Source organism: Coffea arabica, chromosome 3c (genome assembly GCF_036785885.1).
Source record: "Coffea arabica cultivar ET-39 chromosome 3c, Coffea Arabica ET-39 HiFi, whole genome shotgun sequence".
NCBI classification, from domain to species: Eukaryota; Viridiplantae; Streptophyta; class Magnoliopsida; order Gentianales; family Rubiaceae; genus Coffea; species Coffea arabica.
The window spans coordinates 37877070-37949158 of record NC_092314.1 but is presented as its reverse complement, the minus strand read 5'-3'; the positions used below and the strand labels follow the sequence as shown (position 1 = coordinate 37949158).

Sequence of the window (72089 nt, the reverse complement as noted above, 5' to 3'; positions counted from 1 at the left end):
ATTTATGTATGTTGGTGTTCAAGGGTTAACGCAACAAGATATTCATGGGCATAATATATAGTCAACTAAGTCTACAAATACAATTTACTATAAAATTATTACCCACTTTAATACATCAAATACCATAAATAGTGTGGCTAATTAAATCCTGCTTTACTATCATGCAGTGATAATGGAAAATCAATAAATGCTGAGTTGCACGGACAAATCGAGGAAAATATTCAAATAGAAGAAAAACAAAACAAGTTTCTGAAGAGTAGAATATTATTTAATACTATTTACTGCACTTTTATTTATTTTCAAGTTTTTGAATGTTATGGTATTGTTGAATTTTATTTTTTTCATTTTTGAATTATTATTCACTGAATTTGATGTTCAAATTTATATTATAAGAATACTTTATATTACAATACGCACATAGTAATACACTTAAGGCAAGTTATTATAGATTATATATTAAATTTGTATTTTATATCGACATTTTTATAAAATTGACTAAATAGTTTATTTTTTTTCGACGATTCCCGTTCAACGAACGGGTACAAAACTAGTTAGCAACTGAATTCGAATACATAGTATTTCATAAAGAAGTGATCAGTCCTAACTGACTAAATTAACTTGTATCGGGACAAACATTGGTTATGATTCTCGTAAAGCATAATTGAAGTTCTGTATGATCAAGCACATGGCCTCATGACACTAAGGTTTGCAATACAAAAGAGCAAATACACCCCTAAATTTGGGATAGGTGTCACTATAACAAGGGACAATCAAAGCATGATACGAGGGTGGACGTTGCAAGAACGAAGTTCTGGACACCAGGTCCTGGATGAGCTCATAGCTATCAAACTATTGATGAGTAAAGCTGCTGTCCAGAAGTTGGAGAAGATTGAAGTGCAAATCCAGAACAAGGTAACGTTCACTCTCCTCAAGCAAAGGAAATCTCAGGAAATGCGAATGCTCACCTTGATGGAGGATATCTATAGTCTTAAGTCCTTGTTTCGTATGTGCTCCTTTTGTTTAATTAATAGGAATCTTAACCATATAACTCATAGGATAAGCGTGCAAGCGCTAGACTTTGTTGTAGATCAGGAATTTTGGATTCCTCAGTGTTAGTATGCACTGGTTGTAAAGTTCGATCAAGTCTTTACTTGAAACTGTAAAGGTTCTTTTCATCTATAAAATCACATATCGTTTCGACAAAAAAAAAGCACATGGGTGATGTTCTCAGCATTTACAAATAAAAAAGAATCAATAATAAAGAAGCTTGTAAAAGCATTTCTGTTTACTTTCCTAGAAAATCCTCAACGGCCTGAGCAAGAACTCATCATATTTCCTCTTTCAAACCTTGAAAGAATCTGTCTACGGTCTATTTCTTTTACTTCACGGCCTCCATGACATTGCTTTAAATAATTCATTTTTAAAATCTCCGATGACTTTAATACAACAAAGCAAGATATCGGATTCAAAAATTAGAAAAACCCACACAAGAGACTGCACTCAAAGCATTAACCATTTAGCAACTGAAAATTAGTCTCTAACATGACATTGAAATTTTTAGCCAATGTTCAGAGTTCCCCCGTACAGTCTATCTTTTCTTCCTATCCATTCGTTCAATGCGCATTAAACAGAAACAAAAAGCCCAAAATGAATATCCATATCTCCTCAAGTGTACGTAGCTCTCTTGCGCTTGTTAACCTTCCAGAGTTTTAATATGTGCTCCACTCCCTCTCTTAAAGATGCTTTTCTTCCTGCTTTTAGATTCCATAGTTCAGGCAGAGGATATCTTCCACTAGGATTGTACTCATTCATTTCATCTAGAGCTTTAACAACAGCCTGGTACACTTCGTCTCCATATTCATCCTTTAGACTTTTCAACTTTTCGTCATTCTCATCAATTATTTCCTGCATGTTCAGACTCAATGAAATCAACCAAGTTAGGAAAACCGAAAGGCAAAGAGGATTGCCTCAGCGGACTTAGGTTGTTCTTCCCATAGCAAGAAAATTCAAGTGCAAAATAAATGTATATGAAATTTATGACGTCATTTAAAACAATAATATACACATCATCAGGAAAATTATTATTCGAAAAACAATGTTAATTCCCTGATACTAACAAGGGGAGAATTAAAGCCAACAGTCTCTTTTCTCCTTCCCCTCCCCTCCACAAAATTAAATCCATTCCTCAATCTACTATTCCTGTATACATTACTTGGTCAGAGGGGATTGTGTTACATCATGCTGGAATCTGTTACAAATCCTTCTGGAGGGTTCTTCAGTGAACCAGGAAAACATTTAATTTATCTATTCGAACGCCAAACATATGCGTAACCTATGGTCAATTCATGAATCTGTTTGCTGCAACTAACACATCATATTTTGTTCACTATTAAGAGCTTATGAAGATGTTGATTTAAATAAAAGGAACAACGTTTCATGAAAATGTTCAGCAATCAGCCTATGTACCTTGATCAGTTAAATGATTCACTGTAACAAGCTGAGAAACTTAGTTCAGTGGGTTCATGTGTACAAACACATCAATAGATGCATTTTATTTTTCTAAGCAAACCACCCCCCCTGGGCCGCGGGGGCTTGTGTTTTCCCCCCCTGGTGTGAAGCACATGGAAAGACAAATAAGATGATTCAACAACTAAACTAGGCAAAGGTCTGGAGCAAATTCGGAGTTCACTGCAATGTGAAACAGTCAATAACAGAGGTTTTCGCCACCCTTCGTTCCTAAAAATTAAATGGGGGCATGACTACCATCACATTAACCAAAACTAAGGATGTCCTTAACACTTGTATTTCTTTTGAAATATTTAAAGCAACACATCGTGGATGCTGTTAAGTTACTCCCAAAAGATATAAGGAGCAACTTGAAGAGATTATTTTCATTAAATAATTATTGCTTTTTCCAGAAAATACAGGTTTAAGATGGGGTAGATAGATGAGGCATATGATGTTTATTCATGAGGAGTGAAAGAAAGCAATAGTTTAATTCAAACACAATAATGTTTGATGTGATGTACAGGTAGGTTTACATACATTCTTATATTCTAAAGGTAAATCGGCAACTAAAATTTTCCTAAACCCTGTATATTCTCAACAATAAATTCTAAAGGTGAAAATTCATAAAATTACAGTAAAGGACAGATCAAATTAAAAACAAAAGAATTGTAATTTAAATGCATCCATGAGTAAGTAATCATAAATATGTCCACAAAATGGAAGCGAAGGGAGCCAAATGTTCTCTCTTCTATAGGCAATGGAAATGGTGATTAAATATGAGTGAATCATAGATTCAATTGCAACAGCCAATATGAAAGGTAAGGAAATAAACCATAACCAACTCAAAGCCAATCTGTAAACCAACATTCCAGCAGGTAAGCAGCACGTCAAGTCGCCTTTAAGAGGTGCTGTGCAGGAATAACAGAGATTAGATACATCTCGACTTGGCTATTAAACCACACATACCTTGGCATTTTCTCCATCAATGATGACCCTGTATGGATGCCAGCTTGGATCCCTAAGGTTATCTTCCCACAAGGAACACAATTCAATTGCTTTCTCAGCTGCTTCAGTGTGAGAAAATTTTCTCTCAGCAGCACTGTGAAATGGCTTCTCATCCAGCTCTCCCATTCTCTTGACATGTATAAATGCACGGCTATCTTTCAACCCCTGCACAATATATGTGGTTCACAACCAATTAGCTCTTGCAAATATTTGAGCATCACACTGCTTCACACGTCTCGTTTACTTTTTTTTTCATAGCCCATTTCAAACCAAACAAAGTAGTCTAATGCCAAATATTTGTCTAACAGAAGAGACAACATCCATCCATGCACACACACTGCAACTATCAGCTAATCTTAACAAAAAGTAAGGCATAAGCATTAATCTTAGTTTAGGATCATGGTTTGTAAGTGTTTTACAAGTTTTCACATTAAAGGGATGTTGGTATTCCGCAGCTCCTGTTGGAAAATTTAGCTGATTCTTGATGAATAACACTAGGATTTTAATATCCTCTTAGAATCAGAGTCTAACTATTAGCTTAGATACACCTGAACATTGAAGTCAAGAATTATTTTTATGTAGTCTCCTCTAACAACCACAGATTCAATTTGAGAATGTTTTTCTTATGAATTGTTCTTGAGGATGCAAGGATTTGATGTTGCAGTCTGCATTTAGGCAAACATCACTTAAGTACAGATTCACCCACTAGCCATCAAATAGAGACCACCATCATACTAGCCCTACATCAAGAGTTGAGTTTCTAAAGGGGACCCACAACGCACCAGTCCACACCACCTTCTTATTCAATTGTTTTCTGATCTAAAATAACTGCAGAAATAACACTTATGTGATACAAGGGACAAGAAAAGGAAACAGCCAAAAGAAAAAAGAAAAAAATGGAAACTGCCAGTGTACACTAACATGTTTACCTCTTGTAGTCCCCCATTTCTTTTAGCTTGATTAAAAGGATGCCATAGAAAGGCATTTCATGTAATTATTGCATGAATAATGGAAAGGCATTTCAACGTCTGCAATTAGATTAGCACTCATTGGACTGGAATAAAGTAGAAGCGTAATCTTACCAATAACATTTTTTTTAGAACCGTAGAGCCTGATCATTTAACTAATCCCAAGCACAACACAAAGAAGACAAAGGAAAAGAAACTCAGAAATCTCTTCCTGTGGTGTTTAGTTATTATATCTAGCAGAGTGGCCAAACATAATTGTATACTCCTTGGATTTGCAGCAAATTCTTCTGTTTTTATTCACTTAAACCCTTCAATTCAATAATTATCTCATCTAGGCAAACTTATCTATAAAGAAAAGGATAGAAAATACTGAAGCATATGAATTGAAATGGGCATATATTCTTATCTCTAAATACTTCTTCCATAAGGAGAATTCTATTCTGAAAACACAGATTGCCTCAAGGAGAAAATTTCCCGTAATACTAAAGGGTACAGAAATTGACATATTTATAGGCACGTAGCTATATACAATTCTGGTCTTCTTAATCCATATTATCCCTCATGTAATTACAGGAAGATAAATACATTCTTAAAGTAAAATATCAGGTATGGTTGGATAAAGAAAACCATTTATAGACATATAACTGAGCAACAGAGGGTAGGATTTAAAGAAGAATAGTAAAGAAGTCATACATTTATTAGCTCCTTGCGTGCTTCCTGCACTTCGTCATTGGTCTTCCTCTCCTTGACAATGAGAGCTTGATTTATTGCCTCCAAAGCATCAAGTTCCTCTTCCTTCTCTTTGAGCTCTAATTCAATTGAATTCATATTGTTCTCAGCTTCCTTGTCACCTTCTTCATCCATGTGCTTCATTACTTCTGCAGTGCCCTTCAGGCGCTCTATTTCCAACTCAAGCTTTTGCTTTTGATCAAGTTTAGCCTCCAAATCAATTATCAGTTTATGAAGCTCTTCCTTCTCTCTCTGCACAGCAAAACAAATTAATTAAATAAAGCACCAATCTTGTTGAAATCCTACTGAATTTTTTCTTTATTTCTTTCGTCTCTTTGTAAGGCATCCTACTGCAGCAAAAGCATAAAGCACCTTTTGGTCTTCAGCCAACTTCCACATTTTCATAAAATATTCAGCCAAAACAGAAGTTTTACTCTGTTATACAGAAATTCAACACATCTCGATCGCCCAAACAGAGCCCATGTGCACCAAAAAGAAATGCGCAACAAACCCCATCAGCAGCATTCGATCATTACATAAACAAATGAAAAATGCTAAAAACAAAAAAACGTTTCACAACCCCAGAAGAAAAAGAGCATCAATTTACGAATCGAAAGCAAGTACTTCATTCAAAAAATCAAGGTACCTCAAAAATGAGAGATTTCCCTCAAGCAAATCCTAAATCACTAAACCCTACTCAAATTTTTCAGGGTTTTGAAGATTCCACCAAAAATCCAAATTTTCCTGTTGAAAAAGATCAAATTTCACTCCCAAAAAAGAAAAAATAGGCCAATTTCTCCGCCCACCCTTCACATTTTTTGGCAGCCGTAGATGCTATATTTTTTCCACCTCTAGGGTTTTTGATAGAGAGATAAAGTGAAAATTCACAAATTCGGGATTTTGATGAAAATTTTGAAAAGTTTTAAAGCAGTAAAAAGCTTTAGTTGGCTGTAATAATATGGCTATAGGACGAGCGTGAGAAGTGAGAAGTGTGAACTGTGGAGCGAAACCCGCCAAAAACTAACCCAAAACGGAGACCGTTATAAAACTAATAAAATGAAATACTATAATCGGAATTGAAATATGAGGGAAATGAGTAGAGGAATGGAGAGTGATATTCTTGTATTCCAACAAGATCCAAAAATTCTTACAAAGGGTGTCAATGTACCTCTATAAATAGGTACTACAAGATTAAAGAAACATTAATCCTATTAAACACCCACTATTACAAGAATATGAAGAAACCTATGAAACGGTTCTTCCACTACATGAATAGATTTATGGATTGTAACTCCTATACATAATGGAATCATAAATCATGAATTAATCTCTTGGGAATACAAAGGGACATCCATACTTTTAATTGTTTCATAACACTCCCCCTTGGATGTCCATTACACAAAGAATATGTCTCGTTAAAACCTTACTAGAGAAAAATCCAGTGGGACCAAAAATCCTAGTGAAGGAAAAAGAGTACATTATTCTTGTGTATTAATTTCACCCCCTGATGCAAACATCATTTGAGATCTTTTAATCGTCGCATTCCAATATTCTTTGCCAATTGCACTGAGATATGGTACTTCAGGACCAAGTATCTCTTTCATGTTCCTCTCGCGGTCTAAAAGGATCCTTATTAGGATTTAATGATCTGACAACCATTGAAATATTTAATATATGTGCCTTATTCATATAAAATCGCTTTAATACCTTCCGGGTATAAGCAGTTTAGTGGACAAAAATTCCACCTTTCAAATGCTCAATTTGTAAACCAAGGTAGAATTTTGTTTTTTCAAAATTCTTGATCTCAAAATCCTTTTTCAAATATTCAATAATATTTTGAATCTCTTCAGGAGTTCCAATTAAATTTAGATCATCAACATATACCACAATTATCACAAAATTTGATCCATTTTTCTTGATAAAAAACACGTGGACATATTGGATCATTGGTATAACCTTCTTTAGTTAGACATTCATTGAGGCGGTTATACCACATACGTCTAGATTGTTTGAATCCATACAAAGACCTTTGTAATTTAATAGAATAAATATCTTTAGAATTTGATTTGCATGCTTCAGGCATGTTGAATCCTTCGGGGATTCTCATATAAATATCATTTTCAAGATTTTCATATAAATATGCAGTAACGACGTCCATTAGACGCATATCTAATTTTTCATGTACTGCAAAACTCATAAGATATTTAAATGTAATAGCATCCACTACAGGTGAATACGTTTCATCAAAATCAAATCCAGACCTTTGTAAAAATTCTTGGGCTACAAGTCTTGCTTTATACCTCATAATTTCTTTTTTCTCACAAATACCCATTTATATTCTACTGGCTTTACACCTTCAGGTGTTTGGACTACAGGTCCAAAAACTTTTCTTGTAGCCAGTGAGTCCAATTCAAATTGAATCGCATCTTTCCATTTTTCCAATCATTTCTATACCGACATTCATCAACCGATCTAGATTCATGATCCTCATCAACTTCTATAATATCAAGTGCTACATTTTATTAGGCTCCAATTAATTTTTTTTTATGATTTTATTCTCTTCATAAGTTGGCTCTTCAGGAGCAACCTCTTCAAGAGGTTGAATTTTGTCATGACATTTAATTTCCGGAGATATTTGAAATCAATTTATACCTTATTTAGGTAGGCCGGCCTTAAATTTATTTGTAGCACTTGTGCATGTCCTTCAGGGACATCAATTTTAAGAAGGTATTTCCTGCAGGAACAGTTGATTTAATAACTCTTCTGGAGTCGATAATATATCTGACAACTGGTTTGCAATTTTCTGCAAATGAATAATTTCTTGAACTTCCAGTTCACGTTATTTTGTATGAGGATCGAGGAAATCCAATTTTTCAGGTGATTTCCTTTCGGTTGATTTCTTCCTTCCTCTAATATCGGGAATCGTAACTCATCAGAATAAATAAATCATTTAATAGATCACTCATCAAATATTTTACGATATTTAATCGTAAAAAGTGATTCATACCCGACATAAATTCTAAATTTCTTTTGGAGCCATATATAATATAAAGGGGGTATGTATAAATACTTGTCGGCTCTCAAATATTCTCACCCTTGTCAAATCATATATCCATTGGGATCAGTAAACTTCTGGTTTACTGCAGGTGATAATTATAAATCAAATGAGAATGAAGACAACTATATCGATAATCATTTCTCTCTCGAATGATTATTATGATATAATTAACCTTTATCTCATTTGATTTCTAAACATGATCTTTGTCATTGTCTCATTTAGTGTCTCAATTTGGATATTCAAATTCAATAAATTTTTCGAGACATGGTAAAAAGTAGTGCTTTATTTATGATAAATTTTTCTCCTACAAGGAGAAATATAGTAGTGACTCTTCTGGAGTTTTCAATCACTTGAGCACAACTATTGATTGTGTTTGTCTCTCTTACTGGAATATAGTATATGTAGTAGCACTTATTAATGAGACACATATTATTGTCACCATAATTCTTATGGGACAAATATCATCACCATAATCCTTTGATCCCAAATATTTAACATCCATTTCTTCTTCAGGAAGAAAAGTTAATTAAATCAATCATCATACACCTTCAGGGTGTTTAAAGAAATTGGCCATGTGAAGATGATATTATAATTTTGATTCGTCAAATGTACTTCGGGACATTTATCTTCAGAATTCTTATTTTCTTGTCCTCATCAATATTATCCCACTTCAAGTGGTAATTTTTTCTTTTGTTATGGTAAAATATATATTTACCAAAATCATAGTCATGGCATCAACCATAACTAATAAATTGAAATTTAGTCACATTCACTTCTAGGAATGGACTAGAATTAGCATGCAATAAGTCTAAAATACTTCTCAAAATTTCTCTTAATATTGCTACTACAGGAGCATATTAGAGAAATCAATTGTGGAGAATATCATTTTCAATATATCTTATGAGTAAAATTTTTTCGACACAATTTCAACTGAGAAGTAATTCTGAAAATTGCACAATTATGTTCTTGTAGCCATAGGTAAATTTATCATACCAGGCTTTTGAAATAATGACCATCTTCTAGTGGCCAAATATTTTCGTTAAAGAACGACCATCTTCAGGTGGTCGAATCTTTTTCTTTAAATATTTCAAAGGACAAGTAGATCATCAAGTATAATTGATTTTCTATAATAGCATCTCCAAAACTCAACGCATCAGAATATAAGTATGTAAATAAGTAGAATTAAAAGAAGAAATATTACCTCAAAGGTGTCAAACAGTATATGTTTGTGTTTAGTGATTGTTCAGCAATAGGCACTTGTATTTTTTGCGATAATTCAAATATTAGCCATAAGAAATTGAAATAAGCTTGTGAGTTAGAAATTTACCTTAGAATTTACTTGAAGAAATGTGTGCGGAATTTCGACAAAATCTTGTGTTTCACTTTTGTTCAAGATAGAGCCTTCGTTTTCATCTTTTGCTCAAAAGTAGAAACTCGTGCTGATAACATGTTATAAAACTAATAAAATGAAATACTATAATCGGAATTGAAATATGAGGGAAATGAGTAGAGGAATGGAGAGTGATATTCTTGTATTCCAACAAGATCCAAAAGTCCTTACAAAGGGTGTCAATGTACCTCTATATATAGGTACTACAAGATTAAAGGAACATTAATCCTATTAAACACCCACTATTACAAGAATATGAAGAAACCTATGAAACGGTTCTTCCACTACATGAATAGATTCATGGATTGTAACTTCTATACATAATGGAATCATAAATCATGAATTAATCTCTTGGGAATACAAAGGGACATCCATACTTTTAATTATTTCATAACAGAGACATGATTTTTTTGTCATTTTCCTTGCGTTTGTAATTTTAAGGTATTCTTTTCTATTTTTGTAAACTGGCGTGGACGATGGTGGTTCTGGGGGTTCAAACTTCAAGTGGAGTGTGTGAGATGCACTCGTGGAAATTTGTCATGTGAAGGGTTAAGATGGGCGCGTAAATCAGACGTAGATTGAGAGGAGGTTGGTGATGATGCTTGGACATTATTAGAGAATAAATTGGCCTTTTTGGTTAAAATACAATAGTTTACTATAAGTAAAAAATTGGCTCACACTCATTTTTTTTCTGTCATCCTTTTGCTTTATGGGATAAAAGTTCACAATAACTATAACAGTATTAGCATAACTCCATAGGTACGTTCTTTGCAATATCATTTTATTTGCCACTATGACCAATCATTTACTAGTGCACGTACCAATGTACGAAGGAATGCAATTAAAAGTAAGATCCTTTTAACCGGAGCTTAATGTGAATTGGTATAATGGAGATAAATCTCATATGATTATACGTATTTACATGTATTGTCCTTTTACACTTAAATACTTTTTTGATATAAGTTTAATCTTTAAAAATACTATCATTTTGGGTCCTGTTAACGTGCACGACTTAAAAAAGCATTAGTCTCTTAATCCTAAAACTGCAAACGAATCGAATCGAGTTAAATTTTGACCTAATCGAGCTAATTCTCAACTTAATTTTACCAAACTCAAACTTGAACTTGACAATCTCTCAATGTAAAGGTTAAATTTGAGATCGGCCTCGAACTTGAACTCGACGATCTCTCAATGTAAAGGTTGAATTTGAGATCGGCCTCAAATTCAGGCGGAATCGAACTCTAACTCGAGCTTAAAAAAATAAAAAATATAATTATTTTCTTTTTAAAAAATAAATAAAATAGTAAATTTTCTTAACAAATAATAAAATATTAGGAATATATATGTAATTTCACTATTAAAATAAAAAATAACTAGCTCACGAACTAACAAGTTATGTATCTTTGACTCAAGTTTGACTTAGTCAACTCGAACTCGACTCAAGTTCGGTGTTGATCAAGTTGGAGTCGAGTTTTGATTCGAACTGCTCACAATCGATTCACGAGCAACTCGATTTGTATGCAACCCTATCCGATCGCAAGCAATTCAATACGTATGCAGCCCTACTTAGGCCTTCATCTAATTAACAATGAAAAGGATAGATGTCTATTGCATTACTAGAATATTTCTAGCTTGTTCTAGGTCATTTTAAACTTGTATGTAGATAGTACAAGTTTCAACTTGATTTAGGTTAATTTTAGGGTATATAGGTGTTTGATTCGTTTGATATCCAGTTGTTCTCCCTTAAAGCAGGAGTTGATGGTAGTAAGAAAAATTATATGGTATTTGAACTTTTAACCAAGAAATCCTCCACAAAGAATGATGGTATTATAATGTTGTCTATCTTCGAATGATGAGAAGACTATCACAAATATTAGGCGACTTTTGTTTTTTCTTTTTTTTGTTTTTTGTTTTTTGTTTTTCAGGTGATGTAGATTCAACCATTTCAGTACGTCTACATCACTTCTAGTCACGAGAAGATTCAAAAATGTAATCAAGCATGTAGAGTCCAAAAGATAACCATTAAGCTAGTGCCTAGCAAAAAGGGACTAAATTTCTCTTGAGACTGTGAGTCGGGGGTTTGAATATCATTTACAGTGAAAAAAATACAAAGGATGTACCAGAACATCCCTTCAATCTAATTAGGTCCGTATATCTACTAATCTTTTATATAATCTCTTTAGAATCTCCCTTCCTTTTCTCCCCCGCATGTAGAATAGAATAAATTATGTTATAGAAACATTATTGTTACTGGAAAACAAATTGTAGAGTCCAAAAGATACTTACACTGGCCTTGTAAAAAATCAAAATTGACTCAAAAGAATGAGTTCAATTTTCTACGACCTAATTTTTTTATTAATTGGCAAAGTGTACTCTTGACTGACTAGCCACTAAGGAAAATATTACTCTTGATGAATGTGGTTGGGTGTCAAACTTTATCCAAACATTATTCACCCCTCCTGTCTATCTTTTTAACTCGCATATATCACATAAAAAATGTACTATTCTAATTATTTTAAATAATCTCATTTTTTTTTATCAAATATCATGATTTCATTAAAATCCGTACTAATGGCAAACGTTCTTAGGGCTACAATGATTTTATCTTAATTTTCTTTATTATTCATATTTGTATCTCTTCAAATCTGTTTTTTGATATCGGGGTATAGTTGATGAAATAATCTTCTATTTAAGCACACTCAATTGTTGTTCCTTACTAGCCAAATCATGGGACTTGAGCAATTGTACCAGTGACAAGTATATATTTTGCCTAGTATTTTGTATATATTTTGAATGGATTGTGGTGGGATTGGGTTTAAAATGATGATAAGAATGGCTATTTTGATGATTAGGTGATAACTAGTTGATATAATAAGTAAAGTCTGAAAAATTGCGCGAAAGTGGGCACATTTATATGATTAAATTTGCTTTAACAAGAAGGCAAATATATGGCACCAGATAAAAGGAATCAAGCCGGAGATCGCTCTAGATACTAATCAGAGAGTTTTCGGAAGAAAGGATGTTCAGTATTATACAGCGCCAAATAGTGAAATTTGTTTCCGATACCGTATTGGATACTTGAGCAGAAAAAATTTCCAAGTTGCGTAACTTACACAACGTGCAGTCAACTTTTCAACCTTTTTCTCTATGACAGTTGGGTACTTTTTAACAGTTACTTTTTAGGTCTAAAACATCAACTGTTGTTACCTTTTTGCAACTTTATATCATCTCAATATCAAATTGTGTCAAGAAAATGTGGATGAAGACTTTTTGGAGGAAACTTCTTGAAGAAGAGAAAAGCGCTTTTGTTGGGTCATCAAGAAAAATAGAATAGAAGATAGAAAGCAGTTTCTTAGACTAGAACTCTCTCTCTCTAGAATAGAATAGAATAGGACTTTTAACAAAACTCCTGATGAACTCTTGATGTAATCTTGGCATTTGGAAGACAAAGGAAAAATTAGAGCTTGGAGATCCTTATTCCTTCAATCGAATAAGCATTTTCTTCTCCTTTTCTCTTTATTTCGTTGGATATATGTTGGGATTCATCAAAAATCTAAGCTTTATGTGTTTATTCTTCATGTCTAGCTAAGATATTTGTTCTTGAGGTGGATGATGCCTTTGTGTTTCTTGATCTTGGTTTGAATGAGTAGATGAATGTTACTCTTTGTACTTGACAGGTCATCTAAACTTGCTTGATTATTTGCAAATGTTTGATCACCATTTACAAATTATTTTTTGTTGTTTATCAATGAAAGCTAGTAGATAATGATGGAACCGGCTTAGATGGAACTTAAGGTTTTAGCACACAAAAGTAGTGTTGAAACTAAGTGGATTTTAGTACATTCTTGAATTTAATAACACCATACTTGTTGTTTCACCATGAAAGTTGGGAAATGCATGTATAGGAGACACTCGATTAGTCGTGAAAGCAAGTTTCTGATATCATTTGTGAATGATCCCTTAGCAAGACAAGTAATATTGTGACAACCCCACTCCCCCTAGCGTGTACCCTAGAGTTTAGCGAGTCGCCTGCCCAACTCTCGTCAGAACTCACTCACGTAAAGCTTGAGAAAATAACTTACAAATGTAGAAAAATAAAGAACAAAATCCCTTCAGCTTAATATATACAACAGTACTCAGATCCAACTACAAGGTTCATACATGCCCAAATACATTAACGGGTTTACAATTCAAATACACACAACTCTAGTCAGGTGCTAGCGTGAGTACAATTTCAAATTTCAAAATAACTAGACTACGCTAGTCTGTACACGTCTCACGCCTCGCTCGTACCCCTGTACGGAAAACAAAACTAATGGAGTGAGCTAAAGCTCAGTGATGTTCCAAATAGCAAATTGACCATCGAATAAAGTAAAAGTAGCATAATAGTAAAATAGCAAGCAAAACAAGTCAAGAAATGAGTACTAACACTTCATATAGCCAAACAATAAATCTTCCGCATTTCACATATAAGGATACAGTTGCTCATATATCGGATCCACCATAGCTTGATCGATTGGTAGTTGACATTCCGTCAACTTTCAAGTAAGAAATTAGTCCAGTAGAACACCACTTAACTCCAATCTCCGTCCACCGACCAAACCTTACCGGGCCCGAACTCCACAATAAACACTGATGGTAATACTCGAGTATACCGATTAGTCGAGTAGATAACACTCCACTCGACATCACTAATTACCCAGGGTTCGTTATCTAATCGACCAGACCCTTACCGGTTCGACTCGACTAACTAGCCACAGGGTTTCTGGAATTCCAGGTAGGATACAATTCATATGCATATATATCAAGTCAATTAAAATCGATGAACAAGAATAAATCACATTAGGGCAAGTGCGATAAAGTACACTCTTGCCTTATCAATTCACTTATGTATCATGTAACCACATTGGTCAAGTATTAAACATAAATGTTAAGTTCAATCAGATGTTTGGAAGCACTCACCAAAATGTAGTGCCTCTATTGATCACATCTGGGTTATACTCTTGGTTTGGAGTCCAAATCTGCGATAACACTTTGTTTAAGAACTTTGAAAAGCGACTAAGGTTCGAAACTTAAACGTTTCGTTCAATAAGAATCAAGTAATTGAAATTCGTTTGGAGAATATTCGTGAAACACTTGTTCGCTTTTCAAACCGTGAAATTTGTAGCAATTATACTTGGAAATACCATTTGAGTAGAAAGAACGAGGAAAACGTATTTCTAGTAGTTGTTATTTCATTTTCCAAGGGTACAAGTTCGGCTAAGTTCTAACTTATATACCTCGATAAAAGAAGACGCAATAGCCTAGATGGTTCAAGTGGTATTCGTTCTCAAATCCTTACGCAAATTGCGAGTATATCTATCTAGTTCTCGAGCGCAAATTTGGGCCGCATGCCCTTTGTATTTAACTATTTTCAGTCATTTATGGCTTCATTCTTTTCCTCAATCAGTCCCAAAATTACACACAAAATAATCTCATTACAATAGCCATTCAATAGGCTCAATATTATACAAGTACACAATCAAGCTAGAAAAAAAATGTCCGGAAATGAGATGTAAGTCATAAAACAAAAGACAGATTCGACATCTCCTAGCGTATCGGTCACAACCGAAACTACACTTATCAGATTGGGGTATAATTTATACCGTTTTGAAGCTAAGATAGGGGGCTACAACTTTGATGAATACCACTTAATCCAGTTCATAGTGTATCCGGGTCAAATTTTCAAATTATAGAACCAGAATGTCACCAATAGGCTAGTTAACTGCACTATGTTCAAATGACAATAACATGGGCTACTGAAGTCCGATTGAGTCGTTTTCAGAGGCGTTGGAAAGCGTAAACATAGCACTACAACTTCCGTGTTTTGGTCAAATGCTAATTCAGTACGGATCAGGGTGAAAAAATGCAGTCAGATTAGTGAAATATCAAAACTGTCCACAGAGCTCTACCTATGGCAGTCAGGGGTATTTTTATCTTTTCACATGATACAGTACTCTTATTGAGGTGAAATTTTACAGACAGCTATAAAACATCATTTCCTACAACTTTTATGTTTTGTACTAAGCCTAATTCAGCCCCCATCATGGTCAAACAGAAACCGGTCAGAACAGGGTCACATGAATACTCCAATCTGGAATTTGGTGAATTCAAAGGGTAAACTTCACATTTCTAGCTTAAACTACTATCACAACCTCCTATACAAGATTATATACACCAAATACCATCCAAACAACAAGAATTATAAGTGATCCATTCAAAACTCTAACTCAAAATTCACCACTACAATCATCAAAATCACTTAGATTAGGCATCACGAAGCAAGAATACAAGTTACTACATAACTCAAACAAGACTACGGAAAAGGGAGAGGATGGTCAGCCATAATACCTCAATAAAAGGGCTTGCAAGAGATATCCTTCACCTCTCCTTGTGAAATTTAGCTCCCCAAGTTTCCTAAGCTCTCAATTTATGAGTTAATCGGTTTAGTTTTCTTATTTTCTCATTCAATCAGGCTCAACCCAAGATGGAATTGAAGTTCTTTTCTCCCTTTTTCTTCTCTCAATTTTTGGCCACCATAGCTGCAAAATGAAGAGAAAATGAAGTCCAAGAAAGATAAGAAGCTTGGACTTGAATTTGGTCAAAGATGGTTAGATGTTCTCCAAGTGTCACTCCAAGATCTTCCTCAAATTTTTTTTTCTTTTCCTTGGCTTTCTTAGTCAAGAATTTCGGCCATCACATGCTGATTATGGGCTGATATTTTGGCTCTAATAACAATGAGATTAAGTTAATGAAGTGGTGGTCAAGTGGTGTATTCAATCGGTAGTGAACGATACCCGTCGGTTCGAGCCGATTTTTCTTAAATCGCGTATACTAGGGTTTTAACTTATAATTCACTAATTTATTATTATCACTTCTAATCATACACTTAATATCATCTAAAACTCACTCTTAATCACCAAATTTGATCCTCACTCCGTACTGGATAGTCACACCACGGATAGGCGTAAAACCTTAATTCGTGCTAACTTGAAAATGGAAAAAGAAACCCTAGATTCTATGTTCATTTGCACTTATTGTGGGGTGATTGAGTAGTAAGGCTAGTCTAAAGTAATAAAGTTCAAATAAAAGGGGATTTTAAGAAAAATATAGGGGATTTTACAAGTCCTCACAAATATAGCATTTATCACTCATTTGAACTACAGATAAAAACATTTGGTTGATTTCATACCCTAGAGCTTGTGTGTTAGTTGAGTTCATCCCTTAAACTTATAGCTGTTACACAGTAGTATCTAAAGTAGCTTTCAATTCTTATTATTATTGCTTGTCTAGATAATAAAGTAGGATAAAGTTCTAGTACTTGTGAGTACTCCTCAAGAGATTGACCTTAACTTCCTTGTATTATAAAACGACTTGTATACTTACAACTAACGAGGAAGTTATTAAATAAAACTAGAGTTCTGGGTGAAGCTCATCAACCAATCATAGATTATAATTTTCTCAAAGTAGAAAATAATTTGAAATATGACAAAGTGAACCCGAAATTAAGAAACCAAAAAAAAATTATAATTTAGATTGACTCCCAAGAAATATACAACTTGAGGATAACCAAAAGTCCAATGCTTCAATTGTAATTCTATATAACAAATTAAGCAACCAACCACTTCATGTTAAGGAGTATAAAAAGAACAAGAAAATACAATAGTTGTCAAGCCTCAGATCCACAAGAGCACAAGGCGTATGAACACCAAAGTGATTTAAAACTTTCAACTTACAAATTGAAACATAAATGGAGAAAATTCCAACATTTAAAATTCGAATACAACCAAATGATATCCTAACTATCCAACCTAAATTGAAGGTTATAAAATTCTAGACCGATGCCTCTTATTTACTTTTTCAATCAATAAAAAAATCTTGCATATAATAGAACCCGCGATTTGAAAGTCAAAAAAAAAAAAAACAAAAAGACAAACAAACAAACTCATCCTATCCGCATCACGCAAGAAAAGATTTAACTCTACGAATATTAACGAAAGGCATGAGCCACAATTTGCAAAATACGTAGTTTATATGCTCCTCTTCCGACCTAATTACGCTTGCATAGCATAATTCTTTCTAAATAATATTGGCATTCTATCAATAGCATGAAGTCAACAAATCCAATACATATCAAATTCTTTTTTACATTGATACACAATCTGTATCATTACTAAGTTCAAGATAAAACACAGCCTTCAATGATCACTAAGATATCCAATCCCGAATGCTTGTCCAGCCAGAGGGTCATGGGATCTTAGTTGTTCACACAATTAGGTTGGTCATTTGTTCATATCATAGGAGGTTGGGACTGGTCCCATCGACAGTAATCTGGTAACAAAAAATTTATGTAAATATATAATTGGAAAAACATTTCAAAAACTTAATCGAGCCATATTATTTCATAATGGAAAAAACATAACATAAACATACTCATACAAGGATTTTCTTAAACAAACAAGCTTTAAACAATAAATTTCAGAAATTCAACTTAAAAACATAGAGCATGAACCGTTTACTTTAAACTATGTGAGATCACCACAAAAAATAAAAGACTTTTTCGTGACAAAGTTTTTACGACGACGGCTCAGTTTGTCATGAAAAGTTATTTATTTATGACAATTTTCTGTTCGACAGGAAAAATATGTTCTGTTATGACAAAGGCCTTTCTATTGTCAGGAATGGTGTCCTAACTAGGATAGCAGCTCCACCTTGTCATGAAAAGTCGTCCTTTTTGTCATGAAAACTCTCTCCATTAGCACTACTATTTTAGAAAAGCTCAATTTAAAAGGTGAATTAATATTAAATTTGTGAAGTATTTTTTTGAACTACTTGAAATAAATTTAAATTTATCTAATTACTATTATAAATTAAACAAAAGATCACTTTTTATTTCTCATTTGTTTTAAGATTTCATATGTAAGAAAAAGTTTTGGTGCCAATGAGAATTTCTTCCCTCCAAATCCAATTTAAGGTTTCCCTCTTTTCATTTGGTTGGACGTCCCTCCAACTTAAAGTTTCCCTCTTTTTTTTTTTGTTGGGGGAGGGCGGTTTAGGTAGGTTTCAGACTTTAACAACTAGTTTGGGAGTATAGGATAGAAAAGAAAGAAAGAGAAAACTTAAGTTATGAAAGAAAAGAAAAGACAAAAGAAGAAAAGAAGTGATTTTGATGTTGTTTGAGAATTTGGAAAGAAAGAGAATAATTTTGGATATATATGTTATTAAAATTTTGTCTAATTATGATTTAAGTATAGAATTGACATTTAGAAAAATTTACTAGACTTTCTCAGCTTTCCATCTAAATTAGTCCAAAAATGGGCAAAAAGTTTTTGTGAAAAGAAATATTTTCAAATCAGATGAAATTTTTTCATTTTTGGGATAATCAATTTCGTAAACAACAAAAAAGTTTCCCGTTCTCACACTTAATATTCTTTTCTTATCAAATCACATCTCCCAAACTAGTTGTAAGTAAAGCAAATCCTGAAACTATGTCATTTTAATATCTAATAGGATAAAAAACACATCAACTCTTCTTCACTCTACCATTTGCTCCACTGTGTTTGAGTATCAAAACAGAACACTCCATTGCTCGACTGAAAACACATCAACTTCTATTCTAAGCGTCAATCGTCAATAGAGCTCTAACACCAAGAACTCGAATTTGGGTAGCATACTTTCTATAAATTTCTTGATTTTGTTGATATCTTTAAGTTTTAGAACCCTTAAATTAGCACCCCTTGCTGCAATTTTTCCTTGTAAACCTTTTGCCTTTTAATAAACTCTTTCTATATTTTTCCTTTTTCAGTCAAGATCGATGGTGTAGTCATAGAAACTGGCTTTATTTTTATGTAAGTTCTTATCTATAGTCTTACCGATTTTAGAATTACTGGTCTACCAGTGTGCATGTGTGGAGGTGGTGAGTGAGAGGTTGTACACAAGAGACTCTGACAATGTGAAACCCCACATTTTTCTTAATTTTTTGTATAATGAAATTTATTTTATTAATTAATAATGCTAATTGACCAAAACAACAAACTAATAAGTTATTTACCTAATGGATATTTTACCCTAGTAACCTATTCTTATTCAACCACTACCAAATGATGGATAGTTACTTAAATCATGCCTTGAAGATCAAATAACCAACTTCATAAAACTACCACCTCCAAACCAATTAACGCGACCTTTCCTTTTGTTTTCTCTTGATAACGTACCTCAGAAACTTTTACCGATCTAAAGAAATACTTCAGTGTGGGAGAAGGAAGAAATAAAGACAATTTTCAAGGAAACTCGGTAGTATGCTTTAACCAAGTAAGTTTTCAACAAATTAAAGATTATTTTGTTTACATGTATCAATAATCTGTTACCATATTATATCTCCTTTCATGTTTATATTTACAGAAGAATGGATGAATTATGGCAATGATTATTACTTTCCTTCACTCAAATTTTCTTAGAATAATAAGGAAAACTTTCCTAGGCCAGTTTTGTGAATTCTGGACTAATTCAAGTAGGAAAAACACTATTTCTGGCCTTAGTTGAAGTGAATGAAATCTATGGGGTGTTTTGGAAAAAAAGGAGTAGGAGTGCTTCGATGTAAGAGGGTCTCCTCCATCGTCCAAGTTGCCAGCCTTTATTATTAAAGCTGTAGCAACAAAAAGCAGCAGAGCAGCGCATGGCCGCTACTATTGCTGTTTCTCTAGGAGAGCTACCAGAAATGATGACGGTGACGCTGATAGAAATGATGGCAATGATGGTGATGATGGTTGATGGAAGCAATTGGTGTCAGGGTTTGTGATTTAGGGTTTGATAGTTCGATTTTGGTTGATTTGGGGATGTTAGATAAGATGACCCATTTCGCCTATGGGTTGGGTTTTTACTAAATATGGGTCAAAATTTTGGATAAACGGTCGGAAGATTTGGTGAAAATGAGTCAAAATTTTAGTGATGGATTTAATTGTTTTGGATTGGTTCAATAATGTGGACTTGCACATTTAAGTCTTTAGACTAAAGGTTAATTAGAACTAAATACTCATTTGGGCCCAAAGGAATTGGGCTTTAGTTTAACTTCTAGTCATTTCTTTTAAAACTGATAATGAACCAACCAATTTATTTAGGAATCAATTTTTTGGAATTTTTAAACTTGTCCAAATAAATACAATGGACTTGTTTTATTAAGCTTAAAAACAAGAACAAAGTATTTTCAAACAAGCCTCACCTTTAATCATGGAATCTAAGGGTCCAATTCTTTATTTATTTTTAAAAAGTTTTAACATCCAAAAGTTATTATAATAATCAAAATTTTGATAATTAAACTCAATAATAATATCAAACGTTCAAAGTATTCTTTAAATCCAATTGTGCAAAACGAAATACATTTTATAGTAGGATGCACCATAAGATCAAACCCAAATTTAAATTAAATATTAAACTAACGCAGTCCATTTCTATAAAAATAAATAATAAACAATTGAATAAATAAGTTAAATAAATAATTAACTAATATATACATATATATATATATCAATATTAAGTAAAATAAATAAATATCAATACTTATTAAAACCAATAAGTAAATAAGTTAAATACTCCCTCCATCCCATATATTTAGTCATGTTTGGAGATATGTGTTTTTTATGTATAGTACACTCTATCAAAAAAAATTTCTTTTGTTCCACTTTTGCCCTTAATTTTGTACTGGTCAAAGTAAAAAGTAGAAAGCAATCCTATCATATTTGTCTTTATGCATTATTAATGAAGGTTATAACGGAAATTTCAGATTATAAAGTAGTTAGAAATGTTAAACATAACAAATATTTTGGGACAACAAAAAAAGAAATATATGACACTTTCAATGGGACGGAGGGAGTATATAAATACATGAATAAGCTATATACATAAATAAATAAATAATGAATGAATAATAAATAAATAATACCTATTTTATGGATAACCAAGTTATGGGGCCTTTTTTCTAAAATGAAAAACCTTCTAAATAGGGAAACTTTCTAAATTAGGAAACTTGTTGAAAAGGAAACATTCCATTTTAGAAAACTTGTCACTTACTTTTTCTAAAAAGTCCAGACATGTTTTCTAAGGTTATCCAAGATGGAAATGAACACTTTAACAATAGGACAAATAAGCTAATTAAGGTATATGTGTCACTAATTATAGGTTGGAGACGAATTCAATGACACATTAATGATCTCTTAAATTAAGTAGTTTGAGGTAGGTGGTGTTTACACCTTTGTATTTTTGAAATGCTAAATATGAATTTTCTCAATTGAATGTTTTATTTTGATACATGTAAAATGAGCCATATATGCCTATTTGAAATGTTTTGCTATACTATGAAATATGAAATGAGTGGTATATTATCATAGAATGAAAGAAAATAAATGTGATGTATGAAATGAGATCTGAACAATTATGAAATAAACAATAGGGGTTATAGTCCTATCATGTATGATGTCCAAGTGAAGATCAAGGAAAATGCTTAATCGATTATGATGGTCATGGTAGCCATTGTGCCCTGTCGATTGACCTATGTTATGTTATGTCATGTGGCCAAGGGGTTGACGCGGAATGTCTTGATCGCCTCCTTAGAAAGGATTTAATATCTAGACTGAGTACTTAGAAGTTTGATATTGCATGTACTTATTTACGAGTTTTGTTTTATGAAATGAGATCACTTGATTGATGTATTTTATGATTTTCAAGAATTGTCTACAAATGTGATCATGTCATGTTATGTGTTTCCATGCCATGTTCGGTGGAGCCACTTCTAGCACCTGTGGGGCTAAGTGCCATGTTGAATGGATGCCACTTATATATATGCGACTCACCTTTAATGAAATATGTTTATATAATATATGAAATGATGCCAAATATTTTTATTTGATGTGCATATGTGGAATGGTGTGACTAAATTTGTAAATATATATAGTATGTATATAGTTACATGATATGGTAGAAGAGTAAATACTATCTATTAGGCATACATCACTCAACCCATATCTCATTATTTTCTTACAGATCAAGAAAGCTAGATCATGTATGTTTAGAAGATAAGAAAGAGAGATGAATGGGAAGATCACTACAAGAAATTTGGCTTTTTGTGACAACATTCTCAGTGACAACAGAAAAAGTTGTCATAGTTGAGTAAATTTAGTGACGACTTTTTATGTTATCATAGTTGACCGAGGGTAGACTCATCAGCAGTGACAACATGGGACTAATCGTCACAATATGGGTGGCGCGCAACTGGCCTGTGTGGCGGGTAATCACCATCGTGACAACTTGAAAAAATGTTGTCACTAAAATGGGTCCTATAGTGACTACTTACAATGTTATCACAATGAGGTTACCGGTTCAAAGTTAGTGACAATAATTAGTCATCCTTGTGTAAAGTAATTGTTCCTAACTCACTTTCATTAATTCTACTATGCCATCCTAATTTTTTCAATATTGCCCCATATGTTGTAAATAAATTTAATTAATTCTATTATGGCATCCTATCTTTTACATTTTAGCCCTGTATGTGGTAAACTAATTTCATTAACTTTACCATGACACCTTATCTTTTGCAATTTAGCCTCATGTGTAATAAGCCAATTTCATTAATTCTATTATGGCATCCTATCATTTACAATTTTGCCTATGTTTTTCGTTAGTAAAATGGGGAAGGTATTGTAATAAAAATGTATACATATTTTATAATTGTTCCAAACTTAGTTAGTAACTTGTTATGAAGGTAAAACAATATCATGGATTCCCTATCTAGTTCTCTTGGCAACACATGAAAAATTAGTGATCGGAAAATTACTTGTGTGACGACCTAGGAAAATGTTGTCACTAAAATGGTTCATATAGTGGCAACTTCCAACATCGTCATTGTCGCTCAACTGGTTCAGAGGTAGTGACAACAATTAGTTGTCACTGTCTAAAGTACTAGTTCCTAGATCATTTTCATCAATTCTACTATGCCACCCAAACTTTTGCAATTTAGCCCCAAATGTAATAAAAATATTTCATTAATTATACTATAACACCATAACTTTTGTAAATTAGCCCCATATGTAGTACACTAATTTCTTCAATTCTACCATTACACCCTAACTTTTGCAATTTTGCCCCATATGTAGTATACCAATTTCTTTAACTCTACCATTACACCATAACTTTTACAATTAAGCCCTATATGTAATTCGCCAATGTCATTAAATCAACTATGGCACTCTAACTTTTGCAATTTAGCCCTGTATGTAATACACAAATTTCCTTATTTGTACCATGGCACCCTATGGTGTTGCGATTTAGCGCTATTTTTTTATTAGCAAAATATATAATGTATCTTAATAAACTATATATGTATACATTTTTTATAATTTTCCCAAACTTAGGTAATAATTTGTTATAAATGTAAAATAATTCATACATTCCCCATTTATCCAAATGACAACATGGTGGAAAATTAATAATTTGGATAATCTAAAAATAGAGGTAGTCAATAGTAGAATTTAACAATAAAACTTAATACGAAATTAAGTCTAATCTTAACATTTGCATGATCAAAAGGTTGTTATTAATTATAGAAGCCACATTTATCATTTATGAATTGGTACATATACCAAATAAATAGATTTAGCATTTCGTACATGTATTTGCAAACTATTTTGATTGTTCATTCAACTAATTCAACCATCAAGTCTTGTTAGACTGCAAGTCATACATAATTGATAACACCACAAAATGAGTACCAAAAAGATTTTAATTTAAAAAATTGTTTATTTTTTTGAATCATAAACATATTTCTAACAACATTTTTATTTTTTGAACTATTTTATTGCATAATAAATTAGAAAAAGTCCTATATTAGTTAAAATTGGCAAAAAAAAATCTGTCCAAACACACTAAATTGTCATATTCTATTATTTTAACACAACCTGAGAGTAAAAAAAAAATAAAACTCAAAACAATTGAAAAACTTAATTACATAAAGATGAGAGAAAGAAAAAAGAGAGAGATAGGTGAAAGGACAAAGAAAGTGTGCACTTCTTGCATCTAAATAAGGAAAAGGCGTGCTTTTAATATGTATGGGACTAAGAGCGGCAAACTAAAAAATTCAAGTGGCATGGCGGGCTGAAGGGATTTTAGGAAAACAACACCGTTTGATTCTATGTCCTAATAACTTAGCCAAAATTTAAGACATCTTCTTTCTCTCTTTTTGTCCTCCTCACATCATCGAGAATGCCCTTCTTATGTATCAAGCTTGCACTACCAAATCCATCCATGAACCAATTAGTACGAACACTTTGAATTTGGGCAACTTTATCGAGCTTGCACCATCAACATCCCTAATTCGCCTGTTGCACTGCCTTGGTGGCAAGAAATCAGAAATTAGGGCTTCAAAACTTGGGTGAAAGCTGGAGTTTAGAGCTTGAAGCTTGGGGAAAACAAGAAGTTAGGGATTGAAGGCATAGTTTGAGGTAATTTCAATATTTTGTGTCCGATTTTGCAGTGCATGTGTACATATTTTCATGGTTATGGCTAGTTGCACCTTCACTGTTTCTTGTCAAATTTAGCTTTTTGGCTCAATCTTGTTAGTCTCTGATTTAAGCATCAACAAGTTTTGAATCCCTTTTGTTCTGTTCTTATAGATTTGTTGGATTTTTATGGGGAAATTGTCCTTTTAAGTGACAAGTTTTGTTTTTCTTTTCTGAAATCATTAGCTGGTTTTACACGACTTTATCCCGGTTAGAGCAGCAAATACATAGTTTCAACATGGATATGGAAATAGTTTCCAATTATGTTCTACAAAAAATATGTCCATGTGTTGTAGATGTAGAGCAAGTACTAAGTTGTGTATAACTTGTAGTTTTCTTCTACTTTAGATCCATATGAGAGTATGAAATATTTAGTTTATAGACATTAATGTGGGTTATGGTGTGATATTTTCTTCGTTCTTCACAAATGTCACAAGTATGAGAGCTTCCAGTCTCAGTGCCTCTCAAACTCACCATTCCCCAATAATAAAGAAAATTAAGATAAAATCACCAACAGAGCTGGCCAGCCAACGATGGCTATGGCCGAGTGCTTTGCTCATCCGATGTTTAACATGCGGTTTGGGCTTGGTACAGCTTTGGTGATGCAAGAAGCGAATGTCTATCCAGACGCATATGCCCTCCATTTCCATGTTAGGTTTATTTTCTTGCTTTTGAGCTTGATAGGATCCATTTTGGTGGTAACTTGGCACCGATTACGTGTTCTAAGATTTGGGGGTTCTGCCTTGTTGGGCTTTACGTTATTTTCATGATACTGAGCTTGATCATTGCAATGTTCTGGGCATGATTCTGATGATGGTGAAGTATCTAAGCTGCTGTACATACCATCTGTAGAACCGGCTAGATGTGTCAAAAAGAACTCACTTACAGGACATGTTCTCATGAAGAAAAAGGAGGATCGAGCAAGAATTGAGAGACTTACATTTGATCATTTTTGAAGAATTACGCCTAACCAAAGATGAGTACGAAGAATTACAGAACCGTGGGTTCCTTTTCCTGTGAAGAGAAACAGCTTTTGATTTTATGTTTCCTTACTAGTAACTTCTGGTAGTCACCTTCCATTCTTGCAAGAATCACAGGAAAACCTTTGATTTTATCGAAATACCATACCTTATTAGCTCCACGTCTGTAATCCAAAGGTACCCGAGAAGTATAGTAGCCACCTTCTAGTTCTATTTGCCTTTCTTGTGACTTGTTTCCTTTCTGCTCCTATTTGCCTTTCCAGTGACTTGTTTCCTTTCTCCCCTCCCTCAACTCTGTCCATTTGAGAACTTTTGCACAAGGCTTTGGTGCAAGTATTTGAATTTGCAACGTTAATCTGTGTTAAGGTGCTCAATATTTGTTAGTAATTAATCTCATTTTGTTTCAGTAGATGGTCTCTGTCTGTTCCAAAATTAGAAATTGGAGAAATGGTTCTGCATTTCATTCGTTTTCTCTTCTTTTCCTGTCTATTTATATGAATAAGAAAGTCATTTCATGTGTACGGATTTCTCTTCTGTTTTCTAGGAGGCATATATGCAGTAAATGAAACTGTTTGTATGGGATTTGTTAAGGCATGGCTAAGAGATTTTAAGCAAGTTTCACAGAGATAATAAGAATAGTAATTAAGAATTCAAGTTAGATTCTGGTTGTAGTTTCAATATGTGTCACCATTGATGTTTGCAGCAATTATCTCATCTTTTTTTGTTCCTGGGACAGAGAGACTGCTCTCGAAGTTGTGAGATTGCTGGCACAAAAGACCAAAGAAATTGGATTTGAGTTTCTTAAGCATGTGAAAGAGCAGGAACTGGTAGCAAGCTTGTTGTTGGTGGCTCGTGAAAAGGTTATGTCTCCCCCACTCCATTTTCTCTGAGAATCTAGTGATACTGTACCACAGTACATGGACTTATTCCAAACAAAGTTTTCCTTGCAGCTTAACATGACAGAATTTGGTATAAGAAGTAAAAGGGAATTGAGATGAATTTGATGCACTTCGGTGATAACATCATTCCTATTAGAAAGGTGAGGATATAAATTCTTTGCATTTCCATTCTCTATTGCAACTACTGTCTTATTAAAATTACATAGTTTTCTAGAAATCTGGTTTAGATACCTTGGCATGTAGATGGTATGATTCTTTTACCACTTATCATGGGTGACTTTGTTTAACTTTTGTTTTGTATGACTATTCATTCAAATTCAATGGTGTACATTTGTAATGGCATATTTTTTGATTGAATCTACTCTAATGCATGCTACTTTTCTTTCATTGCAGTACAGTGTTGTTAAATGCTCATGAGGAAATGAACAATAGCTTGGGCTTTGGATATGCTCATGAGGATGGCTGCATTTTGACATAGATTGCTGTTTTAGTCTATATTTTTGTTATAGAGATCTAATACTCTGTTTTTTGGACTAGCCTATATTTTTGTTTAGAGATCTAAGTACTCTGTTTTTTGGATGGATAATGGTAATTACTAACTGAGTTGAAATGGGCTCAATACTTTAGTTTTTTGGATACAGACTAGTTTCAAGACAAAGCACATGCAACTTCACTAAGCCTTTTGTCAAATTGAAAGTTCTGCCATAATTGTTGGAAATGCCATGATAATGCTGTATTTGTAACGGTCAATTGCACTCTTCAAGACAAAACTTGGTGATAACCTGTAAGTTTACTAAATTGAATTGTCACTAAATACTAGGATTGATAGTGACAAACCCAAGTCGTCATTGTAGACTTCAAATTTGTGATGATTTTTGCTACATTTAATGACAAAAAATACGTGAAACAGTGACAATAAAAGTCATCACAGGATGATAACTGTTAGTGACGACTTCGTCCTCGTCATTGAATAACAAGATTCTGTGACAATATTCAAGGGGTTGTCACATAGACCTATTTGTGACATAGAATCAGTGACAACCATGTGATAATGAAAAAAGTCGTCACTATACTCGTATAATGACGACTTTTTGGTTTTTGGTGACAACTTTTTGTTGTCACAAAAGGCCGATTTCCATTTAGTGGATGTTTAAATTCTAAGAAATCAAAGCAAAGTATTTTGTAGATGTATTTGGTAAACTGTGTATTCATTTAGTAATTGTAAATTATAAATTTTATTGAAATTTATAATTTATGGTCATGATGCCTTGTATTCATGGGAGTAAGGTCTCATGAGTATGGCGTGCCATGTTAACTCGATCCAAGAATCCGAATTTGGAACTTGACATTTAATGGTATTAGAGCCTACGTTGTATGATTCGGAAGTATGTAGGATGATGTTTGAGGAATTAATGATTTTAGGAAGGGAAAAGAGTCCCAATGGCCTTCCAACTCTTTCCCAGATAAAGTTTTAACCCTCCAATAATTAACAGTAAAAGTTTGGCCTTCGATCTAATAAAATAGCATATTTGTGGTCCTTCTGTCAAATCCAACAGTTAAAATTGACGAAAAGCATCATCTCGTGAGACGTGCAACCAAATATCAAGGGCATTATAATCTCTTTTCTAGGACAGAGTAAAAGCATTTTCACCACTAATTTTCGCTCCAACAATTTCCACTCCTTTTCCCTCCAACATTTTCACCACTGATATGATCCACCACCAGCGAGTGAGTTTGCACCACAGACAGCGAAAGCAGAGACACCTCTCGCCGATCCATCGAATGAAGAAGAGACGCACGTTTCTTGCTTCGGCAAGGTGTTCAGGCCACTGGAAAGGGGAGAAGATCACACAATCCTGCAAGCAGTGTGTAGCATCGAGCTAATTCTGTTCGCGGCTACAACATTTGGGGTGGGCGGGACGTTAACGGCAATTGATAATTTGGGCCAAATTGGCAAATCCTTGGGCTATCCCAAGAAGAGCATTGCCACATTCGTGTCACTAGTAAGCATATGGTCCTATTTAGGACGCGTGGCCTCCGGCTTTGCTTCTGAAATCCTACTGGCCAAGTATAAGTTTCCACGTCCTCTGATGCTAATGCTGGTACTTCTCATCTCCTGTGCTAGCCATCTCCAAAGGGTCAAGAGAGTTCTCAAATCGACCATGGAGGCGGTGGGGGTAGATGCAGATGAGGAGGTGAGGAGAGGAGGAGAAGGGATGGAGTGATTTTTCCTTGGATTGGATGATTGTCGAGGAGAGATTGGGCAAGATATATGCCATCCCAGGAGTTCCCGAATAAGTAGCAATTTGTGTTCTTCTTCTATTTGGCAGAATTTGTGTTCTTCTTTAGAAACTATAATACCCTTGATATTTGGTCGCGTCTCACGAGATAATGCTTCCTGTCAATTTTACCTGCTGGATTTGACAGAAGGGCCACAAATATGCTATTTTATTAGATCGAAAGCCAAACTTTTACTGTTAATTGTTGGAGGGTTAAAACTTTATCTGAGAAAGAGTTGGAGGGCCATTGGGACTCTTTTCCCATTTAGGAATTAGAATAAGTTAGATAAAAAAAATTTTAAGAGAAATAAGGGACTTCAGTCATATTGGCAATATTAGAGTAATAAGTTATAAGTGGGGACAAAATGTGTACTAGGACGATGATCATTATGGTTTTTGGTAGTTGATATATCAAGATGAAATGTTTAGGGTAATGGTCTGTACATATCAAGTTGAAACAATTATGATTAAAGATTATTTTTTATTATGGTAGTGATCAATTTATGGTTGTATGTGTACTTAAGTTGAAAGTGTATTGATAGAATTTGTGGTATTTGTTTCCCTTTGTAGGTCATGGCTGATGGTGACAGATGTCCTACAGTGAAGCACAGATTGGCGGAGATTGAAAAGATAACTGTCAAATCAGATGAAGGAGGAAGCAAACCTGAGAGAGTCAATATAATAGCCCAAGAAGAGATACCTCATAGCCTAGGAGAGGAATGCAACTGCCCAGTAGGAGTGACATGATGTGATATCAGGCACTTAAGGAAAGAGAATGAATCCCTAAAGATCAGAGCTAGGTAGCTTGAAGAGTCAAGGTCGGATATCTGGAGGTTGCTTGCAGTTTGGATGAATATTGCTCAGAAGATGGAGAATGTTGCGAGAGATTTAGATAAGAAATCAAAAGGGATGCTTAAGGAGAAAAATCATGAGATACTTATCCAGAAGAAAATGGCTGATGCCCTACGTGAGGAGATCAAGAGACTGCGAGGTGTGAACACTGAGATAGAGAAAGCAAAAGGACTGATGGGACGTAAAATGGAAAAACTGAAGAATGATGTGGCAAATATGAAGAATAGGACTGAAGATTTAGAGGCGGAAATTCAAAATCTGATGATTGAAGGTATCCAATTACGAATAGATATTGAGAGCTTGATGTTCGAGACTAGTTATTGGGAACGTCTGGCTAATGAGAGAAATAGCCAAATCATCGAGAAAGACACAACATATCAAGTGTTGAGAGCTAAATATATGAAGAAAAAGAATTATTTCAGTGCTATTGAGGATGGTGTTAAGGATGTCCTAGATATGGATACTTTTTGGCTGGATACTGAAAATATAGATAACAGTGAGAATGGAAATGTTATGGTAGTGGAGCAAGAGATACCCAAGGAGGGAGATTTAGGTGGTGGTATGGACCCATAGTGATTCACAGCATCTTTAACATCATAGGAGTTCTGTTAGGAATAAATTATTAGTAGAGATTGAAATAAATAGAGTTAGGAGTATTTTTTATAGGTAGCATTGTTGTTGCTAGTGAATTTCCTTATGTTTACAAGTTGACAAATGCTATTCTTCGAGATTTCTTATAAGATTTAGTGTTCATCCATTCAATTCAAGGAAATAAATACATGATGCATTTTCAAATTTCAACTAATCTAGTCCTTAGTTAATTGCTCTGAAGTACAGTTTTTGAAAAAAAAAAATAACTGAAAAAAATAATATATATTTTATGTCTATATATACAAAAATAAATAATAATAATAATAACAATAATAATAATAAATAAGTAAAATGAGAAAAAGGGAACACCGTTTCATGACTTATATATTTTCAAATACACTCAACCTTCTAAATTTGTGTAAGTCTAGAAATCTTCAAAATAATTAAACATTTTCCTTATGGGTTGTCAAACATATTATTTTGGATATGAGAAATTTGACCATAGTTCGCACATAAATTTTGAGTATTTTAATATGTCTTACCATAAATTGAGAATTGAGATGGTTTTTACTAACACGATTAATGGTTCAAATCAACAAGGAAAATTTTTTACAAATTCCAATATTATGCTGTTACTTAAGGTGTACCTACTTTGTATAAATGACCTGATTTTCATTCAAAAAAAAAAAAAAGAAGTTTCAAAGATGAAACTTTATTTAAGGGGGGTAGAATGTGAAACCTCACATTTTTTTCTTAATTTTTATAAAATGAAATTTATTTTATTAATTAATAATGCTAATTTACCAAAACAACAAAGTAATAAGTTATTTACCTAATAGATAATTTACCCTAATAACATTTCCTTATTCAACCACTACTAGATAATGGGTAGTTACTTAAATCACGTCTTGAAGATCAAATATCCAACTTCATAAAACTACCTCCTTCAAACCAAATAACGTAACTTCCCTTGTATTTCATCTCCATCTGATAACGTTCTTCAAAAACTTTTACCAAACTAAAGAAATACTTCAGCGTGGGAGAAGGAAGAAATAAAGACAATCTTCAAGAAAACCTGGTACCACATTTTAACCAAGTAAATCTTCTACAAAATAAAGATTATTTTGTTTACATGTATTAATAATTTGTTACCATATTATATCTACTTTCATGTTTATATTTATAGAAGAATGGATGAATTATGGCCATGATTATTACTTTCATTCACTCAAATTTCTTTAGAAGAGTAAGGAAAACTTTCCTAAGCTAGTTTTGTGAATTCTGGATTAAATCTGGTAGGAAAAACACTATTTCTGGCCTTTGTTGAAGAGAACAAAATCTGCGGGGTCCTTTTTCCTATAAAGAACCAGGAGTGCTTCGATGCAGAAGGGGGTCAGATGAACCTCCTCTATCCTCCAAGTTGTCAGCACACATTCTAGCTGACGGTTTTACCGAATCAAAGTCGTCGCGGTTGTTAAAGTTGTAGTAACAAGAAGCCAAGAGGAAAAAAAGAAAAAAAATGAGAAAAGAAAGGAAGAGGGAAAAGTGTGTGCGCGCACACACAAAGAAAGAGTATAACAATAGGGGCATATTTGTCCAATGATTCTTAGAGTCGATAAAAAGGTATTAAATGTTGATAAACAAAATTGAATGGTGCAAAGACAGACAGAAATAATAGGGGGGAAGGGTGGTTGATTGGGAGGAGAAGTATAATTCACCCAAAAGAATAAAAAGTTAGGAGCTTCAGAGTGAAAAATCAGGGAGGTTCTATATGAGCTACGGTTGATTGATTATAATAGAAGATCACAAGGAAGTAAACTTCAGAGCTCCAAATTATTTCCTTTTTCTTTCAGTGCACCAAAATTTTCTTAGATGAGCGGTAAGTAAAGTCATAGACATAGTAAGATTTTTTTTATGTTAATTTTCTTTTTTCAATTAAGACATGGTAAATTTCTTTTCTTTTTTTTTTTTCTGAGAATATATGGTTTAAATTTTTTTGTTTGCACCAGTATAGAGAAATGCTTATTTGTTAAGGAAAAATAGCATTCTCCCGATACTAATCTATACATGTTTTCTGCGTATACTAGGAAAGTTGAGATAGCAGAAGAAGTTTATAAGCCGTGAAGCAAGAGAAACTTCATATAGATAACCTTAACTGTAGGAGAGATGCTTTCTAAATTACCGTAACGTTACAAAGCATGATTATAGCAGGAAACTTGAAGATTGACTTTTCAGGGAAAAATTTTGAAAAGAAAGTTGGAGATTGATGTTTGATATTACCAAAAAAGAAAAGAAATTTGGAGATTGATTTTTGAGGGAGAAAAAGAAAATAAATTAAGTAGTAGCTTTTGAGAAGAATTCTACAAAGAAAATAAAAGGGTCTGTTTAACAGGTGTCGAATGAAAAAATTGAAAGCAAATGAAAAAGTCGTGTATTATAAAAATTCATAACAAATTAAAAGTAGTGTAAACATAAGGAAATAGAAATTGAAGAATGATTCCGCGTTGCCCAAGGTGCTATTTAGATCACATGTTAAAGGGATAAAATTAAATCTATTCTTCTAAACCAATGAGCTGATTGATTGATTATTACAATGGAGAATCAACTGGTTGTTAAATTGTGAAAATTACATAAATAAAGAGTTATTGATGTGACCAATGTAAAACGAGTCCGAGTAAAACTTACCTAAACAACTTAGCAAAATTATAGGCGAACAGCCACTCATAATTTTAATAATCATACATAATAAAAGATAAAATATTGTGTGATATGATATGATAGGACTTCCCATCAGAAAATGACAGTGCCTCAATTAGTGGCTGACAATTGCTGTATTTAAGTTTATTTGACAGATAGGCTGTAGAAATTGAGTAAAAAATTTCCTCTTTTTGTCTGTCTGTTCTGCTTTTTCAAAACTTTACCGACCTCATTAAAATAACGTCTCTATTCCATAACAATTGAAACCACTTCCGCTGGAACTAACGATTTCATGGGATTATTAAGCATTATTTCAAGCAGAAAAATTGGTCGCAAAAATGATAAACTATTTACTGATCTTGCAAACCAGAAAGGCTGGAAAAAATGCCCCCAATGCAAGTATTTTGTTGAGCGCAAAAGCGGATGCGATCATATAAAATGCAGGTTTGAATTCTAAGGTTGTGTTTGAATTGCATTTTTCATGATTTTTCATGGAAAAATTACTGTAGCGATTTGATGTATGTGAGGGAAAAAGGTAATAGGGAAATGTGATCACGGAAAACAACGTAATTTTCCGACAGAAAGTTGCAATCCAAACAAAGCCTAAATTTTTTCTTCATTTGCTTCTTATTCGTGAAATTTAACGACTTCATTATTTCCTACATCATTGTAGTTTATTTATTTTTTTGAAGACGGTTCCGTTAATTTCTTTGAACCTATTATTACTGATTTTAAAGTTCTTCTTGAAGGGCTATTCTCTCATCATAAGATTTGTCAGAGTTAATCGTCTATGTCGAAGCCATTATGGGTTTTCAACATTTGATTTTCTTCACCACTTATATTAGCATGGTTTAAAATCTTTTATATGCGTGTAAACTCTTTTTTTTTTTTTTGTTGCAAACGAAATTCCATTTTTTCTTTTGCACATTGAAGAAATAATTTCTTGTGTAGATGTGGAACCGAATTCTGCTACAAGTGTGGTAATAAGCAAAAATGGTGCTACTGCATCGAGCGTGAAGGAATGGGTAGTGTTTACTACCCATTGAAAAGGAAAGCACATCAAAAACGATGGTTCTTCTGGAAAAAAAAGGCAGAAAATGCAAGTCATAATTAGGGTCGATCCCTAGTCTGTCAAGACAAGCGTTCAACTCCCTTTCATAATACTTTAATACATTAATATTTCCTTGTTCATTTTCTACCCCATGTAGTGTCCTTTGATTCCTTGACATTGCAAATGATTGAGAGAATGCCTTTCACATTAATCGTTGCTTTATGTGTTGCACATTTGATTATGCTAAGAACTCTTATCATAATTATTTTCTTTGGCTGTAAAAAAAAAAAAAGAAAAAATCTCATCAGTTATTTGTTGCTAGAAATCATGTTAAACCAAAAAAAAGGTTCTTTTTCTTTGTGTTGTAATTGGGATGAGCACACGAAAAATAGAGATGGACAACAACATACACAAATAAAATTGTAGAACACAGGGTAGCGCTTCAAAGTACGACTTGGCTTTTTCGTTTGAGCTGGACCATTAGCTAAATTAAGGTCAATTGGGCTTGGCAAACAAATGAGGCCCAAAGGTAAAAGATAAAGCACTAATAGGCTAATGGTGATGATAAATCGACCAATAAATCCACCCAATATGGCCTGATACCTGGACCCAGATCAGATCCGTCAAATTATTCCGAGTATGGATTGGGATTTAATTTCGTTACCCGGACCCGGATTCGGATCCATTTTGTCAAACCAAAAAAAAGGGTAGGATATGGAATATAGTACTCCGACTCTGATCCGGATATAAATGAATTAATAATTGAAAAAAATATATTTATCAATATAATTTGATTAGGGTGATATATTGAGTAAAGTCAATTTGATTTCTTTTCTTATTTGATTTTTTTTGTATTAGTTATAAATTAGTTTACAATTTTTTCTCATTTTTGTTAGAATTTGCAAGTTTTGATAGATTTTTTTCGGGTTGACTCGATCCAGATCCGAGACCTGTCGGATCCGGAACATAAAGTAGAAGATCGTCTGGGGTAAACGGGTTGAATCCGAATCCGATATAGTATGCCGGGTCTGGGTCCGGAATAATGAATTCCGCCCCGGACCTGGCCCGTTGACAAGCCTATGGCCTGAGAACCAGCAGTCAATTTTCTTCAGTAAAGAAGGAAAAACAAATATATATATATATATATATATATATATATATATAGTAAATCTTTCCTACACTGACGGTGTATACACTATTATCGTTGGATTCTTGACATGTGTGCAAAAGTTGAATTTCAAATTCAAATTTTGCATAGTTGTCATTCATCCAATGTTGATAGTGTATATACTGTCAGTGTAGGAAAGATTAATCCATATATATATTGTAGTTGTCTTACGACTTGAAAATTCCTTAAGATGATTTTGAATTTTGGTCGCCCCAATGAATGATGCACATAGACAATGGTATAGCCATTTTTGCTGCTTGTGTTTTGTCTCTTTTACAGCAATATACAGGAGCAAAGAAATAAAGAATAATTGCACAGAAAAGAAATTTTTGTGCAACTAACATTTTGTAAGAATGTCTATAAAAAAAATTTTCAATTACTAACCCGATTATAAAATTGAGTGTACATAGTTTGAGTGTATATCCCCAACAATTAATCGGTTCTCGACTAAAGATTTACCATCTAGATTTACCTCTTCTTCCACAACTTTTTTTATCCCATTCGAAAGATTTACCATCTAGTCTGATGATTCATTATGATCATGGAAATAATGAATTTTGATGGAAAATAGGTCACAAGTGATTTTCAGACCTAGATTTTGGGTTCTCAAGGTATTGGGTATTTAGGGATTTTTGGGTACTCTCAAAAATTCATTATAGGTATCAGGTGTTTTTGGAACAATCTATTTTGACTCTCACGATAAGGGTTTATTTAGAGGTATCAAAATGGGTGATTTGGACGGGTTTGGGTTGGGTAAAATAGATAATAGGTAAAAGTGAGTCAACTCATTTATATCCATTTAATTAGATGGGTATAAATAGGTAAGTCAAAAAATGAATTGAGTAACCCAATTATCCATTTATAACCCATTTATTTTAACTTTTGTAAATTCATTTAAATTCATTTTTGCAAACTAAGTTATCAATTTACACCATCCTTTGCACCCATCATTAGTTTTAAACATTTACTTATAATGCTCAATAAGCCTAATTATCAATTTTTTCCATCCGTACTCTATGTCGCAAAATTACATACTATTTAGTAATTAAACAATACGAATATAAAAATTTGAACTAAATACTATAAAAGTTAACATAAAAACTTAATCCAAAAATTTTGAATCTCTAGCATTTTTTTGTGTGTAAATTTAAATTTTCATTTTGGAAAAGTAAGAAAAGATGCTAAAACTTGCCATAAATTGGTAATGCTGAAAAATGAGCAAGTTAACAAACTAAGAGAAAATAAAATGATAAGATAAAACCAACAAATAATAATAACAATAAAACAAAAGTAGTTAAATTCATGACATAATGAAAATTTGAAAAAACAATGGGTGGGGGAAGAGAGGAGGTTTGGGGGAAGACAATTCTAAATGGGTTAATTGGATTTGATAGATTACCCAATAATATCCATTTCTATTTTATTGGGTAACCAATTTAAATCTATATGCAAAAATTTGAGGTACCCATACCTATCTATTCATGAGTGAGTATGGATAAATTTAATTGAATGGATTTGTTTGACAGCTATATGTTTATTCCTAGACTAGGAATCCTAGTCAAGTGGCTTGTGGAGCATGTGCAGGCGACTTCTATTAATTTTAACCGCAAAAAACGGAAAAAAGAAAACAAAATGGACTATTTGAACACTTTGAATAGTTGAATGGGTTAACCAACTCGTTTTATGTGAGTTAGCCACCAAGCGAAGCATAAAATGTAGATCTGGCTACGTGTTAGAAATTCAAACCTCTACACCTGCAATAAAATTTAAAAGGTATGTAGTAGTACATCTCTTTGAGGTAGAGGTAAGAACACTCTCTCTAAACCCCCATCGTCTAGTTGGACCCTCCCTTAAATAGATTAGAGTAGAAGTAGTGTAAGAGGTGATGATTGATTTAAGAGAGAAGAGGGAGGGGGGGAGAATAGTTGAATAGGTTGATTGGAAAGAGTCTATGCGCTTTTTTTTCTAACTTTTTTTGTTAACAATTAATGCATCACGATCATAATATTAGAAATTAATTCATAATAAGAAATGTGAAATAAAAATAGAAATACTTAGATTATTTTGGATAAAGTATACTTGTTCTTTTCTTATCGTAAGTAATTAATGACAATTGATATTTTAATAGGAAAATAACAATCTATGTTGAGCAGTGAAAAGAAATAATTTGGCAAATTTTTGGTCAAAATTTAAATAGCAAGAATGTAAAATGAGGGGAAAGAGTTTAAACATACTAGCCCAAAGAAGATACAATGAGATAAAAAAGAAAAGGCCTTTTTGGCAATTTTACTATAATGAGGGTATAGTGGCTTGAATATTAGTCATTACGGGGCAATCTATTGATTTCATGAATAGAGCGGGTGTTTTGCAACAAAATCCTAATTATAGGGAGCAATATGTAATTAACCCTTTTAGAATAAATAGAAATCTTTGGGCATTCAAAAAGGATTTTCTAATGTGTACTCGTTAATATACTTAAATTTCATCTAACCTACCCTCTTTAATATTTATTTACTTTTTCAATTAATCTTATATTTTAAAAATATGACATTTGAAATATATCTTAGTGAGTGTCAAAGACCTTTTAAGAAAAATCGAAAAGTCAACACCATCCAGGAATGTAATTTTTTCAATTGATACCTTTTCCCTTTTTTCTCTCTCCCTTTTTTGACATATATCTTTTGGCTTTTCCGATGATTAAAGTGTGTACACATAGATAAAGACTATTTTTTAGAATTTAATAATTTATGAATGATGTGGGAAAAAATTTAATCCTTCAACAACAATATCATCTTTTCCGAGGGTGGTTAATGGACGAAGCCTTTTACCCTAAATGGTGATATAAATACAGTAAAAGTCACCCACCCGTACTCAAGATCTACATAGTTTAATTAAACAAGTAAATAGGATACGCACCAAAATGTTACCTTTTGTTATTAGAGTGAAATGTAGTTTTTATCCTCAAAGTTTGACAAAATAGTGACACTAGTCCCCAAAGTTTGGGGCAAAGCAAATTTAGTCCTAAGTGTTTCAAATTTGAAGCACATTTAAGGCAATTGGCTGCTTTTTCTCAATTTCTACTCGAATAGCACCAAGTGCGGTCACGTGTCCCATGCTGAAAATTTTCGTTTAAAAAATTAAACAACAGTTTACTGATATTAATGATTAATTAATTTCATAAACGCACGCATTAAATGAATCTAAAAGAGAACATAAAAGAGACATTAACATAAATATAAAAAAAAACACATATTGGGGCATCCCCAAGATCATTTCCAATCCAAACCTTCTATCTTTTCCCATCTCCTCTAACAAAAATAAAAAATCAAGACCAAAACTGTGCCCTCAAAAAAGCAGTCAAAGCTTTGGAGACCAAAGAAAATTTTGGACCATTCAAGATAATCCGAAGAATCATGAAGCAACATATCTCTAAGAATTAAAAAAAAAAATGAATGATCGGAAACCTTCAATAAATGGATCCACTTCGATTCTTGTAATTTTTGCATAGATGTCAACATTGGGGTCATAGTTGCTCATACGAAAGTATTTTTTTGGCCAGTGAAAAGTTAAACTTTAGGAACATTAAAGCAAAACACATGACTGCACTTGCCAATATTTCAGTAAGAATTGACAAAAATAAGTCAATTGTTCTAAATATACTTCAAATTGAAATCATTAGGGACCAGCTTTACGTTAGGGAAACTTTTGGGGACTAGTATCGCTAGTTTGAGAAACTTTAGGACCAAAATTACATTTTTCCTTTGTTATTAATTATGGTATTCACATGTATTTTTCAACTCGAAGAATAATAAATGTAGAAGTCCATTGAGTATGGAAGGAGAAAAGGTTAAACCTGTCTGAAGATAAGGGAAGAAAAGAGACGGTGATTTCAGCTCTGATTACATTCGAATGAAGGATTAGACTTTCAGAGGTAATCTTTGTCCAGAAGGGTTTAGAAAAATCTCTGTTTATTTTGCTACTCATCAGCCATGAAGAAATTTAGGGTTTAGGGTTTAAATCATGTGCAGAATTCTTATACTTCCACTGACAAAATCATCAGAACAAATAGTACATAATTTTGCAATATTTATTCCTATGCATTCTTTAGAAAATCTGAGCCACATTTATTAAGAATCTTGTATTAATTTTTCTAGGTACTATGAGTTTTACTTTGTTCAATGGAGAGTAGTTACACGGAGCTTAAAGAGGAAAATAGAAGAAGAAGAAAAGGTGAAAAATGCTGAAAAAAATGTTAAGGCTCCTACTTGTCAAATATGCGCGAGGAAGATCCAAAAAACAAGGGTATTTAGCGGCAGAGATAGATGTATTGAGAATTATATTGCTGCAAAGGTTGAAGGAAAAGTTCTCAACATAACATGCCCTCAAGTAGGATGCATAGAACAGTTGGATCAATTTGAATGCGAAAAAATCATCGCAAAAAAACTCTTTACGAGATGGTGTGTTCTGCTTTGTGAAAATGCTGTCACAGTGTTAAGAAAATGCTACTGCCCGAATCCCGATTGCTCAGAGCTGATCCTTGATGAATGTTGTCAGGAAATCTGAGGAAATCAGAATGTCCAATGTGCAAGAAATTCTTCTGTTTCGATTGTATTCTTCCATGGAATGTATGTGAGGAGATGCATGCAAAGGGATCCAAGGAACATGAAAATGATATCTTATTTGAAGAGCTTGTGAAGGCTCAGAGATGGACTAAGTGCCCCGGATGCCACCATCATGTTGAGCGCATTAAAGGCTGCAGCTTTATGAGATGCAGGTATTTGATTTCTCATATTCTTATTTTTGGTGTTTCACCCAGTTTTTATTGGCCATGTGAAAGATGCTTTCATTTCTTGTTGATTGATCCTATATGCATTTTAGTTCTTTTTTTTTTTTCTTTTAGTGCTTCTCTTTGTTTTTCTGGCTGTTCGAGAGATGTTTTAACTTCGCTTGATGCATTGCCAAGATCAATCAAACTTCATCAAAATTCACTCCCATTGATCGATCCCCAATCCAGTTTTGTTGTTCAGTGAAACATAGAACTGCCCTTGTTTTGCTTTAATCTTGTATGCAAGGTCAGTATAGAAAGAAAATATATCTGATGTGAATAAGAACCTACAAAATTGAATATTTACTCATCAAATTTTTTTTTTTTTTTGCTTAGTTGTCCAAATAAGATTTTTTTTTTGGTACTAGTCACGTATACAAACTTAAGGTATACCAGATAATTCATAGTACTCTAACTTGGACAAAGTGGCCTGAGCTTCTTAGATTTACAGTCAGTCTAGCTTGGCCAAATTGAAGTCTCAAAAGTAAACTTATAAGCATGCTTTGATGTGCAAATTTATAGAATAAAATTGTCGGTTCCATATAAGCATGCTTGGACAAAGGGAATGACAAATGCACTCATATTACATAACTTTAACGAGTATGTACACTTGTCTTCTTTGAACTGTGAAAATTGGGTTTGCTTGTGATACGTTATTGAATAGGTAATTTTCAATTCCACCTGGATAAGTCACGTATTAGTTGGAAACCATGCATATTGAATTATGACAATTTTCTTGGTAAATAACCGATGCTGGTGCTAATATTCTTCACAAATAGGTTACTGTTTCTAAATTGTAGCAAGTTCTCAATGCACTGATACTGATAAATTGGCAATGCAGCTGGTATTCTACAAATAATTCCTAGTGACAAATTTGTCTTGTAATTGCCGTTAAAGTTTCAAGTATTGTAGAGGAATCATATACTTCTTTGAGAATTTGATGCAACAAATGTTTCAAGGAGAAATTGCAGATGGGCACTGGTACTAGTCATGAAATTATTAACTGCCAATCTCTTTGGTTTACTTTTTCCTATTGAAATATTATATTTGCATGTATAGATGAAGGAAGCAAGGTACAGGTCTCTTGTTTCACTTTCTGTGATTCAGTTTACTTGTTTTTAGCTCGGTTTTGCCAGATTTCACGCTATCAAGTATAAAAAAAGAAATATTTTTTACCTTAAGTTTCTTTATCACAGTCAATTAAGTATGTATATATAGGTCCCTACCTGAAAATTTCATGGTCTGCAATTTTACCTCCAGTTTCACTTATTAATTCTCTTCAAGCTTGTTAAATTCTTTATACAGGTGTCATACAGGATTCTGCTACAAATGTGGAAAACAGTGGCAACCTGTTGTTAGCGGTGTGGAGCGGTGCAGGTGCGACAACTAAGATTTCACTGAGTATGAAGCTCATTGAGTGTGGCGTATATAGTTTGATGAGATCTTGTATTGAATGATTACATAGTTTCATTAGGCATCTATTTGACATTGTCTTTCAAATTTTACTTAAGTAAGATACTATTTAGCATCTATTTGACATTGTTAAAAAAATTGGTGGGAGACAAACTTGACCAAAAACTCATTTGCCAAACAGGTCCCATGATCTTCTATTGAAAATCTATGATTCTTTCGTCATTTCCTATGTAAAGATTAAACGGTTTTTCTATTGTCGTACTATATCCTTTTTGTTTTCTATTTTTGAGGTTTTCGTGCCACTTTTTTAATATTAAACACATCCTTGGGTTAATTATGTGCAGCTTGTGTTATTTTTGGCCTCTGTTGTGGAAAAATTGAGAATCCAATTGCATTACACGTTTCACTGTCTAATGTGACGGTAATAGAACTATAGTTATTGTTTTCTAGGCAATCAACAGGAGGAATAAGGCCTTAGAAATCTTGATTTCTTAAATTGCGGAACAAGTGTACAAAGTTTTCTGTACAGCTTTTGTGTGGACAGGGCAGATGTATGAGGTATAATGCCAATAGATTTTTTCTATTTATTTTTTAAGGCATAATGCCAATAGATTGACTTACCCAAAACCTAATCCTCAAGGAGAAAATTCAAACTAAAATATACTGCATGTTAGTGTTGCTAGTTTTGTATAATTTTGATTTTTGACTGAGGTACAAACCAGACTGTTCCACAATTATTTTTTATTTTTTTTTAATGTATGGCCTGGCTGTTCTCTTTAAAAGAACTTCTTTTTAATTTGGGCTATTTGATTGAGGGTTGAATCATTTTCCAGTAACATTTGACCATTTGTCGACAACCTTTACTGCAACTTGATTGTAAACCTCACAACTCAGTAATAGCTAGGTTATATGTACTTGATTAATTTTTTTTTGTTGTAGTCTTGCTGCAATGTCAATATATATTACTTCGAAAGGGAGCATGATTGATAACCTAAAACCGATTTGGATTGCTCATACAGCTTTTGGAAGGTGAGAAAAGGAAAGAAAAGAAAGGGACTGGAAAGAAAGTTTGCCAAAATCATATCATGATTAAAAGAGAAATCATTTTAGCATTTGATCAGTCTTAAGGTGATGTTTAGGGAAAGGAACATTGTATCATGCATTCGAGTTGAGGATGTATACGCATCATTACTTCAACTTTAGAATGATGGTGTTATTTGTTGGTGACAATTAGGGAAAATTAGCTTTATCAGCCATCAACTATTGGAAACCACAGTGATGGTTTATGAAAATTAGCTTATCCAAATGTTTTTGATTGCATATCACTAGGACCATATGCCTGAGGTTCTTCCTGATCATTTACCAAGACAATCATCATATTAGCAACTGAATTCGATTCTTCCTGATGGCTTGCCAATACAATCATATATATATATATATATATATATATATATATATATATATATATATATATATATATATATATATATATAATAAAGTCGTATTCTCATTCTTATTGATTCATATTTTTTCTTTCTTACGTGGCTTAATGAGACGGCAAATAGTTTTTTACGTGGCTTGCTCTTTTTTTTATTTGGATTTATATCAATTCTTAGTCCGATAAGATATATCAATCATACTAAGATATATCAATTTTTAGTCCGATAAGAATTGTTATCACTACAAGAAGTAAAAAAGTAACTAATTTCAATTAATAAATTATCTTTTCTTAAAAAAAATAATTATTTGCACGATTGTGGTTTTATTTCCTATAAGAATTCTTAATATTTTTTAATCAAATTTTCGCCTCATATATATAAATTTTCATGGGTTTTGTTGTCCAGAATTTTTGTAATGAAATTTGTTTTCAACGAGCCAAAAGATTCTTTTTTTAAAAAATATGTTCATCTTCAGATGTAAGAATTTTATGGAAGTAAATGCTATTGTTGATTATGTCCCATGCTGTTCTTAAATTTTTAATAATCAATTGACTAAGATATTTCTTCACGAAATTTGTGTCTTTAGTTATTATTACTGTTAGTTACTTGTATTTTTTTTGCTATATCTGACACTGCTGTTAAATATTCATATTATAAGCATTTGACCTATGCCTCTCGAGTGATCACGAACTCAAAGGAAAAAATTTGTTTTGGTTCCTTTTGCGAAATTTATGTATGTTGGTGCTCAAGGGTCAACGCAACAAGATTTTCTTGGGCATAATATATAGTCAACTAAGTCTACAAATACAATTTACTATAAAATTATTATCCACTTTAATACATCAAATACCATAAATAGTGTGGCTAATTAAATCCTGCTTTGCTATCATGCAGTAATAATAGAAAATCAATAAATACTGAGTTGCACGGATAAATCGAGGAAAATATTCAAATAGAAGAAAAACAAAACGAGTTTTTGAAGAATAGAATATTATTTAGTACTATTTACTGCACTTTTTATTTATTTTCAAGTTTTTGAATATTATGGTATTGTTGAATTTTATTTTTTTCATTTTTGAATTATTATTCACTGAATTATATGTTCAAATTTATATTATAAGAATACTTTATATTACAATACGCATATAGTACACTTAAAGACAAGTTATAATAGATTTTACATTAAATTTGTATTTTATATCGACATTTTTATAAAATTGACTAAATAATTTATTTTTTTTCGACGATTCCCGTTCGGGTACAAAACTAGTTAGCAACTGAATTCGAATACATAGTATTTTATAAAGAAGTGATCAGTCCTTACTAACTATATTAACTTGTATCGGGACAAACATTGGTTATGATTCTCGTAAAGCATAATTGAAGTTCTGTATGATCAAGCACATGGGTGATGTTCTCAGCATTTACAAATAAAAAAGAATCAATAATAAAGAAGCTTGTAAAGCATTTCTGTTTACTTTTCTAGAAAATCCTCAACGGCCTGAGCAAGAACTCATCATATTTCCTCTTTCAAACCTTGAAAGAATCTGTCTACGGTCTATTTCTTTTACTTCACGGCCTCCATGACATTGCTTTAAATAATTCATTTTTAAAATCTCCGATGACTTTAATACAACAAAGCAAGATATCGGATTCAAAAATTAGAAAAACCCACACAAGAGACTGCACTCAATGCATTAACCATTTAGCAACTGAAAACTAGTCTCTAACATGACATTGAAATTTTTAGCCAATGTTCAGAGTTCCCCCGTACAGTCTATCTCTTCTTCCTATCCATTCGTTCAATGTGCATTAAACAGAAACAAAAAGCCGAGATGAATATCCATATCTCCTCAAGTGTACGTAGCTCTCTTGCGCTTGTTAACCTTCCAGAGTTTTAATATGTGCTCCACTCCCTCTCTTAAAGATGCTTTTCTTCCTGCTTTTAGATTCCATAGTTCAGGCAGAGGATATCTTCCACTAGGATTGTACTCATTCATTTCATCTAGAGCTTTAACAACAGCCTGGTACACTTCGTCTCCATATTCATCCTTTAGACTTTTCAACTTTTCGTCATTCTCATCAATTATTTCCTGCATGTTCAGACTCAATGAAATCAACCAAGTTAGGAAAACCGAAAGGCAAAGAGGATTGCCTCAGCAGACTTAGGTTGTTCTTCCCATAGCAAGAAAATTCAAGTGCAAAATAAATGTATATGAAATTTATGACGTCATTTAAAACAATAATATACACATCATCAGGAAAATTATTATTCGAAAAACAACGTTAATTCCCTGATACTAACAAGGGGAGAATTAAAGCCAACAGTCTCTTTTCTCCTTCCCCTCCCCTCCACAAAATTAAATCCATTCCTCAATCTCCTATTCCTGTATACATTACTTGGTCAGAGGGGATTGTGTTACATCATGCTGGAATCTGTTACAAATCCTTCTGGAGGGTTCTTCAGTGAACCAGGAAAACATTTAATTTATCTATTCGAACGCCAAACATATGCGTAACCTATGGTCAATTCATGAATCTGTTTGCTGCAACTAACACATCATATTTTGTTCGCTATTAAGAGCTTATGAAGATGTTGATTTAAATAAAAGGAACAACGTTTCATGAAAATGTTCAGCAATCAGCCTATGTACCTTGATCAGTTAAATGATTCACTGTAACAAGCTGAGAAACTTAGTTCAGTGGGTTCATGTGTACAAACACATCAATAGATGCATTTTATTTTTCTAAGCAAACCACCCCCCCTGGGCCGCGGGGGCTTGTGTTTTCCCCCCCTGGTGTGAAGCACATGGAAAGACAAATAAGATGATTCAACAACTAAACTAGGCAAAGGTCTGGAGCAAATTCGGAGTTCACTGCAATGTGAAACAGTCAATAACAGAGGTTTTCGCCACCCTTCGTTCCTAAAAATTAAATGGGGGCATGACTACCATCACATTAACCAAAACTAAGGATGTCCTTAACACTTGTATTTCTTTTGAAATATTTAAAGCAACACATCGTGGATGCTGTTAAGTTACTCCCAAAAGATATAAGGAGCAACTTGAAGAGATTATTTTCATTAAATAATTATTGCTTTTTCCAGAAAATACAGGTTTAAGATGGGGTAGATAGATGAGGCATATGATGTTTATTCATGACGAGTGAAAGAAAGCAATAGTTTAATTCAAACACAATAATGTTTAATGTGATGTACAGGTAGGTTTACATACATTCTTATATTCTAAAGGTAAATCGGCAACTAAAATTTTCCTAAACCCTGTATATTCTCAACAATAAATTCTACAGGTGAAAATTCATAAAATTACAGTAAAGGACAGGTCAAATTAAAAACAAAAGAATTGTAATTTAAATGCATCCATGAGTAAGTAATCATAAATATGTCCACAAAATGGAAGCGAAGGGAGCCAAATGTTCTCTCTTCTATAGGCAATGGAAATGGTGATCAAATATGAGTGAATCATAGATTCAATTGCAACAGCCAATATGAAAGGTAAGGAAATAAACCATAACCAACTCAAAGCCAATCTGTAAACCAACATTCCAGCAGGTAAGCAGCACGTCAAGTCGCCTTTAAGAGGTGCTGTGCAGGAATAACAGAGATTAGATACATCTCGACTTGGCTATTAAACCACACATACCTTGGCATTTTCTCCATCAATGATGACCCTGTATGGATGCCAGCTTGGATCCCTAAGGTTATCTTCCCACAAGGAACACAATTCAATTGCTTTCTCAGCTGCTTCAGTGTGAGAAAATTTTCTCTCAGCAGCACTGTGAAATGGCTTCTCATCCAGCTCTCCCATTCTCTTGACATGTATAAATGCACGGCTATCTTTCAACCCCTACACAATATATGTGGTTCACAACCAATTAGCTCTTGCAAATATTTGAGCATCACACTGCTTCACTTCTCGTTTACTTTTTTTTTTCATAGTCCATTTCAAACCAAACAAAGTAGTCTAATGCCAAATATTTGTCTAACAGAAGAGACAACATCCATCCATGCACACACACTGCAACTATCAGCTAATCTTAACAAAAAGTAAGGCATAAGCATTAATCTTAGTTTAGGATCATGGTTTGTAAGTGTTTTACAAGTTTTCACATTAAAGTGATGTTGGTATTCCGTAGCTCCTGTTGGAAAATTTAGCTGATTCTTGATGAATAACACTAGGATTTTAATATCCTCTTAGAATCAGAGTCTAACTATTAGCTTAGATACACCTGAACATTGAAGTCAAGAATTATTTTTATGTAGTCTCCTCTAACAACCACAGATTCAATTTGAGAATGTTTTTCTTATGAATTGTTCTTGAGGATGCAAGGATTTGATGTTGCAGTCTGCATTTAGGCAAACATCACTTAAGTACAGATTCACCCAGTAGCCATCAAATAGAGACCACCATCATACTAGTAGCCCTACATCAAGATTTGAGTTTCTAAAGGGGACTCACAACGCACCAGTCCACACCACCTTCTTATTCAACTGTTTTCTGATCTAAAATAACTGCAGAAATAACACTTATGTGATGCAAGAGACAAGAAAAGGAAACAGCCAAAAGAAAAAAAAAATGGAAACTGCCAGTGTACACTAACATGTGTACCTCTTGTAGTCCCCCATTTCTTTTAGCTTGATTAAAAGGATGCCATAGAAAGGCATTTCATGTAACTATTGCATGAATAATGGAAAGGCATTTCAACGTCTGCAATTAGATTAGCACTCATTGGACTGGAATAAAGTAGAAGTGTAATCTTACCAATAACATTTTTTTTAGAACCGTAGAGCCTGATCATTTAACTAATCCCAAGCACAACACAGAGAAGACAAAGGAAAAGAAACTCAGAAATCTCTTCCTGTGGCATTTAGTTATTATATCTAGCAGAGTGGCCAAACATAATTGTATACTCCTTGGATTTGCAGCAAATTCTTCCGTTTTTATTCACTTAAACCCTTCAATTCAATAATTATCTCATCTAGGCAAACTTATCTATAAAGAAAAGGATAGAAAATACTGAAGCATATGAATTGAAATGGGCATTTATTCTTATCTCTAAATACTTCTTCCATAAGGAGAATTCTATTCTGAAAACACAGATTGCCTCAAGGAGAAAATTTCCTGTAATACTAAAGGGTACAGAAATTGACATATTTATAGGCACGTAGCTATATACAATTCTGGTCTTCTTAGTCCATATTATCCCTCATGTAATTACAGGAAGATAAATACATTCTTAAAGTAAAATATCAGGCATGGTTGGATAAAGAAAACCATTTATAGACATATAACTGAGCAACAGAGGGTAGGATTTAAAGAAGAATAGTAAAAAAGTCATACATTTATTAGCTCCTTGCGTGCTTCCTGCACTTCGTCATTGGTCTTCCTCTCCTTGACAATGAGAGCTTGATTTATTGCCTCCAAAGCATCAAGTTCCTCTTCCTTCTCTTTGAGCTCTAATTCAATTGAATTCATATTGTTCTCAGCTTCCTTGTCACCTTCTTCACCCATGTGCTTCATTACTTCTGCAGTGCCCTTCAGGCGCTCTATTTCCAACTCAAGCTTTTGCTTTTGATCAAGTTTAGCCTCCAAATCAATTATCCGTTTATGAAGCTCTTCCTTCTCTCTCTGCACAGCAAAACAAATTAATTAAATAAAGCACCAATCTAGTTGAAATCCTACTGAATTTTTTCTTTATTTCTTTCGTCTCTTTGTAAGGCATCCTAATGCAGCAAAAGCATAAAGCACCTTTTGGTCTTCAGCCAACTTCCACATTTTCTCATCTGCCTTCTTTTGCTCCAAAATTGCCCTCTCATTCTGCACATTACAACCATCTTTACTTTTCATCATTTCAAAAGTTGAATAAACTATTACACTAGGAAATAACTTACATTCTTAAAAACCCAAAATAGCTTTTGAAGCCAAGGAGCATGTATGGTCAAACTTCATATCACTCAAAAATGAAAAGAAATAGACTGTACAAGAACATGATTACATACCATTTCCTGCTGGTCATCAAGCTTCTTTTTCTCACTTTCATTTAAAGCTTGGCGGTACTTCAACTCTTTCTCCCGCATTTGAAGCTCACGTCTCCTAGCTTCTAAGGCTAATGTACTCTTCTCGTGCTCACTGACAACATGTTGGAGCTGCTCACAATGGTCCTGCTGCATCTTTTTCATCTCTAGTCAACAAAAGAAAAATAATGTAGTTGAACTCCAATCACACAACTGCATAATGAAACATATAACTGACAATTTTCTTATATTTGAGTCTTGAAAAATGACAGTATAAGTAAAGCTATGTAAATCAAGTATGGGACATAGGCATTTAGAAATACATACTTTCATAATGACCTTCAATCATATCTTCTTTTTGCTTCATTACATTTCCCATGAGAATTTCAGTCCTGCTTATCTTTTTTTTCATATCTTCGCATTTCTGATTTTTAACTTCCAGTTCATTAGTCAAGCTGCACACAAGCTGGGTGTCTTTCCTTTTATCTTCTCTTTGTATGTCTGAGACAGTCTTCAGATCTCCATTTTTCCGGAGATAATCTCCAATGAGCCCCTTCAAATGATACTCCTCATATCGTGCAATCCAAGCAAACAGCCCACTATTTTTGTGCTTTTTTGCATACCAATCTCTCTTCCCATGTAGATCCACTTCAAAAGCCTTCTCAAATGTTATAGCATTTTTGAATCCATCCCAATCCCTATTGAATTCTACTATGGCAAACCCAGAGTGACCCTTGAAATTCCATAGTGGATGGACTTTCACAGGGTTATATCCTTTACTTATCCACTCCTCTCTCAGCTTTCTACCACTTTCAGCAACATACTTACCATTCTTAAGCTCAACTGGAATGTTTGCAACCACAGCCATCCAAGGCCAAACGATAAGATCTTCTTTGGCATTGCGAGTAGATGGTTCACAAGATGTAGCAAAGGATACAGGTGGCATACTTGGAAAAGTACTTTTTGCAGGTGTTGCAACTGATTTGGCCCTACTAGCAGGGTCAGTCTCCACATTTTCAGTTCTTTCAGCTGACAAGACAACATCTTCAATATATTCATCTATTTCTACACTATTTCTTTCACCAGAGGATCTTCTGGCTCCAATGGTTTTACCGCTTTCCAAATGCACAATTTTGTGAAGTCGTGGGGATGATGTGCTCATAATGTCTTTACAGCTGTATATCTGTTCTGGGCTTCTTCCATTCGAATGCGGAACTGCTGTGTCTTCAATCCGTTGCAAGTATTTAAGCAGTCCCAAATGCCTAGCTTTTTCTCTAAAACTAGAACTCTTTGACTCTCTACCAATGCGACAAGAATGCCTCATGAGCTCCTTGAAATCATATTCTTTCCGTCTACAATCTGGACAGTATGGACACCTTAAATAATTTCCAGAACCTCGGATTCTGACCTTTTCATCTCTTAGTTCCTTGTAATACCTGTACTTCAGCTCTTCCAACTCTGAATCCCTCCTACTGTCAATTCTTTTATCTCTTCTAGGAGACATTGTCAATCTAACATGGCATAGAACAGAAACCACATGTCAATCGAGCAGGTTCACTGCAGAATGCAACTATACCAGTTCAAACCAATAAGACGAAACAAAAAAGAAAAAATGAGTACAAGGGAAACTAACAGGTAAGCCCATCAAATGAATCCAAATTGTTCATGTTTCATAGTACCAAGCCGAGAAAAGGAAAGCTTTAGCATGCTCTTTACATGGTTTCAGTACCTTGGCAGTCTATTCCCCAATCAATAAGTATTCATTACAAAGAATGATCAGAAAAGGAACCACCCACCAGAAAATCTCTGTCCCACCAAAACCAAAAGCAAAAAAAAAAAATAGAAGTAAACATAAAAAAAGGTAAAAACAATAGAGCAAAAATCCATCTTCTTTAGGAAGTTAGCACTGAGAATGAGAAATCGGTCCTTAAAGTAATGCAAAAAATTGTCAACAAGAATAAAGCATGAAAAAATTTCACACACTATTACCTATCAATTTATTTGGTTCTCAAGTGACAAATAGATTAAACCCCAAATGTAAGCAGAAGAAAAGGACTTGGGAAAAGGGGAGGGAGTAATTCTCATCCATTGACAACATTTCCATAATCAAAACAGAGTCTTTACTCTTCACCAAAAAAACTGGAAAACCCTACTAATAGAATTGGATAATCACTTAATATATAAAAAATATATCTATCAAAAAAGGAAACAGAACAAATTCCCAAACCCCAGAAAGGGGAAAAGAATAAAATATTCAGCCAAAACAGAAGTTTTACTCTGTTATACAGAAATTCAACACATCTCGATCGCCCAAACAGAGCCCATGTGCACCAAAAAGAAATGCGCAACAAACCCCATCAGCAGCATTCGATCATTACATAAACAAATGAAAAATGCTAAAAACAAAAAAACGTTGCACAACCCAGAAGAAAAAGAGCATCAATTTACGAATCGAAAGCAAGTACTTCATTCAAAAAATCAAGGTACCTCAAAAATGAGAGATTTCCCTCTAGCAAATCCTAAATCACTAAACCCTACTCAAATTTTTCAGGGTTTTGAAGATTCCACCAAAAATCCAAATTTTCCTGTTGAAAAAGATCAAATTTCACTCCCAAAAAAGAAAAAATAGGCCAATTTCTCTGCCCACCCTTCACATTTTTTGGCAGCCGTAGATGCTATATTTTTCCACCTCTAGGGTTTTTGATAGAGAGATAAAGTGAAAATTCACAAATTCGGGATTTTGATGAAAATTTTGAAAAGTTTTAAAGCAGTAAAAAGCTTTAGTTGGCTGTAATAATATGGCAATAGGACGAGCGTGAGAAGTGTGAACTGTGGAGCGAAACCCGCCAAAAACTAACCCAAAACGGAGACATGATTTTTTTGTCATTTTCCTTGCGTTTGTAATTTTGAGGTATTCTTTTCTATTTTTGTAAACTGACGTGGACGATGGTGGTTTCAAACTTCAAGTGGAGTGTGTATGCACTCGTGGAAATTTGTCATGTGAAGGGTTAAGATGGGCGCGTAAATCAGACGTAGATTGAGAGGAGGTTGGTGATGATGCCTGGACATTATTAGAGAATAAATTGGCCTTTTTGGTTAAAATACAATAGTTTACTATAAGTAAAAAATTGGCTCACACTCATTTTTTTCTGTCATCCTTTTGCTTTATGGGATAAAAAGTTACAATAACCATAACAGTATTACCATAACTCCATAGGTACGTTCTTTGCAATATCATTTTGTTTGCCACTGTGACCAATCATTTACTAGTGCACGTACCAGTGTACGAAGGAATGGAATTAAAAGTAAGATCCTTTTAACCGGAGCTTAATGTGAATTGGTATAATGGAGATAAAATCTCATATGATTATACGTATTTACATGTATTGTCCTTTTACACATAAATACTTTTTTGATATAAGTTTAATCTTTAAAAATACAAACATTTTGGGTCCTGTTAACTTGCACGACTTAAAAAAGCATTTGTTTCTTAACCCTAAGACTACAAACGAATCGAATCGAGTCAAGTTTTGACCTAATCGAGCTAATTCTCAACTTAATTTTACCAAACTCAAACTTGAACTTGAACTCAACAATCTCTCAATGTAAAGGTTGAATTTGAGATCGGTCTCGAACTTGAACTCGACGATCTCTCAATGCAAAGGTTGAATTTGAGATCGGCCTCAAATTCAGACCGAATCGAACTCTAACTCGAGTTTAAAAAAATAAAAAATATAATTATTTTCTTTTTAAAAAAATAAATAAAATAGTAAATTTTCTTAAGAAATAATAAAATATTAGGAATGTTGTGAGACCCCGGTCAGTTCTTAGGTTTGATATTAGGTGATATTCATTATTTGTGCGGTAAAATTTGGGGTTTTAGGGTTAATTAGAAAACCCTGAATTGGGGTTAGGATTGAAACCCTAGTTTTTGTATTAATCATAAGCTCGAGTGGTGGATAAAGTTAGTTATGCTAATGTGTGTTTTTGTGCGGGTAAGTATAGGATTTGATCCATTTTATGTAGGTTAAGTGAGTTTAGAAGTTAAGAAAAACCTAAACTAGAAAAAAGTTTCTAGTGTTATGATTTATTAGAATTCTAAGTTGGGTTTAAAATCCTAATTTTGCCTATGACAAAAATATTGTTGTTTAGTTGCTTTTATGTGAGTTAAGGTATGATTAAGTAAAGGTGATTAAGAAAGGAAAGTGATTAGTGAAGTAATTAAGTGTGATTACATGTTTTGGACTAGATTAAGTTTATAACCTATGGAGTAAATTGAAAGAGTTCCAAATGTTTAAAGGCAAGAGTTGATCAAATGCAAAGTTGAAGGTGTAAGGGCTTGAGAGCAAATTGAGAGCTTTTATGTGATTGGTGTAGTAGAAAATATCTTCTCATGTCTTGACTAGGCTTATGACTAAGCTTATATCTAGAAGATACAAGAGAAACCAAGTTATTAAACAACAAAAATAAGAAAGAAATAGAGAGAGAGAGAGGGCTGGATTTGAGAGAAAGAAAAAGGAAGGGAAAAGCTTTTGTTTCTTGCATTTTTTTTCATCAACCTTGAATTTGGATCTTGGAGGAACAACTTGGGGCTTGAGTTTTGAAAGATCAACCTAAGAAACTTGCAACTAGAAGGTAAGTCATCTCTCTTGGAAGTTAAAGTTTGGTGCTTAAGTCTTGAATTCATGAAAAGTGATGCTTTTGTTGTTTTTATAATCTTATATGATATAGATGGTGATTATATAGAGTTTAATGGTTCATCTTGGTGATATTTTGCTATTGAAATTTCGGTCAACCAAAAGAAATTAGGGCTTCTTGTTATAGGTTTTCTTAGTTGATTTGGTTGGTGATTAGACTTGATAATGGAACTTTTGGTGTGATTAATTCATTTAAATGGTGAAATCTTATTAAAATCAGGTTTGGTTATGAAACCCTAATATAAATGGAAGTTAGTTTAGCTTGGCTAGGATTTAGTTGGTTAGGGTTTTTGAAGTGAGTGAAAAACTAGTGAAATTGGATTCTAGATTGTGGTTGGTGTTTGGTAATTTTTGTGGTAATTTGGGGAAGAAATTTCAGACCATTGGTAGGTCTTTCAGAATCTGGTATAGGTAGTATTGTTTAGTATGAGTTTGGCTAGAAAGTTTGTATGAGAACCATAGAAACGGACTGTGCGGTGGCGGCGCGCGAAACCGGCAAAACTAAAAACAGAGCAGTCCACAAATCCGAACTTAAACTCTGTTTTTCTTTATGCTGCATACTGATTTGGAAGCTGCTCAAAACATAAAAGTTGTAGCTTCTTAAGTCCTTAATGTGCCTGCAAAATTTCAGGTCAAACGGATCAGTGTAGCCCGAGTTACAGCCAAAACACTTTCACCTGTTTTGAACACTGGATTGTGTTACGCTTTTGGATTTAGCCTCTGACCATGCTCTGTTCTCCTGGATAACGTACGAACTGGGTGTTGACCCATAGATCTTGGTTTTAGCTTCGAAACAGTATAAAGTACGTCCAAATCCGAGTTCCGTAGCTCCAGTTATAACCAAAACAAGGTCAGTTGTCAGAACTGCCTTTGAATTTGGACAGTTCTGACAGGAACTTTGGACCCGTTTTTCACCCTGTTCTGTATTGATTCAGGTTTTGGCCAAAACATAAAAGTTTTAGCATTATGACATAGCTTTCTAACGCCTTTGAAATTTCTTAATTTGGATTTATGAGCTGTGAGTTATGGTCTGGCAAACAGACCCTATCCGTCACCCTAAAGTGCAAACTTCTGGTACTGTTTTCCATAATTTCGACCTGCTTCCATTCAGATTGAGATTAAGGTGTCTTCATGAAAATAGTAGCCCTTCCTCTTAGCTTGGCAACGGTATCTCATACACTTTAATCCGACATTCCTAGCCAACTTATGATCAAAACAGTTTGGGAAAGCAACTATGCCCATTTCCGTTTGCCGGCCGTTTCCATTTCCGGTTGCCGATTCCGCACATGCATGTGCCAATTTTGCCGTTTTGCTTAATTTACGCACTTTAGTAGTTGTTTGTGTGATAATATGGCTCAACCTTCTGCTACAGGCGGTGACGGGCTAGATGGAGCCGGTAGGGGCCACTAGTTGTCGACTTGAATTCATTTCCGTACTTTCTCTCGTTATACTTGCTCTTTAGGTGAGTAATCAGGGTTTCTGTGTAACTCAATACTAATATGAGTTTACTATGAAAAATGGGCACTTATGCGAGGGTGTACTTTATCGCACTCGATCTAAACCCCATTAATTGCTCTTGATACTTGTGAAATATGATTTTTTTGTTTTGTTATGGAGCATTTATTGCTTGTGAAACATTCGCGGAGCATTTATTGCTTGTGACGCAATTTGAGAGCATTTATTGCTTGAACTAGAGCATTTATTGCTTGAACCAGAGCATTTATTGCTTGATCTACAATTTTAGAGCATTTATTGCTTGAAAAAAATATTTTAAAGCATTTATTGCTCGTGATTTGAGTTGAGACTCATGGTCTCTTTATCTGGGATCCTTTAAGAGAAGCGAGCTGTGTGGCTCAGGATCTCAAGGGTTAACCAGTGATCAACCTCGACAAATGAGTTGGCTTGGGAGCCACCCGTATCCTTACCATGTGGTGTTACTTTTCTGTTTTTGCTTTGCTCTCACTGTGCAAATGTTGACATGTAAAAATTACATTTTTAACCCTGGTTAGTCACTAAGTTTCTAGCTTACCCCCTTTTCTTTTGTTTTCCTTAGCAGGGCCGACGCGGGGGAACTTTTGACACCATCACTAGTATAGTTGGGTTTTGTTTGTAATCACCGAATAGTTAAAATGTTTTCTCTGTTATAGTGATCCGTGTAAGGACCCTTCTTAGGGTCTACTCTTTGCTTTTGGTTATAATCATCAGGACCTAATGATATGGGTAGTTACTTTTGGGGATGTAAATTGAACTCTTTTGCCGATGTATATAATGTGAATAGTACTCTTTTGGTACTTTTAGCTTTTATTTGCTTTTGACTTCGAGTCCTGGTGCGAGCTGGGCAGGTGGTCCGCCGAACCCTTTGGTTCGCCTTAGGGTGAGGTGGGGCTGTCACAGTTGGTATCAGAGTTTATGTTTTAGATCTCTATAGTGTATCCTAGGCTTAAAGTTTAGTATGCCGGACTGTGGGTCTAGTTTGACATATCGGTGATTTCTTGTAGGAATGAAAAATCAGACAAGTGGGTTTTGTGGGACTCTTAGTGCTTGCTTGGAAATGCTCGTTTGACTTTTGCGGGATATCTTGATCGGATTAGTACAAGTTGAAATGTCGAGGACGACATTCTTTTAAAGGGGGGAGGTTGTGAGATCCCGGTTAGTTCTTAAGTTTGATATTAGGTGATATTCATTATTTGTGTGGTAAAATTTGGGGTTTTAGGGTTAATTAGAAAACCCTGAGTTGGGGTTAGGATTGAAACTCTAGTTTTTATATTAATCATAAGTTCGAGTGGTGGATAAAGTTAGTTATGCCAATGTATGTTTTTTGTGTGGGTAAGTATAGGATTTGATCCATTTTATGTAGGTTAAGTGAGATTAGAAGTTAGGAAAACCCTAAACTAGAAAAAAGTTTCTAGTGTTATGATTTATTAGAATTCTAAATTGGGTTTAAAACCCTAATTTTGCCTATGACAAAAATATTGTTGTTTAGCTGCTTTTATGTGAGTTAAGGTATGATTAAGTAAAGGTGATTAGTGAAGCAATTTAGTGTGATTACATCTTTTGGACTAGATTAAGTTTATAACCTATGGAGTAAATTGAAAGAGTTCCAAATGTTTAAGGGCAAGAGTTGATCGAATGCAAAGTTGAAGGTGTAAGGGCTTGAGAGCAAATTGAGAGCTTTTATGTGATTGGTGTATTAGAAAAAATCTTCTCATGTCTTGACTAGGCTTATGACTAAACTTATATCTAGAAGATACAAGAGAAACTAAGTTATTAAACAACAAAAATAAGAAAGAAATAGAGAGAGAGAGAGAGAGGGCCGAATTTGAGAGAAAGAAAAAGGAAGGGAAAAGCTTTTGTTTCTTGCATTTTTTTTAATCAACCTTGAATTTGGATCTTGGAGGAACAACTTGGGGTTTGGGTTTTGAAAGATCAACCTAAGAAACTTGCAACTAGAAGGTAAGTCATCTCTCTTGGAAGTTAAAGTTTGGTGCTTAAGTCTTGAATCCATGAAAAGTGATGTTTTTGTTGTTTTTATGATCTTATACGATATAGATGGTGATTATATAGAGTTTAATGGTTCATCTTGGTGATATTTTGCTGCTGAAATTTCGGTCAACCAAAAGAAATTAGGGCTTCTTGTTATAGGTTTTTTTAGTTGATTTGGTTGGTGATTAGCTTGATAATGGAATTTTTGGTGTGATTAATTCATTTGAATGGTGAAATCTTATTAAAATCAGGTTTGGTTATGAAACCCTAATATAAATGGAAGTTAGTTTAGCTTGGCTAGGGTTTAGTTGGTTAGGGTTTTTGAAGTGTGTGAAAAACTAGTGAAATTGGATTCTAGATTGTGGTTGGTGTTTGGTAATTTTTGTGGTAATTTGGGGAAGAAATTTCGGACCATTGGTAGGTCTTTTAGAATCTGGTATAGGTAGTATTTTTTGGTATGAGTTTGGCTAGAAAGTTTGTATGAGAACTATAGAAACGGACTGTACGATTGCGGCGCGCGAAACCGGCAAAACTGGAAACAGGGCAGTCCACAAATCCAAACTTAAGCTCTATTTTTGTTTATGCTGCGTGCTGATTTGGAAGCTGCTCAAATCATGAAAGTTGTAGCCTCTTAAGTCCTTAATGTGCCTGCAAAATTTCAGGTCAAACGGATCAGTGTAGCCCGAGTTACAGCCAAAACACTTGCGCCTATTTTGAACACTGGATTGTGTTACGCTTTTGGATTTAGCCTCTGACCATGCTCGGTTCGCCTGGATAACGTACGAACTGGGTGTTAACCCTTCATAAGAAATGTTGATCTTAGTTTTAGCTTCAAAACAGTATAAAATGCTTCCAAATCCGAGTTCCGTAGCTCTAGTTATAACCAAAACAAGGTCAGTTGTCAGAACTGCCTTTGAATTTGGACAGTTCTGACAGGAACTTTGGACCCGTTTTTCACCCTGCTCTGTATTGATTCAGGTTTTGGCCAAAACATAAAAGTTTTAGCATTATAACATAGCTTTCTAACGCCTGGTGAAATAATGTTTGGATAAAGTTTGACGCCCAACCACATTCGTCAAGAGTAATATTTTCCTTAGTGGCTAGTCAGTCAAGAGTACACTTTGCCAATTAATAAAAAATTAGGTCGTAGAAAATTGAACTCATTCTTTTGAGTCAATTTTGATTTTTTACAAGGCCAGTGTAAGTATCTTTTGGACTCTACATTTTGTTTTCCAGTTACAATAATGTTTCTATAATATAATTTATTCTATTCTACATACGGGGGAGGAAGGGAGGGAGATTCTAAAGAGATTATATAAAAGATTAGTAGATATACGGACCTAATTAGATTGAAGGGATATTCTGGTACATCCTTTGTATTTTTTTCACTGTAAATGATATTCAAACCCCCGACTCACAATCTAAAGAGAAGGCACTAGCTTAATGGTTATCTTTTGGACTCTACATGCTTGATTACATTTTTGAATCTTCTGGTGACTAGAAGTGATGTAGACGTACTGAAACGGTTGAATCTACATCACCTGAAAAACAAAAAACAAAAAACAAAAATAAGCAAAAACAAAAGTCGCCTAATATTTGTGTTAGTCTTCTCATCATTCGAAGATAGACAACAATATAATACTATCATTCTTTGTGGAGGATTTCTTGGTTAAAAGTTCAAATACCATATAATTTTTCATACTACCATCAACTCCTGCTTTAAGGGAGAACAACTGGATATCAAACGAATCAAACACCTATATACCCTAAAATTAACCTAAATCAAGTTGAAACTTGTACTATCTACATACAAGTTTAAAATGACCTAGAACAAGCTGGAAATATTCTAGTAATGCAATGAACATCTATCTTTTTCATTGTTAATTAGATGAAGGCCTAAGTAGGGCTGCATACGTATTGAATTGCTTGCGATCGGATAGGGTTGCATACAAATCGAATTGCTCGTGAATTGATTATGAGCAGTTCGAATCAAAACTCGACTCTAACTTGATCAAACACTGAACTTGAGTCGAGTTCGAGCTGACCAAGTCGAACTTGAGTCAAAGATACTTAACTTGTTAGTTCGTGAGCCAGTTATTTTTTATTTTAATAGTGAAATTACATATATATTTGTAACAACCCCACCTCACCCTAAGGCAAACCAAAGGGTTCGGCGGACCGCCTGCCCAACTCGCGCCAGGACTCGAAGTCAAAAGCAAATAAAAGCTAAAAGTACCAAAAGAGTACTATTCACATTATATACATCGGCAAAAGAGTTCAATTTACATCCCCAAAAGTAACTACCCATATCATTAGGTCCTGATGATTATAACCAAAAGCAAAGAGTAGACCCTAAGAAGGGTCCTTACACGGATCACTATAACAGAGAAAACATTTTAACTATTCGGTGATTACAAACAAAACCCAACTATACTAGTGATGGTGTCAAAAGTTCCCCCGCGTCGGCCCTGCTAAGGAAAACAAAAGAAAAGGGGGTAAGCTAGAAACTTAGTGACTAACCAGGGTTAAAAATGTAATTTTTACATGTCAACATTTGCACAGTGAGAGCAAAGCAAAAACAGAAAAGTAACACCACATGGTAAGGATACGGGTGGCTCCCAAGCCAACTCATTTGTCGAGGTTGATCACTGGTTAACCCTTGAGATCCTGAGCCACACAGCTCGCTTCTCTTAAAGGATCCCAGATAAAGAGACCATGAGTCTCAACTCAAATCACGAGCAATAAATGCTTTAAAATATTTTTTTCAAGCAATAAATGCTCTAAAATTGTAGATCAAGCAATAAATGCTCTGGTTCAAGCAATAAATGCTCTAGTTCAAGCAATAAATGCTCTCAAATTGCGTCACAAGCAATAAATGCTCCGCGAATGTTTCACAAGCAATAAATGCTCCATAACAAAACAAAAAAATCATATTTCACAAGTATCAAGAGCAATTAATGGGGTTTAGATCGAGTGCGATAAAGTACACCCTCGCATAAGTGCCCATTTTTCATAGTAAACTCATATTAGTATTGAGTTACACAGAAACCCTGATTACTCACCTAAAGAGCAAGTATAACGAGAGAAAGTACGGAAATGAATTCAAGTCGACAACTAGTGGCCCCTACCGGCTCCATCTAGCCCGTCACCGCCTGTAGCAGAAGGTTGAGCCATATTATCACACAAACAACTACTAAAGTGCGTAAATTAAGCAAAACGGCAAAATTGGCACATGCATGTGCGGAATCGGCAACCGGAAATGGAAACGGCCGGTAAACGGAAATGGGCATAGTTGCTTTCCTAAACTGTTTTGATCATAAGTTGGCTAGGAATGTCGGATTAAAGTGTATGAGATACCGTTGCGAAGCTAAGAAGAAGGGCTACAATTTTCATGAAGACACCTTAATCTCAATCTGAATGGAAGCAGGTCGAAATTATGGAAAACAGTACCAGAAGTTTGCACTTTAGGGTGACGGACAGGGTCTGTTTGCCAGACCATAACTCACAGCTCGTAAATCCAAATTAAGAAATTTTTGGTCCTCAAGACGCTCCAAGAAACCATGAAATGCAGCCCTTTAGTTAGCTAGATCCAACCTCCAAGTAGTTTGCTAGATGGTCTTCAAGTTTGGTGAAGATTGATTGAGGTTTTGTGGTTAATTTGATGAAGAAATTTGTGAAGCAAGGGAGTGAGAGAGAGGGAAGGCTGGCCGGCTGTTGGTGAGAGAAGAAGGAGTGAAATTTTGATCAAAGTTAGCTTCCAAGAGAAGATTAAATGAGTGGTGTACATTCACTCCAAAGTCAACCCTTATTAGGGCTCGTTTGGTACGTTTAGGGCTCGATTTCTCTCGCGTTTGGTTCACTAGTGCACTAAACCTCTAATGTACTTATATTCATATAAATATTATCCACTCTTAATTGCCTCGAAATAAGGGTCTAAAGTCCCTCAAATAAAGTCGCGCGTGTGAAAACGCGTACCGTCAATTTTAACGCTATAACGCGAAACTTCCGATAAATTCTTATAACGATTGCACTACTAACTATCACTTGAGTATTTATTCATAAGATTACCTATTTTAGGACCATAGTACAAGTCTCCAATATTCCAAGCTTATTGTGCTCCTACGCGGATAAAATCTCCAAGCACTAATCACTATTTTTACTAAACGCGCTCCAGGAAATTAATTTTCGAAACGAGTCACTTTAAAAATATAACAAAATTATATTACCATGTATTTAGGTCTAATAAGACTAGAAAATATTCCTCGTGGTAAAAATCCAATTAAATAATTTATTAAGCCGTAAATTAGGCTTAAAAATAATAGTTTTTACGAGTCCTCACACAAAGCATATTTATTGTCAAACTAAATGAAGATGAAAAGAATGGTGGTGATACAGAGTATAAACAAGAAAATAAAAATGATAACTAAAAAAGAAACATAGATTGAGGAAGATTACATTATTATACCAATTGTGCAAAAAAAAAAAAAAGAATTTTGGTATACAAGAACTATAATCAAATTTGCCTAAAAACATAGAATGTGGTCTCTAAAGTTGCTTTTGGTTGCTCCATGTTGGTATTTTTGGTGGGTTAGATTATTTTAGCATCAACAAGGTTGCCTCCATTTTAATTGTTTGAATAATGACATTGGTCAATTTAGATGCAAAATTCAGGCAAAAAAATTTGAAGATAAAGATTAGGTTGAATGCAAATGTTAATTGTCATAATTGATTTGCACAGGAAACTTTAGAACTGCAAAGTTGGGCTTTCGAAATTATCAGAATATAAGGATTAAGTTAAAGTGGCTTATTGACTTCGTTAGGTTGGTAGTTATGCCGATTGCAATAGTCACGATGTGGAAGAAATTCATGAATGAGTTTTCCCCCTTTCTAACTAACAAAGGGGTATTTTAGGGTTTTTAGGACAAATTTAGTATAGTGGGTTTATATTGTTACTGAAATGCTAATGGTAGAGAAGGTAGGTGTAATCTTTTAAATTAGAGGGGACCTACCTGCAATAGTCAAAAAATTCCTCTGAGGTTTCGAAAATTATCCCTAAAATTAAAGTTATAAACATTTGGTAGTTTCTATACAAGATAAAGAAACAACAACCTATCAGTTTTTTATGGCTTTCCTCTATTTTTGCAAATAGGGTTTCCTCTATTATATATTTTTTTGATAGGTAAAAAGTAAAATTTAAATTAAATTAAATGGGCTGGGCTAATTTAATGCATTTGTATAGATACTCAAATCCAAGTCATCTATAACCCATAAATAAGTGGATGTCGACCATTTATGTCAACCTTCTTGCCAGCAAATGACTAGATTTAGAATGGTGAGGGTGGCTAGAAATTTTTTTACGACTACAACAAGTAGAGGAGCGGAGAGGACATAAATGAAGCAAGAACAGGTTTTACCCGTTTTTTGTTGGGTGCAAAGTTGGTTCTAACGGGGCATGCTTCTTACGTGCAGATTTCCGTCCAAATGGAGTGTTATTCTGTCAATTGTCCCTAATTTGCCAAAATTCAGGAACTTTGAGGATGAAATGTATTCTTGGTGAAACTTTGAGGACGAAATTGGTCATCAACCCAACCTTTGAGGATGAAAAGTGCATTTTTTCCTAAAATCAAATTCGACAGGATCATGTTGCTTTAATCTTACAAGTCCACCCATCTTGTTGTATGTGATCACCACACCCCATAACTTATCTGGTTTCAATAAGCCGATGAAAAGAATTTTATTGTTACCGTATATCATGTGTTAGATAAGCAATATGGAGTATAAATATTTCACTACTATAAATTTAGTATCCAAAACTAGAAAATTAAATATTTAACTTCTGTTTTTTTTCTTTTTTAATGTAGGCCACTAGTCAATTGTTTCGTCACTAGTCAATTGCCTCTTGTTGAGAAAATTGCTCCGTGTTGAAGATTTGGAGTTGCATGAACTTGAACAACTTATGGCTGAGATGGAAGAGATACAAAAGAAGGTATTGGATCGAGCTAATCAGATCATGAAGAGCATTTTGCTGATCCTTCGGGTGACTCTGGAAAAGATTCAAGTATCTGAAATAGAGAGAACTCATCAGAAGCATAATTCTTGAATTTTTTTTGTTGGTTTGAGAGTTGAAAAAGCAAGGGATTTCAACTGCAACGATTTCGTTTACATATGCAGCACAGATTCTGATTAGTCATCTCTTGAAAAATTCGTAGTGTAAAATTCATCCATTCTTCTTCTTAAAGTTTCAACAGTTTGAAATTAGTTCCTTTGTTTCTCATGGAAGCTAGTCATAACACCAGTAGCATACAGTTTTTTTATGCCTAAGGGCATTAATTTGCAATCTGGCTATAAATGTAATAATAAAATGCACTAAGGAAACAGTTCAGGATGGTCTTTCCTACCTTCAACCAAGATAAAGGACTGTGCTACCACCAATTAAGGAATAGCTTTAAAAGTAAGACAAGCTGTTAAGGTCAAGGGACTTATGTCTTATTATTGGATTTAATTCAAGGCAAATCATGTTCCTATTACAATGCATTGCATTTTAACAGTCTATTTTATGTTAATATTTGTATCTAAACCGCATTTTTTGGATATTTTAGTCTAGTTCACTGACTTTTTACTTATTGTATCATCAAGAAATAATTTTGAATATGTCATAATATTGTGATGAAATTTCCCAATTTATTCATTTGGTGCCAATGATTTACTAGTGTTGCCTTTGCGCCTAGAAAAGAGATTTATGGAAATTAAGAAATATGTCAGGTGTAATCACAAAAAAATTCATAGATAATGGAATAGTAAGTTGCTAAAACTATTAAATCAAATTCAATAGGACCATGTTGCTTTATTCTTAGAAGTCTACTCACCAAAACCCTTTCCTTGTTAGGCGATTACTATTTACCAAATGTGGGGATAGTGTAATATTTATATTTTAATATAAAGTGTAGATGGCCCTTATATAAGAGCACCGATGCTGGCTCCCTTTCCCAAATAAATATTCGTCAATTTCAAGTTTGAATTAGGGTAAATATCTTCAAGCTCAAACTCAAATATATTAGTATTTGAATTTGACTTCACTCATTGGCATCCTTACTGTGTGTTTTATTGGGTTCATTTTGGTCAAATTACGATGTGCTATATGTGACAGGTGTCGAATCTGTACAATAATAAATAACTATTCGAGAAAAATACAAATTTTGCATATAGGGTGAGTAGGGTCAAATCCACAGGGATTGGAGATAATTCATTTCTTCTAGAGCTCAAAGTTCATGGAATTTATATATAATTGAGGATAATTAAACAACTCAGATAAATTAAATAAAATATAAACTAAATGACAATTTAAGAAAATTAAATCAATTATGGATAATCTCTAACTACGAAATAATTTCGAAAATGGTTCACTCAATTGATAATATATGTAATGATAATTTCATTTATTCGCTGATAAACAAGTTATAATTATCAAACATGCGATGACAGTCAACGGTATGACCGTTAATCACTTCTCTAGTCAAGAAATAACCCTAGGTACGATCATAGAGTTCAATTTTCCAATTGCCTTAAGAATTAAAGAAACCTGTTTTAACCAAATAACACGCTACGAGAGTTATTTTAAATTAGTTCATATGCCCCCCCGGACACAAACCCAATTATGCCAGTCACCACTAATTTAAATCAATTAAATAATTATGAATTTAACTGCTATAACTAGTTTTAGGTAATTAGATTAAATTAAATATCGAGCGCCCTTGATATTCAAATAAAATAATAACCATAATAAATTAAATCAGAGAACTTACAAAAACCAGTAAATAAAAGAAATAAAAATAATCAACTCGATTTCCCAATTTTTGATGAATCAAATCCTTTGTTGTTTCTTGACTAGAATAAGAAGTTTAGCTCATCTTCATGGAAAACGCCATGCACAAAATATTGGAGATTATTACTGCGGCCATTCTCCCTAAAAAGATGAGATGAATTCTTGAGGAAAAGAGAAAGAAGTCCATCCTTTGTTTTCTTCCTTAAAATAAAAACAATACAAAACCCAAAACTACTACTACCACTACTCTATTCGGCTCGAGAAACAAGAAAAGTAAGGCAAAAGACAATACCTTTCTGGTCTTGCTTCCAAATATTAGTAAACTGCTATTACTTAGCCGAATCAAAGTATAACAAATCTCATCCTATCAGAAAAGAAAGAATACGCCTCAATAGACAAAATAGCTAGCGTCCTAGTAGAAATCAAATACTATCTATCTGATGGAGCATCCGACTCTTGCAATTTCAATTCGAATTTTGGGGATCGTGTGCCAAATCCCAATCTTTTCGGACATGCAGAGTTAGACCTTGACATGCCTACGTCGAATTACGTAGAAATCTAGTAAAAATCATGTTTTTAATCCCTTTTTTGTTTCGGATCCTTGCAACCAACACAATTACCAAATATAAGTAGAATCCGTCAATTAATGCAATATTTGGTCGAAATTAAAGGGAAAACAATCATGAATTTTATGACAAAATTACAATCTATCAACTCCTCCCACACCTAAGTCATGCTTGTCCTCAAGCATGAGAATAACTAATGAAATACTACTAAGTCATTGAGTTCAAACAATGGTTATTACTCAAATTATCTATTGTCACGTTATAATTAAAATACATGTAAAGCATTAATGACTAATCTCTAAAAAATATCTCTCCGGTTAGCTTTTAAAACCCAAGACTTTTCCAATTCCCGATCAACTAATCTAAGAATATAAAATATTCAACCAACATTTGTCAGCAAATAGTTCGACTATTAAGCAAAATCTCAACATTAAGTTCCATGGATCAGCAGGCTAACAATTCATTCGCATTCTTCCACGTTTTTCACTACTAGCACATCTTTTTTTCTTTTCTAAAATATCCCTACACTTGAGTTTTTTTTCTCTTTTTTTTTTTGGAGGAATGTTTAGTCTTTAGCCATTCAAACCTTTTGACACGAAGTCTGATATCAGCCAAATAAAGGAACCCAGTTACTCAACTCTCATCACTTAAAAACCACATACTCATAGTAAGCACCATTTTTTAATGCGAAAGTCGACATTTTTGGTGAAAACCCCCAATTACTAAGCAATGACAACTAGCGGAGTGCAGCCAAACATAATCCATAAATAAGTACCAAAATAAAAGTAAAAACCACACGTCTTCTTCATTTTTCAAATATGGAGAACTATGATTAATAGGTAAACCAATTTACATGAAAAATGTCAGAAAAATATTTACAATACCTAGAAAAGTTAACTAAAAATTGTAAAAGTTACAAAATCTAAAATATTTACCAAACAGACTCTCTTAAACCTAACCATGCCATCCTTAACGCATCAAAGTATAAAATCTTAGCAATAGAAAATTTTGAGATGTCTAACCATCGTTTATCAGGGACAATCACAAATATGCACAAAGATAGGCAAAAATTGGATAAAATTTGAAAAAAAAAATTGAACAAAAAATTTTCCAACAAAAATGCCTACATTTGCATTTTTCTAATATACTTCTCCCCCCACACCTAAATCTTACATTGTTCTCAATGTAAGAAATAAAGAACAAAATATGAAGTAAAAGGGATAACGAAACTTCTCTGAAAACTGAGGGGGTAGCAATCGGCTACGAGTCTGGAGCAAAAGGAGGGTTGAATCCCACGTGATGAAAATAGGTGTCCAAGTTCTTGCATCATGTTTGATGACACAAAATTGGCAGGGATGACAATGATGGCGCTGGGAGTAGCAAGCGACAGAGATGAGCGGTGAACAGGAGCCCTAGGTAGTCCGTCATGTAGCTGGAGAGTGGAAAGAGAGAAAGAAAAAAGAAAGAAAGGAAAGATAGAATGCAGAAAGAAAGAAAAAGCAAAAGAGAAGAAAAAAAGGAAAAGAAAGAAAAAGAAAGAGAGAAAAAGAGAATGGAAAAAGAAAAGTAAAAGGAAAAAGAAAAATCTTCTCTCTGTTTTTTTTTTACCCTTCTCACTGAAACAAGACGCTGGCACATCAAAAAGTGGAAGAGTCTTCCGACCATGACGTTGGGGTATTTCTTCCTAGTGCATGATCAGAAGGCGCGGGCACGTCAAAAAGACTGGGAGTCTTCTAACCTTACATTGTGAAATTTCTTTCCTAGCTCGTATTTAGAAAGCACGGGCACATCATAAAGACTGAGAGTTTTCTGATCATGACTTTGGGAATTTTCTTCCTTGCACATGTCCAAAAGGCGCAGACACGTCAATCTTAAAATTCTGCACTTGTGAAAATAATGGACCCGTAAGTCAAATGCAGATGTGCCTTGTGAAGGGCTAGTCTTTTGTCCACTAAATTAACACAATCAAAATCAAACACACAAAACACAAGAATTCTGAAACAAAAATAATAAAAATGAACTAAAAACTAATTGAGTTGCCTCCCAATAAATGCCTTTCTTTAATATTTTTTGCTAGACATAAAGTATCATTTCTTAATTCGGTTGTAATTCGAGCTTTCTTTCAATTCGTGGCATTTTTTCATTGAATGCAACATTCTTCTTTAACTTTTTGTATATTTTCACATTATAAGTTGCTTTCAACCCATGATGCTTGTTCGTAGCAACTTTCAATTTACCGCTACAATTAAATTCAGGAAATTCTCGCGCAAAAGGATTAATAGAATGAATGGAAAATACAGAATGAGAGTGAATAGGATGTGTCATTGTATCAAAAATATAAAAATGAACTACTTTTTCATCAAATTCCATTATAAGAGTACCCTTACTAACATCAATTTTAGTTTGGGAAGTACTCAAGAAGGGTCTTCCTAAGATAATGGGTGATGGACTTGGAGCACTTCTAACATCCATGTAAAGCACATAAAAATTAGCAAGAAAAATTAATTCATCTATTGGCACTAAAACATTTTCAATTACTCCATCCGGATAAGCAAATGTACGATCAGCCAATTGAATTATTACCCTTGTTTCTTTCAAAAGTCCTAAATTTAGAGAATCATACATTGATTTAAGCATCACGTTAATAGAAACCCCTAAATCTAGCATGACATTTGTAATTTTAGAATGTCCAATCTTACAAGGGATAGTAAACATATCTGGATCCTCACATTTAGGTGGCAGTTTTCTTTGTAAAATCGTTGAGACATTCTCACCTACCACGATCTGCTCATCCCCTCTCAATTTCTTCTTGTTGACACACAAGTTCTTAAAGAATTTAGTGTATTTTGGCACTTACTTGATCGCATCCAACAAAAGGATATTGATTGCTACCTTTCGAAACCTCTAGAATTTCTTTCTCTTTGTCTTGCTTTTCTGGCTTTTCCAACCTATTAGGAAAAGGCGGTGGATTAGATCTAACTTTAATTATAGAATCAGGAATTACCTCTGAATTCACATTTCTCATTCCTTCCTTTTGAAACTCCTTTTTTATCCGATTTTTATTCTTATCTTTTGAAGTCACGAGTTTGGGTCCCTTAACTTCGTTCCCACTTCTTAAGGTCATGGCGCTTACATTCTTCAGGTTCACTTCAGATAAAATAATATTTTTTCTGAATAAATAATAAAATATTAAGGATATATCCGTAATTTCACTATGAAAATAAAAAATAAAAAATATATATATAATATACGTAATTTTATTATTAAATAAAAATAAAAATAAAAAAAAATATATATATATTCAAGCTCGCGAGCCGGCTCGCGAGCTAACGAGCTTAATATTTTGAGCTCGAGTTCGACTCGAGCTCGATTAATGTCGAGCTCGACTCGAGCTTGACTCGAGCTGCTTGCGAGCGGCTCGATTCGTTTGCAACCCTAGGCCTGCTGCAAATTTCCTACAGCCAACTGTCGAATAACCGAAGTTAATTTAGATAATTGTTGTTGAATTGATGAGCCATTTACCTCATTTACTCTGCGAGTATGGACATCCTTTCTTGTGCCAAATTGTTGAGAATTTTCTGCCATCCTTTTTATTAATTCCCAAGCTTCTTGAGGAGTATTATTCACCAAGGCACCTCCACTAGCAGCATCTAAAAAGCTTCTGTCTCTAAAGAGTAAACCCTCGTAGAAATATTGAATCAGCAATTGTTCACTTATCTGGTGCTGAAGGCATTAGTACACAGCTTCTTGAATCATTTCCAGTAGTCATAAAGAGACTCCTCAGGATGCTGTGTAATGCCATGTATCTCTTTCCTCAGATTGGCAGCTCTGGATGCAGGGAAATATTTTTCTAAAAACTTCTTCTTTAGCTGTGCCTAGGTTGTGATACAACCTGCTGGCAGATAGTACAACAAATCTTTTGTCGAATCCTTAAGAGAAAAAGGAAATGCTCTCATTTTTATCTATTCTTCAATAATCCTAGGTCATACTTGTGCACACAACATCAAATTCTCGCAAATGCTTATGGGGTTCCTCACCTGGAAGACCATGAAAAGGCGGTAAAAGGTGAATTGTACTAGATTTTAATTCAAAAGGGGTATTATCAGCTAAAGCAGGAAAAGTGATGCAAAGTGGTTGTTTGTGTAAATTTGGGGTAGCCAACTCCCTCAAAGTTCAAGCATTAACCATGACGACGTATTCTTGATCAGAATCGCTCAAGATGGCACTAAAAGAATCCACCAATTCGAGTTCTAAATGGAACCTCGGAGATGCAGCAATTGATTGCTCCTCTTTGTGTTTTCTAGTCTCCTTTCTTACTCTACATGGAATCTTCTCTATTTTAGAATCGACAATTAATTCACCTGTACAAAAAAATGGGGCATAAAATAGAAAGTACCAGAAAATTAAAAATAAAATGAATTTAAAAATATACAAATTAACTAACGCCAGTCCTCAACAACGGCGCCAAAAATTGATAGGTGTCGACCCTGTACAATAATGAATATCTATAAGAAAAATATAAATTTTGTATATAGGGTGAGAAGGATCAAATCCACAGGAACTGGGGATAATTCATTTCCTCTAAAGCTCAAAGTTTGGGAAATTTTTATATAATTGAGGATAATTAAACAATTCAAATAAATTAAATAAAATAAAAACTAAATGACAATTTAACAAAATTAAATCAATTATGAATAATCTCTAACCAAAAAATAATTTCGAAGATGATTCACTCAATTGATCATCGATGCAATGATAATTTCATTTATTCGCTGATAAATAAGTTATAATGGTCAAACATGCATTGATAATCAACTTCTCCTTACTATATCAGTGATCAAGGTACGACCATTAATCACTTCCCTAATCAAGAAATAACCCTAGGTACGATCATAGAGTTCAATTTCCCAATTGTCTTAAGAATTAAAGAAACCCTGTTTTAGCCAAATAACATGCTACGAGGGTTATTTTAAGTTAGTTCATATATCTCTCTGACACGAATCAAATCATACCAGTCACCACTAATTTAAAGTAATTAAACAATTACGGATTTAACTGCTCTAACTGGTTTTAGGTTGATAAGAGTTTATTTTACGTATTTTTAGTGTGTTTTATTAGTTAATTTTGGTTTGATTATTTAGTTTTATAATTAAAATAACTAAGGTTTTGGTAAAAAACTACATTTTATGTTAAAGTGGCTAAACATTGCATTTTATGGATTTTTATGGTAAAAACTTCATATTTTGTAGGTTTAATGATTCAATCATCAAATGAAATGCATTGGGAAGATATTTGGATGATTGAAGATGAAGTTAAGTGGTGAAAATAAAATATGAAGTGTAAAAGGAAAAATGCAAGAAAAGTCAGGTTTGACAACTCTGACACGTTTTGGTATTTTGACTATATCTGGAGCTACACAGATCGGATCAAGGTGATCTTGGTACCATTTTGAAGCTAAGAGATAGATCTAAATTCGGTATAAAGACATCAAAGTCCAATTCAGCCGTTTTCATAGTGAAAAAGTTGAAATACCAAAATTCAACTCAGCTGTCCAAAGTGGAAAACAGAGCTCCGACCAGTCTATAGTATTTCGGTCATATCTCAGGCTACAAAACTCCAATTTGGATGATTCTTGAAGCATTGAAAAGCTAACTCAAAGGGCTACAACTTTGGTGTTTTACACAAAAGCCAGTTCGGCCTTTATGATAGACACAATCGCAGATTAAGTAAGGCCAAAGTGAATACGCGAGTACACAAAACGTGACTTGTAACCGCGTTTTGTGTAGGCGCGTTTTCTGGCCGAAATTCTGCAATTTGACTCAGCCATTTCCCTTGTGTTCATACCACTTTCCAGCTATAAGATGCAAGGGAATTCGGTGCACATGCTTCAGAAGACAAAATGGCAGACAATATGGCTTATTTTCAAGTAAAAAACAATGGTTTTTGACTATCTTAACAAAATGAGATTTGAAGAATCATAGCAGCAAATTTGGACTGGGAGAAGAGGAACTTTTCATGAGTTTATATGCAGAGACAGATATTCATTCATTC

At 33.8% G+C, this 72089-nt stretch overlaps 2 protein-coding genes, 1 long non-coding RNA gene and 1 pseudogene across 7 annotated transcripts; 2 read left to right on the top strand and 2 right to left on the bottom strand.

Annotated features, from left to right (window-relative positions):
- Positions 1 to 1495: 1495 nt before the first annotated feature.
- Positions 1496 to 6122, bottom strand: LOC113736802 (protein INVOLVED IN DE NOVO 2-like). 2 transcript variants are annotated; one of them, XM_072082673.1, is made up of 4 exons: positions 5857 to 6122; positions 5175 to 5462; positions 3475 to 3678; positions 1496 to 1905 (listed from the first exon to the last, which is right to left on the bottom strand). In XM_072082673.1, the coding sequence occupies exons 2-4, from the start codon at positions 5352 to 5354 to the stop codon at positions 1666 to 1668; spliced, it is 624 nt and encodes a 207-aa protein (XP_071938774.1). In that variant the 5' UTR covers positions 5355 to 5462; positions 5857 to 6122; the 3' UTR covers positions 1496 to 1665. The 2 variants fall into 2 exon arrangements, with proteins under 2 accessions (XP_071938774.1, XP_027119760.1); XM_027263959.2 differs by lacking the exon at positions 5857 to 6122 and adding an exon at positions 5583 to 5669.
- An 18708-nt stretch (positions 6123 to 24830) lies between these two features.
- Positions 24831 to 27740, top strand: LOC140038132 (uncharacterized). The gene is made up of 3 exons (XR_011841947.1): positions 24831 to 25185; positions 26959 to 27261; positions 27515 to 27740. It is a non-coding gene; the product is annotated as an uncharacterized lncRNA (long non-coding RNA).
- Positions 27741 to 39232: 11492 nt separating this feature from the next.
- Positions 39233 to 42025, top strand: LOC140037950 (E3 ubiquitin-protein ligase RSL1-like; annotated as a pseudogene).
- Positions 42026 to 45120: 3095 nt separating this feature from the next.
- LOC113736803 (protein INVOLVED IN DE NOVO 2) lies at positions 45121 to 52203 on the bottom strand. 4 transcript variants are annotated; one of them, XM_027263960.2, is made up of 7 exons: positions 51958 to 52203; positions 49798 to 50981; positions 49456 to 49637; positions 49205 to 49273; positions 48797 to 49084; positions 47099 to 47302; positions 45121 to 45529 (listed from the first exon to the last, which is right to left on the bottom strand). In XM_027263960.2, exons 2-7 carry the CDS (start codon positions 50972 to 50974, stop codon positions 45290 to 45292), a joined length of 2160 nt encoding a protein of 719 aa, XP_027119761.1. In that variant the 5' UTR covers positions 50975 to 50981; positions 51958 to 52203; the 3' UTR covers positions 45121 to 45289. The 4 variants fall into 4 exon arrangements, with proteins under 4 accessions (XP_027119761.1, XP_027119762.1, XP_071938773.1 ...); XM_027263961.2 differs by having other exon boundaries at positions 49798 to 51027; positions 51958 to 52140; XM_072082672.1 differs by lacking the exon at positions 51958 to 52203 and adding an exon at positions 51747 to 51770.
- Between the last annotated feature and the right edge of the window lie 19886 nt (positions 52204 to 72089).

What these genes read in the sequence shown, in the direction of transcription:
- LOC113736802 (XM_027263959.2), bottom strand. Translation starts at nt 5,615, where the DNA reads ATGAAAATGTGGAAGTTGGCTGAAGACCAAAAG. An exon ending in AGTTGGCTGAAGACCAAAAG is followed by an intron (nt 5,463 to 5,582) that starts GTGCTTTATGCT and finishes TTTGCTGTGCAG; the next exon opens with AGAGAGAAGGAAGAGCTTCA. An exon ending in TTGATGGAGAAAATGCCAAG is followed by an intron (nt 1,906 to 3,474) that starts GTATGTGTGGTT and finishes CTGAACATGCAG; the next exon opens with GAAATAATTGATGAGAATGA.
- LOC113736803 (XM_027263960.2), bottom strand. Translation starts at nt 50,974, where the DNA reads ATGTCTCCTAGAAGAGATAAAAGAATTGACAGTAGGAGGGATTCAGAG. An exon ending in TTGATGACCAGCAGGAAATG is followed by an intron (nt 49,274 to 49,455) that starts GTATGTAATCAT and finishes TGTAATGTGCAG; the next exon opens with AATGAGAGGGCAATTTTGGA. An exon ending in CACGCAAGGAGCTAATAAAT is followed by an intron (nt 47,303 to 48,796) that starts GTATGACTTTTT and finishes TATATTGTGTAG; the next exon opens with GGGTTGAAAGATAGCCGTGC.